Source organism: Mytilus trossulus, chromosome 3, assembly GCF_036588685.1.
Source record: "Mytilus trossulus isolate FHL-02 chromosome 3, PNRI_Mtr1.1.1.hap1, whole genome shotgun sequence".
Taxonomy (NCBI): domain Eukaryota; kingdom Metazoa; phylum Mollusca; class Bivalvia; order Mytilida; family Mytilidae; genus Mytilus; species Mytilus trossulus.
Genome location: NC_086375.1, coordinates 66351576 through 66412523, shown reverse-complemented (window position 1 = coordinate 66412523; position 60948 = coordinate 66351576). Strand labels below are relative to the sequence as shown.

At 32.3% G+C, this 60948-nt stretch overlaps 1 long non-coding RNA gene across 1 annotated transcript; it reads left to right on the top strand.

The window, feature by feature from the left end:
- The first annotated feature begins 6430 nt into the window (after positions 1-6430).
- LOC134712172 (uncharacterized) lies at positions 6431-32489 on the top strand. Its single transcript, XR_010106263.1, has 3 exons — positions 6431-6527; positions 23462-23524; positions 32137-32489. It is a non-coding gene; the product is annotated as an uncharacterized LOC134712172 (long non-coding RNA).
- Positions 32490-60948: the final 28459 nt, after the last annotated feature.

The following is a 60948-nucleotide window of genomic DNA, read 5'->3' as shown; positions in this document are numbered from 1 at the left end:
ATAATAAGGTGTACCAAGTCAATTGTCAACACTTCATTTCTTTATTATGTAGATTCATATAATTTGTTTACACTAAAAACTTATACTAGTAATTGTTTGTAATTATAAGATCCTGAAACAAGAATTTTTAGCTGGAAACAATATCCTTATCGGCAAAGGTTCTAACTTAAAGGTAAATAATAAGTGTAGCATCAGTCCAGTAGAGGTAGTGTTTCACAATTAGCATGATTTGTTACACACATTTCTATAAGTTTCCTTTAATAAATTATTAAAGACTAAGGTTCTTCTTCCCTCAGGCAAAGTTGACCATACATGGTTATGTTATTCCTTTATGGTAACTTTTATACATATAACTCGTCAAGTATTTATGTACAGTGTTTCTGGCATTCAGTTGGTTTTGTTTATCATTTCATCATCCCTGACGAATGTGCATATTTTTTTTAGTTATATTTACGGATTTTCCCGACGAGTCTAAACATATATATCTCCTTCCTTAATTGGTATATTGTGGAAGTTCAGAAGTCCGATTGGTCTTTCTTGTATTTAGCATTTTATCCGTGAAGGGTAAAAAATATGTAAATAAAGTTCATCGTAATATGATATCCTCTGAAATAGTAAATTTAATATTCATAAATTTTGATATACAACGGTTGCATTAATTATGAAATTGAATCAGGTTTGTGAACTGGAGAACTGACTGCAAAATATAAACATGTTGCTATTTTATCTTCATCATTTTAATAATGTGTAATTACATATTATGTTTTATAAGTTTTTATGAATATTAGTTTTGCTGTTTAGACTGTTTTTATTGAAATTCATTTGATGTGTCTTTGTACTTATATATCCCGTCATTGTGTTATTGTTCTATGACAATTCTCGTATCTTGTCTTTCATTTTTGTTAATGTCCTTTGTCTATTTGCCTTTTTTGTGTTTCTTGATGCATATGGCGTGGCTCTGTACATATATATCCGTTATAGTGCTATTCTTGAACATTTTGGTAATCTCGTTTTCATTGTTGCTAACGTGCTTTGTCTATATGCCTTTTTTTTTCTTTTTAAAGTTTCTTTGATACATATATGACGTGGCCCTGAACTTGTATATCCCGTCATTGTTTTATTGTACTATGGTAAATTTCTGTATTCTTGTCTCTAATTTTTGCTAATATACTTTTTTATATGCCTTTTAGTGCTTCTTTGTTGCATATAAAAAAAATTTATAGTGATTAAGATTATAACACAATGTTTACTGCTGTACCCCTTTCTTTGACATTTTCATCTATTATGTCTGTTTATTTTGATCATATGTATCGTTGTCAATATAATGGAATTTGATACGACTGGCATACAATTGAGAGGATTATAGCTAACTTTAAAACCAGCTTTAATTCATAATTTTTATCATTGGAAAATTACTGTATATCAAGTCAAAAATATATGACAGCTGTTATCCATTCGTTTGATGCGTTTGAGCATTTGATTTTGCCATTTGATTAAGGACTTTCCGTTTTGAATTTTCATCGGAGTTCAGTATTTTTGTGTAATTTAACTTTTTGCTAGTGAGGCCTGCCAATTTGAGAGAGCTGGCGTTATTCAATTGTATTTAAAAAAAAAAGAAGTTTAACAACATAATAGTATACCTTGGACACTTAAAGTAAAGTAAGTACACTATTACCCGATTAACTAAGCACTAAAGCATGAGTCTAGAGAAAATGTGAAAACTTTTAACAGAAACCACAAATACTTACCATGAACAGCAAGTTTTTCAATTAAAAAACAAAACAAAAGCCAAATCAAAATAAAAAATCTTCAGACTGAATTGTAGCCAAATACATAGATACGAGACTTGGTTAACCTATGATCGATCCTCACTGCTTTTAATACGGATCACTGAAGTAGCAAGAGGTACATAACATAAACTACAATAGAAATCAGTACAGGCGAATCACTTAACTATATAGTTGCTAACAAACTACACACGAGTACAAAAAGAATAATGCAGGAAGTTACAAAAACACTGAGCTCAAAAGACTTAACCTGCTGACATGCAATCATGCCTACCTTCCCTGGTAATTATTATAGATAAACTCATCATAGATCCCAGGATTCTAATTATGTACGCCAGACGAGCGTTTCGCCTACACAAGACTCACCAGTGACACTCGAAACAAAAAGGTAAAAAGGTAAAATGAAGTACGAAGTTGAAGAGCATTGGCGGCCCGAAGTTCCGACAGGTTTTGCCAAATACAGCTGATGTAATCTTTTGGAATTCAATGCTCTTCAACTTCGTACTTTATTTGGCTTTTTTAAAACTTTTTTGGATTCGAGCGTCACTGAAGAGTCTTTTGTAGACGAAACGCGCGTCTGGCGTATATATAAAATTTAGTCCTGGTATCTATCATGAGTTTATTTACAACCACTTTGGCGATGCCGTTCCTGGTGGAGATTTATTTCCCCGAGGGTACCACAAGCCCAGTAGTCAGCACTGTTTGTGCTGACATGAATGATCATTGATACTAGAACACACCCGTTATATCGCGGGTCCGTGACTGAATCAAAGTATATAACTATGTGCAAGCCTTATTTTAGTATTAGTAATGACATCTGATTTTTAGAATTCGTATTGTTATCTTAAAAAGTCTTACTGATTAAAATACTACAATAGGTAACAATTTGAAAATGAAAAGTAGTGTGAACCCTGTGATTATGACCAGTGTATATAGCATATTAATCATGAATACACGTTTTGTGGTGCGCCTGTCAGATGCGGAACGTACGGATAAGGTAATAGGTAACAAGTGAATATACTATTGATATCGGTATCGGACTCGACCCGGAACTTCCTAATTATTTGCAATATTAATTACGTGGAAAACAAAAGAGCCTGGAGTGGTGTAATTTTTAATCTACACCTTTGTACTATATTAGTTATATATAAAGTTGAATTCTTTGATTCGTCGTTTTTACGTGATGACGGCTGACAAATTGGACCTTGTAATTTTAGTATTATAGATTGTTATATTTATAATTTAACTGTTACAAAATTTTGATTTTTTTAACATACTAAGCTTTTCTACCTCAGGCATAGATTACCTTAGCTGTAATTGGCCACACTTTTAGGAATTTGGATCTCAATGCTCTTCAACTGGCTTCTTTAAAACTTTTTAGGATACGAGCGACGCTGGTGAGTCTACTGTTGCCTTTATTTGAAGACGAAACGCGCGTCTGGCGTATATATAAAATTTAGTCCTGGTATCTATGATGAGTTTATTTCCTGTGGTAGAAATTCTTTACTTTTGTTTTAAAACGGATGTACTTCAGTGGAGATTCCACGAAGGGACGATTTGATTAAGACAAAAAAATGTATATTTAAATTTCAAAGGATAAGAGTCGTGTTATAAAAGACTTGTTTTCGACAAGAGCAGTTTTGAATACGTAATCAATTTACATCAGTTTACAATCAGGTCACAATCGCTTACATGGCAATGAAAAAGTTTTATATAGCGAAGTTTCATACTTAAATATATATAAATACCTCCATCTGGATGTGTCAAAAGGTCAGAAAAGATTTGTTTTTGATGCAATTTCACAAAATTTATTCTGCTCAAATCAAATAGAGCAGTTACTGTTATTTCAACCATCGTCGTCAGAGAAATGTCAAAAGTTGTTTGAAATTATATACGATATCTACACGTAAACTATTTTAAAACACAGAACATGATAAAATCCATACCTCACATATGTTATTTATTATCAAACGAAACAATCAAAATTATAACATTTCACCTGAAAATATATTGACAATGTTCGGCAGTTAGATCTTATTTCAGTAAAAATATCTACAATCAGGGAAAAATCAAGATACAGTTATATTTGCCGTTAGCCATACCAATCTAACATATTAACGCCTAATTTCACGACACCCCAGTCTCTAATAACCCGTAGCGATTAATGTACAGGAAGGAATATATCGTAAAATCGACATTATGTTAAACGTTGTGATAAATGCAACTGTTAATTATATACTGTATAGAAATTAGGAAAATGGAATGCTATATACGGCGCCCACCCATCAGTTAAATTGACAAAAGTATGATATATACGGTTCACGTTTGAAGTGGATAGCTCATATTCCAAGTTGACATTTTCTTTATTGTTTAATTTAATTAGTGTACATATATAATTGGTGTATTGGAATACAAAAATTAAATTTCGGACATGTAAGGTAAGAAGAATTTTAATACCTAATTGATTTTAATGATTCTGATATAACAGGAATTAACAATTTGGAGTATTTTGTATAGAAAAGTATTCCATTTTTAAAAGCTTAAAGTTAAATAAAAACATGCATGTATACAACAAGTAATCTTTTTACATTGTGTCACGAAATGGGAATGGCTGGTAACTTTTCTCAGGCATCGCTGTTACAACTTACGTATATAAATTGCATACAAGGTCTTCTTTAAGGAGGAACACATCAACTTGTTTATATTTTATGATACTTTGATGTTTCCGATACTTTCAAAATAGTTTTAGTTTTCATTAAGTCAATAATTTAAGTTTTCTTGAAAAAAAAAAAAGAATGATTACTTCCTTCTGTGAAGCATAACGACATGTAGTTTAGGCCGCCAAGGGCATGTGTTACGATCGTACCAGAACGTGCCATTTGCATACTTCAATCATATTAAAATAAGTGTTTTACATTAAAAGTAGATTAAACTGATCAACCAGACGTATAAATGATAAATAATTAGTTCTAATCAAATGAGGAAAATTTATCGCCAAAGCTTTTAAAGTTTGGAGGACTTGTACAAATTTGTCGAATTGTTCGGTTATGCAGCCTCAGTAGAATAAGTTATCTAAGCTGGCAGGAAATTTAAAAAGTACATATGTTTTCCTATAATGAACGTTTTGCCAAAGAAAACTTAGAAATATAACAGAAAATATTTTGTTATTTGAAATTAAAGATTAACTAAACAGTGTCTGTTTCCATAAATAATTGTGCAGTATCATAACATGTTTTTATATAATCCTCTATAAATTGATACACTTTTGACATAATCAGACCTTCTGAAGTTTGAATCCTCTTGGCAGCGGAGATTACAAAAATAATTATAAAGTTTATATATATAAAATGCATTTAAAACAACCATTTCTTATTTATTATAACGTCGGATTTATTCATAATAATAAAAAGCCAAATATATTCTCACTCTGGTATAATCTTTGATCGAAAAAGCTGTTTTATTGCGCATAAACTGCAACATATTTTTTTTTTTTAATTTGGTTGGAGACGGCAGTCATGACTGCTAAGTATATCCTGCTCCACATGTGGCACCCGTCCGGCCCGTCGTGTTAGTACAAAACCGGTATATTAAGATTAATTCGGTAGATCACATTTGAGGAAAAGAAGATTGTGGTAACGACGATAAGAATATATCCATCGTCGTCTATGTAAAAGATATTCCATAACGGTCAAACAACTCGTGATGGCATCCGTAAAATTAAATTTCAACTGCACCAACTTGTATGAATTGCGTCGAGACTATGTGGATCAATGCTATATACCACTGGTGGTACTCATTTCAAAATATTTTATTTTAAAACTCTCATTTAAAGTAAAACACAAGAATTGGTGTTTATGTTGTCTTATAGATATTGTTCATATGACCTATAAAACACAAGGTAATGTTGTTTTTTTCTTATAAAAAAGGATATCTACAACAAACAATCACTGAATCATTTTTTTTTCTTTTTTCTGCTGTCTTTATTTTTTTGTACAAAACAAAATTAGACATTCCGTTGGTGTGAAAACTAATTGTTGTTACCGCCAGGCTGTCCTAGGATGTCATAAACCACGAAGTCAGACAAATTATTTCATACTTGCGCGGCTAGAATTATTGTGTCGACCTAAGAGACTTTAGATTAGGTTAAGAGTGGTCAGCCTGAGACTGAAGTTGCTTTGTGACATAAGCTTATATAAGATTGATGGAAGTTCGCTATGTAAACTTGGGAGGATACTAAGAGAATCCTAATTGACCAAATTCTATATTTTCGTCATTGATTTGCCATAAACGATCCGATCCAAGTCAATCTGGGTCTTTAATCACCTGAGAATATTACTTTCGATTCAAGCACTTGACAAACGTAAGTGTTTTGTTTGTCAACAGGTTAAGTAAGATCAGCAGATGAAGATATGAAATCTCCTTTTCTCTTTCTGAATAAATGCATTGTACATTATTATTTTGTAGGCAAATTCACAAAAGCATATTTTTTTTTTTATCTTTTTATGTTAAATGTTAAACTCATGCTTATATAAGTTTTGTTATAATACTCAAGTTCAATTTAACACGTAATAAGCAATTCGTGACGAAAAATTGAGTGTATAAGTATCACACAGGGCTGTTATTCAGATCCATACCTAAAACTACGAATTTCCGGCTTTCATAATTTATAAGTACAGTACTGAACTGAAAATATTTATAGTTAAGGATCCGTGTCAAAGATGCACTTCGCCCTTACATATGGTAAGCTATATGTATAAGATTAAGAAAATATTATCTTGTGCATTCAATTCGTGTCTACATGTATAGTTTATTCCTGAAGCATTTAATTAAGCCATATGCTTATATATCCAACAGCTTCGTAAATATTTAAAGATAAGAAAGTGAGTGTTGGGAATTGCATACACGCTCCTAAAAATTTGGAGTAAAATCTGAAAGACCCAAATTACATGATAGTAAACTTAATATTGGTAAAAAAGAAATAATTCAAAATCCAGGAAAGATCAGTGTGTGTATAGATGGATTGATCATGCCGAATAGTTCATACTATATTAGAATAACACACGAATACCTTTTTAAACAGTCTCCCTTGAGCTGGCATTGAAAGTATACACACATACACCATGTTATTGATGTTGCTATTCGGAAGGAACATACAAAGAATATTTGTTCTATCTTATAATACTCAAGGCCATAAAACTAAATCATTGTTTAAAAAAACTTGGAATATGTAAAAGGCAGCTTAAAACATGCGCAAATCTATCATTTAAAGTTTATTCCTGCCCCCCCCCCTCCCAAATTGTTCCAGAGCATTTTTTTGTATGACATTGGGACAATAAAATAAATGGTTGATTTTGAGAGGATCCATAGCGGTACGAAAATATTTGACGATTTAATATCATTGTTAAATTCTGCTTCCCCAAAACCCAGCTGCCGTTTGAATTAAACGGATTAAAAACATCCTAGGTGTGCCAGGTTTTCCACGGTCAACACCTTCCCACTATTCCATTGTGTTTTCTTCTTAGAAAATTGTGTTTTTGTTACTTTAGGATCGTAGTCTCTTCAAGTGTAATAATCTGTCTTTTCTAGCAATTCTCATCGAGCAGCAAGATTTGACTTATTACTATTTGGTTTACCCGTCTAAAGTTAATTATAAGACATAATTTATTTTTACAACAAACTGTACAAAAAAATCTGATTACTAAGATGGATTCCAGCAGAGAATATTTTAAGTTTTAAAAATAAAGATTAACATAAACAATATATAAATCACAAGACAGTGTTATTCAATCATTAAAAGTTTTATTGACAAAACATTTCTTGAGGTGAATACATGTATATGCTGAAGCCTAACATAATTCAGAGTCGTACATAAAAAATTCTAATGAACATTCTCTTTTCTCGTTTTGTTTATATAGATTAGACCGTTGGTTTTCCCGTTTGAATGGTTTTACACTAGTAATTTTGGGGCCCTTTATAGCTTGTTGTTCGGTGTGACTCAAGGCTCCGTGTTGAAGGCCGTACTTTAACCTATAATGGTTTACTTTTTAAATAGTTACTTGGATGGAGAGTTGTCTCATTGGCTCTCACACCACATCTTCCTATATCTATATCTGTTTCAACATTGAAACGTATAAATTATATATGTGTGCATGCAGAAAGTAGCAATCTTTGTTAAAACGATATAGGGTGAAGTAGAAGCGCAGGGGTTAAGTTCCCCCAAATATAAAAATCTAGAGAAAATCATACATTATACTTCTAAAAGATTTATCAAAAGTGACAATGATCGCGTTTTTAATATCACGCACGTAATTAATAAATAATAACATGTTTATTTCATTAACATTAATATCCACTCTACTTTCAAGATCGTGTATCATCAATGTAATTTTTCGACATCTCGGTGCACGAAGAAAGATAAAATGAAAGTTCAGATAATTGGAAAAATCTTTTGATAATATATAGGGAACTAAAATAGATTAGAAGTTTTTATTTTCATTTAGCCATATGTTTTATCTTTAATCCTGACTATATAAACGTGCTTATTGAAGACTGGGATATTATTTTTTAACCCGTTATGCCGTTTCTTTATCCTTCTTTCTTTCTGTCCAGTCGTGTGCGCCTTAGTATTCATTAATTCTCATTTGCTGTAGTTTACACCTAAGAGGAGAAATGAGCTTGTTTTGCCGCTATCTAATTATTCTTCTATTTGGATCCTTATTTTAACGAGGCTCTAACAATTTGCTAACCATCCTTTGAAATAACTACAAAATATTATTGATACGGTTATTACATGATTTACTTCAAAATATTCTGATAACGACGGAAATCTATAGAAAAATGTGTTTCTTACACTAATTACTCGCATTAAGGAAAATGATTACGGGCTAAATGAATTAAAGGTTACATATCTTTCAATTTTTAACATACTCTTCATCAATCTTGTATCAATATACAGTATGGTTCTCGTTCGGTGATGAAATGGAAAATAAACAATACTGGTCACTATACAATTTCAGTATATTTAGCAATGTATCATTGGTGTACGGTAGGCAACAATTTGCAGATGATAAGGTGTTTCTTCAAAGAAATTGTAACATAAATATCAATCAATGGACGAATGTACTTTATTTCATTATACAACAGTTAAAAACCTTTATACCGTTCTCTCTTTTGAACGACATGTCATTTTCATTGAAAGGTTGCTTAAGATCAGTATTCTCGCTTCTTTGAGTTTTTCCACTATGCTTTGAGATGTGTTAAAGCTTAAAACGATGACTGCTTGTTTGGAGATAACACAGTTCATTTTGACCTTGCCTACAAAGCGAAAAAGCTATTACACGTTAAACTAAAACTCTGTACATAATATTACGTGTTTTAAGTAACACTATTTCATAAATCTATGATTTTGTACATAACACTTTCCGATTGTTAATATAAGCTTGAAATTGCTGAGTATATTTACAATGTCATGAGTAACATTGATCCTACAATCAGAATTCCTTTTATTTAATGTCGAGACAAGGTTAACTTATCAAACATGTTATCCTCACCAATTCTCAATTTTATGTAAAGATGCAAGCTTGCAAATCGTATGCCCCATAAATTCTTCTTAAAAAACGCCCGGAATACAGAATATATATAGGTTATAATAATAAATGGAGAAACAATGTAGAAAGATAACATGCTATTTAGAAATAAAACATTGGCACGCTAACAACTAAAAAGAAGTATCAACTTCCTATAGAAGAATTAAACTTGAGACTCACTTTTTGTTATAGTGTTTTATCTGACAATTAGGATTAAATGCCAAAATATGTCAAAATCGGTGCAGTGGTATATCAAACAAATATAAAATTGTTTGTTATAGATTAATTGATTCCAAAGAAGATTCTTCTGTCGTTTCTTATTTTAATAACTTAAAAGATTTTTATAACTCAAAAGTACTTTAGAGTTAAGACATTTTCATCTTGTAAAATATATATTACATTTGTATATTTAAAACGGCTTCGATGCTTGTCGTATTGAGTATTCGTCTCGAATGCAAGATGACGTGGGTTCAATCGCTGTCGAGGTCAATCTACCGACTTGAACATTTTTATTCACCATTTTTCGCTATGCAATCATTGGGTATGTAGAAGTATATGAGCAAACAGTGGCTTGAATAACTTGTCTGGGTCGGGGGGTATTGGTTTCCTGTAGACTGTTCCTTCAAAAAAAAAAAGCACGATATAAAAATTGTCCTTGAGTTTTAGACAAGCAAAAACCAATATAATGTTAAACGATGTAAACAAACACAGAACTGTAAAAGTAACACCACTCAAATTCGAACTTGATATGTGTGCTATCAGGTAATAATCATTGCGTATAAGTTTCTAAACATTTGGTTGAGGCAAAGTAAAGTAAGAGGAAACTAATTTTGGACGTATTTACCAACGGACAGACAAGGGTAATACACACATTGACCCTGTGTTCTATTATTACACAAGAGCAATACTGTCATACTCGTGTGGAAATACAACCACTTGACGAAGTGGTTGAATTATTATATACAAAAGTAATAAAAGTATTTACGAAGCAATTGAAATACAATTGAAATGTACTTCGTCAGGAAGCTCATCACAATTATGAATTTGTATCTTAATATTTTGACATGAGAACTTTCAGTGCATGGAAAAACTAAAGGCACGTAAAATAATGTATACACTGTACATAGAAAGAACTATATATATACACTATATATAACGAAACGGTTTAATAGCTTATAATAAACACAGCCAAGTGCAACCAAAATAATATTAAGCAATATACTGTTTCAAAAATATATCACATAGTTCTGAAATATACGAGCTCAAAAGATTTGTATTAAAAAATGTCCTCTGTAAGTTCCTGTACTCCTTAATCAGTGGTTGTACTACAGTATAGATTTCGTCCGATCTTATGCAATAGCATGGATAATTCCATACGCACGTCCTTTTCCCAGAGATAGTTTAAAAGAAACTTGTTACTCATGCTTTAAATTGTAAATTAACGAACTGATGTTAAAACGTTATAAATACGAATTAATCACAGAATCCATTTTTAGGCAAAAACATAACAAACAAATAACTATTGTGGAAATAACGGCCACAGTTCACTTAGAATGACGAGGTCTGACATGATTACAGAATGCCGACATGCTAGTTTTAACTGACAAATCTGTGCACCATTGGTAGCAATGGATGCTCAAGTTCCTCCAGGTTAAATTCTAAAGAGAACGAGGGTTATGATCCCCAAATACGTCGGGTCTTATTCGCATCACCCCCTGGTTTCAGGGGAGTAAAGATTAACATTTTTTATATTATAAAACACTGAATACATAGGCCAACTATGTATCATTAACAGTCAAGCTCGAACTGGTACCAATTCAGAACCGGCCACTCAGGGTAGACATGAGATGGTCTCAACAGAACTTCCTGCGGTACCGCAGGAAAGTAAAAACCTAATATGATCCGACGTACAATTACGGGAAACGATCATAACCCCTTAATCTTGCCAGATCCCGACACCCTTTTTGACTGTGACGAATGATTTTATTACAAAACAATGAACAATTAGAATCGAGTTATTAAAATAAATGCTGCATGATTTTTATCCATTTGAAATAAAGTCAAAAGTTAAATGCATCTAGGCGAAGATCTAATACCAGGTATTGGTAATTCCATTTTCACACTGAATGTGTCTAAATGTTTAGATAAAGGTGGTAGCCATTCATGAAAATTAGCATTGACATAATAATTATAGTTCTCGAACGTATGATTCAGCTAGCAAATCCATCGGATTGATTGTCTCCTCTTTTTTGTCCAATAAGTTATGGATCCGGCATGTTCTGGTCATTCTGAAAAGATAAATAAAACAGCAGCAGACACAAGAATTGTTATTAGATGGCAGATTGCAAGGGGAGGTGGGTGGGTTTTTGAAACTTTTACATATCTACAAGATTGGCTAGTGCAATGTAATGCTGACGAGTCATGTGACGTTGATTGGCGGGAAACAAGAACCGGATCCGAATGAGGCAATAATCATTTCTCTTTAATTAAATTGGTTTATCTTATAAAAGCGATAAACCGTATTAATCACAGAATCCATTTTTAGGCAAAAACATAACAAACAAATAACTATTGTGGAAATAACGGCCACAGTTCACTTAGAATGACGAGGTCTGACATGATTACAGAATGCCGACATGCTAGTTTTAACTGACAAATCTGTGCACCATTGGTAGCAATGGATGCTCAAGTTCCTCCAGGTTAAATTCTAAAGAGAACGAGGGTTATGATCCCCAAATACGTCGGGTCTTATTCGCATCACCCCCTGGTTTCAGGGGAGTAAAGATTAACATTTTTTATATTATAAAACACTGAATACATAGGCCAACTATGTATCATTAACAGTCAAGCTCGAACTGGTACCAATTCAGAACCGGCCACTCAGGGTAGACATGAGATGGTCTCAACAGAACTTCCTGCGGTACCGCAGGAAAGTAAAAACCTAATATGATCCGACGTACAATTACGGGAAACGATCATAACCCCTCAATCTTGCCACTTGAGTGTGTCTATACACACTCACCAGAATCCCCCCCCCTACAACCTAAAGGTCCATTTAGTGAACTAGCTAAGAAGGCATTATTCTTTGTTAATATGTTTGAATCTTAGACAATCATATTTTTCCTTTTGTAATAGCTTTGTTATAAAGGTGCTGTTTTGAAGATTTCACTTCTTTCGTTGTATTATCCATGTTATATATAATATATATTTATCATCATAAAACGCATTATTTTAGCAGTAATTCATCCACTGATAAACCGATCATGAATTATCCATGGGTTTACTAAAAGAGTTATCTCGCCTTAACCGGCTTAGTTGAACAAAATGTATTCTAAAGCATATATATTTGGAACTTGTTAAATATTTGTAAGAGCTATAATGCGATAAATCAGAAAGTTTCTTCATAAAAATAAACAGTATAATCAATAAAACTGAACATCTGTGTACACATTCGGAGATTTGGGTAATAACTAGACTGATTGGTCAATGCAAAAGTACAATGCAAGATGGTGGTATGCCATGAATCTACTCAATTGCTTTGTTAATTTGTAATATGCACTAATATTAGTTTTCCATTTTCAATTTTATTATCCTCTACAAAGTTTACGAAAATACATTACCTGTATATATAATAAGTGCTATCCTAGGCACTCCTTCAAAGTCGTGTCCATTTGTATAGGCTAATCTATTTATTAATTTTAAACAAGTAACGTGACCAATATTTTAGAAACCAAGTGAGTAGAACGTACACAAACAAAATTCATATCAATCAATACATTGAAAGTACCACATATCCAGTACTAACATGACGATTGCATGTGATTGCATTCCTAGTAGTACTTAGAATTCGGATACGGCTAAGCAGTATGTGCCGCTTTTTTGGAAAGTTCAAACTTGAATAGTTTTACGTCGAATATATTTTGTGACCTAAAAGAACTAGGCGTTTCCTGTACTAAACTGGCTACCCCATGCATTCCTAGTAGTACTTAAAAATTCGAATACATGTTTTGGAAAGTTCTATCTTGAATAGTTTTGCGTCGAATATATTTTGTGACCTAAAAGAACGAGGTGCTAGAGAAAAATTCCATGGTATTACTTTAAGTAATGGATAGTTGATTTATTCCGACTAGAATTAAAAAGATTGTGTCCATCAGCTTTGTAAATAGATAAGAATGCTAAATGTTCCTTTTGATAGAAGGAAATAGATCAAGAGTATTTGAAATAAATTTAAAAATTCATCGAGTTTCCCATCTGCTAATAATATGCGTGTTCGTTTGTAAAAGTCCTTAACAGTAACTTATATACCGCATATTTGTTTTGTTTCTAAAAATAGATGTGGGGAAGCCCATAGTTCGTGCCGACATGCAAAATAAATGTGATAGTAAAATACAAACGTATTAAAACATCAATGTTCACATATCTGAGTTAGATAAGACAATCAAAAATAATCTAAACAATACATGTACATGTATCATGTGTATATATACAATAACATTATCGCACTTCAAAGTATAATGGATGTTGTGTACCATGCTCTGTCTGCTGCTTCGTGAGTTATAAAGTAATTTGATAATTGTGTGAATAGTGCACATAATTCTCTTATTTGCTCTAAGTTGACTTGTTGGTAAACTAATTGTCCTGTCCATGAGCATAAGTAAGCTATTTGAAACCTTTACAGACTATTGCTTGTATAACTATATTTGCTTGTATCACTATATGAACTATGTTTACGCAAGTCAGAAATTTAGGGTCGGGCTTGGTATGTAGGATTCAACAACGTAAACATGAGCTCTGCAAATCTCTCACAAGTTCAACTGACGTGATATTTCATATCAAAAACAAATATCAAATTTAATATAAGCATATTTTACAACAGGAACACATGCATAATGTAAATAGCTAGGCAAACATGCAAAAATTAAAACAAGCAAGCTAACAAAAAAAAATAAAAAAAAAAAAAATAAACGCAAATTGAAAAGTATAAATATATACATGTAACTGAGAAGCTCACTCGTGTAAATAGAATTGGTATGATTCAATTAGACAACTCTTCACAGTAGAACAAACGGCAAATAAAATAATAACAAAAAGTCATTTTACTGCCTTCAACAATGAGCAGAGCCCATGCCACATTAACTAAAATTATTAGTAGTCACTTTCTGCCTTCATTTATGAGCAGAGCCCATGCCACATTAACTATAATTAGTCACTTTTCTGCCTTCATTTATGAGCATGACCCATACTGCATTAGTATCAATAAGTCAGTGTACTGCCGTCAACAATGAGCAGAGCCCAAGTCGCATTAATAACATTTAGTCACTTTTCTGCCTACAACAATGAGCAGTGCACATACTGCATTAAACGAAGTCATTGTACTGCATTCAACAATGAGCAGAGCCCATGATACTGCATTAAAGAGTAATTAAAAACCAAAAAGAAAAATGTAAAACAAGTCAAACGAGAAAACAGTAGGCATAATTAATGTACATTTTTTTTTTTTTATATAGTAATGCCGATTTAAGTGTATCAAACAGTTTAGGAAATATTTAAGACTGTACATGTTCAAAGGATTTCCACTTGTAAATATTTTAATCTAAGCCATCGACTCAGATGGATTTAATCTAAAGCTATCGCGCCATCCGCCACAAAATTTGTCTTCTAACTCTCATATAGTGTATTTCATCTATTACACGTCAGCTGAGCCATCTAACACATAGTGTAAAATTGTGTATAATAGTGGTAGAATCTATAAAGTAAATAAAGACGAGGAATTTGCACTTATTGCCCTCGTGTGTATCTTGTGTATAATAGCGCTAGGTGCGTCTTCAAAACGACTGCATGGTTACACAATTTATGTACATTAAAGCAGACATATAAAAAAGGCCACGAATTAAATATATGACATCAAATTATAATAATAAATAATCCTTTCAGTAATCTTATCTTATCACCATCAGATTATCTTAATCCTAATGAGATAAATATCAATTAGAATAATTATACACCACAAAACATCAACTTTTTTCTTATATATATAAATTCAACATACCGAGGTTAAAGCTTGACGAAATCTGCAAACCGCTGGAACCACTGAGGTAGTGAATTCTTTGGATCAGTGGTTCTCCTTCTTTTAAATCGTGTTTTCCTTACAAGTGCATCTTGTGCTGTGTGGAATTCTAAACGGGGGCTCCTGGTGTGAAGATTTTGTTCTGCCATTAAATTGATCACCGGTCAATGAGCCACTGACAAATTGGATGCTGTCCCTGTCATTCGAGCATTGTATAACTTTTATGGAGAAGATACATTATTAAAATGTTCTAATAATCTCACAAACATAAACATGTCGAAAGAAGCTGGATGTGTTCCTCGTGTTGATGGCTTGGTTGATGGCAATTTTTTGGCATCGGATCGTGTGGTGACAGTTCGGTTTACCTTTTAATATCGTCGTTTGCTGACCCTTGCAAATGAAAATCCATTCTTGGAGAATTGTCTTGTCTCTACGATAGTTTCATTTCAAAATATAAGAATATGATAAGCGGATGTCAAAGATTTTTTTACGATTGCATTTTTTGAAACTTTTACATATCTACAAGATTGGCTAGTGCAATGTAATGCTGACGAGTCATGTGACGTTGATTGGCGGGAAACAAGAACCGGATCCGAATGAGGCAATAATCATTTCTCTTTAATTAAATTGGTTTATCTTATAAAAGCGATAAACCGTATTAATCAATTATAATTACAAGTATAAATGTCTCCATGTTAAAACATCTTATCTATTTACAATGAAAAGAGTGACAACATGGGATACTTGTCACTGTCAAGTCAGTCATTGTATGTGATTTTTTGTATTTAAGACACACAAACTTTTTACAATTGCCCTATCACCAGTTTCCGGCTTTTTCTTTCCTTTTGCATGAAATAATCGAAATTAGCTGTGACTGCAAGTAAACATGTACATTATAACGTTTGGTGTTTCAAATGTTTTCTTTTTTTCCTCATTTCACATCTATGATGCGAACGTTTGAAATGTGACTGACATATTTTTCTACACGAGATGTTCACAAAAACAGTTAAGTGTGTAACCAAGGAAGTGGATGCATGTCACTTAAGTTATCTTCTAGTTTTAGTACGGTCATACCCTCTGCCTGCTTCTTTTTTCAAACTTCCTTGTAAATATTATTAATATAAAGTATGCATATTGCTAAGACTAATTAAACTCATCTATAGTTTTTCCAAGTTGTAAAACTTCTAACGTTATAAAGCTCATTCGATTGTTTTATGAAAATGGTATACTTGTACCAAGAAAATCTACGGAAAAGGCGGGGTAAGATGGTCCCAATATTTTATTTGCACCATAACTGGGAGAATTTCCATACCCAAATGTTTTCTAAATGTTGTTTAAATTGATGTTAATGACTTTTACATATTATGCGATACATAACGTTTATTTAGCACTTTTACTGGATTAATGTTATGCTTGGTTTATACGAATAATCTCTTAATGTTTTGTATATGGTTCTTGGGGCCTTTTAGTCGTAACTACATGGTGTAAAAATATAAGGAGTTGTGGTATGGTTGCCAATGGGACAACAATCAAACGAAGTTCAAATTTTGCAGATGTAAGTAAGTATAGGCTATCGTACGGCCTTCAACAATGAGAAAAAACATAACATTTGATGTTCGCTTGGTGCTTGCGTACTCACAGTGTCATAAACATTCAACTACAAAACACCAGCATTATTTGGATACCAGTCAACAATATACATACATTGATGGGTTGTAATACTTTTATAGTCTTATTTTCTCCACATATCGTATAACTAAGTTTGGTCAATTAATAATTTAAGTACAATCAAGGTGATGGAATTAAATTAAACAACTATGAACTATATATATAAGAAAAAATAAAACCCTCTAGAAGAAAAACCATCAATGCTAGGAATGTCCTCCAAATAATTTACGTAATTCATCTGAAGCTTCGGTGTATGTTTGTTTTTATATTTATCATAACAATTGCTGGTATAAACTGTTGCAAATGACAAAATAGGACTCGGGAATTCATTCCAATTAGATAGAATGATTCTACGATTTCGTACAGACAGACTTATATTGACTTCATAAATTGTGCAAATATTGTTATATCAAAAATCAATTTCCGAATCGACACCCATTAAGTTTATAGATATAATAACTCTCACAAGACATCGCATTGACAAAGTGCACTTGAAGGTGATTAAGAGCGGGGGATAGGGGTTGTTGTGTACACGGCAATATTTACAAAATGAAACCATGATCCAATGAGAACAGCACATCTTTGATCAATAGGCGAAGTTATCACAAAATTTCATTTGCTCTTCTTACATAAATAACCAAGAAAGACTCTTCAATAAAGAGAAAGTTATTGAATGTAAGCGTAGCTGAAATTAGTTACTATGACAGATGTGAAAGTTGCATTAGTTACAAGGTCTATGGCAAATGTTAAATAAATAATAACACCACTTTACTATGATTATTAATAGGAATAATGCATGGTATAGTTATATTTCAATGTAGTAAAAGTAAAGTGGTTTCAAGTAGTTATATGAAAATTACTCCTGAAGAACGACAGGAAAATAAGCAATATACAACAGATCATATGTACATGTATAGGTTTTGAAAATGCATGGATCGAGTGCTATATATATATATAATTGATAGATATCATTCGCTACCAATGCAATATTTACACATTAAACCGTATTGGTTTTGCTCACTGTTCACGACCGTACCGTGACCTGTGTATGGGTTTGTTCGTTCATGTACTTGTTCTTTGGTTGGTATTTTTGCGATTGATAATCATACTACATCGTCTTACTTTAAAATGTATTTTGAAAAAAAAAAGTAAGTTTATTTCGCCTTCAATCGACTACCTATTGTCACATATGTGTATAATTGTTATATCTAATAGTATAGCCATTATATTGACTGTTCTCACGAGGAAGTGTGTATTTCACGTGTAGAGGTCTTCGTTTAAAAGTTCTTCATAAACTTCATGCTGTGGTTACCAGTTTTCACAATTAGTTTTACACTAAACACCTAAAAAAATGAAAACAAGGCTATGTAAATTGTTTGCGCTTTTCTTCATGGATCTTTCTTCACGAGGAACGCTCAAGGCCGAATATTTGATTGCCAAGGATGTATAAGAACAACCGAAAAGAGCTGCATATGAGAACAAAAAGGACATAAAAAACAATAGCCAAATCCATGATACCATCATTTTTCCGGGTTTCATTACATCGAGTTCAGAGTCTTTCAAGTCTAGCAATTTGCTTTCAGTTTTCTGTTAATAAATGTGCTGGGTCCCTGTCCAAATGCTTTTTTTTTCCTGATAAATCGAAAATACCGTGCACTAAATATCAAAGTACAAAGCGACATTGTAAAGCAAATGGAAGGGCGTATTGTTGATCTAAATTCAAAGTCATATAGGTCTTTAAGTATACGACACTTCGAGTAAACCACAACATGAAATGATGTTAAGATCATTTAATTATTTCAAATATTGCATATTTTTCCCTTACACGTTGTTTTTGTTATCATCCACTTAATAAATATTACATCAAAAACAAATCGTTCTCACGTTGCATTAATTAATTCAATACATCATTATAATATACTTTGCACATACAGTGATGTACTGTAATTAGAAAGTTTAAGTCTTTATTATGTATAGTTAATGTTAAACAGACCAAAGTTTGAATACTATGTTTATAGCTCGGAAGTAAAATGTATGATACTTCATTCACTTCGTTCTTGGTATATAGCATTTTATGTATCTCTATACCGTCCAGATGGCTATTTTGTTCTAACTGCATGGTTGATTTTAGCTGTTTGGAAAATGAATTGTATGCAAAGTATGGGCATGTTTCAACTCATCACTTGGACAATGGTTTTGCCAAGCCAATGTGTACGAAGTCCAGAAGTCATATGACACTTAACCACTTTTGGTTTCATGTAGTGGTTGTTTAAAGAATGGTTCGTCCGACATTGGACATAATTGCCCAAAATAGGTAGATTTTTAATCTTTAAGAAAAAATGCTTCTAAGTTTTGTACAGATGTTGTTCTCTTTATCTCTCTACCAGTGACCAGTAGAAATCTTGATACGTACGGGTCAAACTTATCAAGCTCGGGTCAATCATTATCATGTAGGCGATTAGTTCGTTAATTTTACACAGGTCGGGGGAAACTTTGACGTCAAAAAGCTGCGATTTTTAGTTTCACGAAGAGTTTAGGAAAGAAATATATCTACAGGCAAAAAGAAAACCCATGTATACCTTTATTAAAAACATTATCATGTTTCGAAGATTTTATTATAACAACAGTGCGAACTAAATTATTTCAGCAGGAAATTCTCTAAACATATAAAATAAGTTTCTGCAATATTTTTTTGTGGTGGTAAACTCAAAAGAACCAACATTATATGTGAATAGAAAAATCTTTTTAGATGAAATCCTAGTGTTTGTTAAGCAATGAAATATTTTTTTTAAAAATAAACCAAATAAGGATGTGTTTTGTTCTCGTTTTGTTTGATAATGTAATAATAAAAATAAAATATCAATTATGGTAACATATATATAAGGTGTCTTAAAATTATATAAGCCAGTTTGTAAAAACTTTTAATACGCAGCATCATCCGACCAGAATGTTTAGCTAGTCAAGGTCGTTATAAATACCCATAAGGATGGGACGTTGAAAAAAGCTTTGTTAACGTGGTGTTTATGAAGTCATCTCCTGGCACAACTTTTAAAGACATTCTAGAGACTCCGACTAGAGTTTTGCCTATGTTTTTGCTGTTTCTATCCTGTTATTCTCATTCCTCATCCAGGTCGAACTTTCTGTAAACGAAGTAATCAAATATTCATTAATTGTTAATGACCGTTCAAACTAAAAAGGGCTCATGCAGCAAGCATAATAAATATCGAACGACTAATGTTTAATTATACGTGTAATCGACTTCAATTAAGAGATAAAAAAAAAAGGTCATGATATATAAGTGAGAAACATTACGAATTATAACTACTTTTAAAAAAAATCCGAAAAAATTATTTTCATGATCTCAGTACTATTTCATCTAATGTTCAAACTTAAAGTATTTCCATAAAGTTTAAAGTGATATTGCATGTGAACAATTATAGTTTTCGTGGGTGAAAAATCGTTAAAGGTTTAAATGAGTTTATGCAATATCATTTTTTTTTCAATAAACTATCACGACTTCGTCGAACGGTGGCGAGGGAACTTTCTGACAAAGTATTGTACCACAAAATGTATATATGCCATGTTCCCATGGGGTATAAGGTTTCCATTGCATAGGCGTGAGGTCTCATTAAGATACTGCAGTTGATAAACACAAATTATATATCAATTGGAAGAAAAAGGTCAATTATTCAATCAGACATCAATTTGATATACCATGTGATGAGAGCCACAGAAAACATTAAAATCCTATGATAATGCCATGAGCCATAGGGAATATTTTATCTGATCACTACCGTGTTACAAATGATTGGAAAAGAGATATGAAATTACAAGGTGAGTGGGCTGATTAAAGATAATGCAATTAGTCGGGAGTTTATCACCGGTATAGATCAAAAACAAAGAAGAGCAGCAAGCATGATAGGACGACTATCCTACTTATATCTGTGGTTTATCTGTAAGGAAGAGCCGTTATTGTTTGTTGACCCCCTTCAGGGTATGTGTAAACATTCAGTGTTATTATGCAGCTGTGAAAAAAAGTACATCGAATGACATAAGTTATATAGATCTTTCTTCTTTTAAACGAGTTGGTTGTATATACATATTTTTTTCTCAAAAAATTGCATGACTAAAGATTCTTTTAAAAAAGTTGAAAATGAGAAATAAAAGTCATTTAACTGCTACAATGTGGCGGGAGATTAAGAAAGACACATTTAACATTAATATAGAAATGTTCTTATATAATTCAAGAGATTTTTTTTGTATTTCAAGAAAAGCTATGAAGCTGCTACAATGTGGCAGGGGTGTAAAAAGACACCATTAACATCAAGATAGATATTTTCTTATATTTCAAAACGTGTTTTTCGTGTGGAATGTAGTTTCATGAAACTACTGAATGCGAGGAAAATAATACAACCATACCTGAGACTTTAAAATATTCTATAAGGTGGATCGTTCGTTGTAAAAAAACTGAGGAAATGTTAGCTAGGTCACACCCTATTGTCATCAGTATATTTTATTTATCGCTCTAAGTCTATATCAATGACCTAGCAACAATTTTATGTCCATTTTCATCCAGTATCTACCGTTATTTACTTGTCACAGTTAAAACACCGTGATTAAATGACAGTAATTTTCTCTTTATAAGTACCTCATTATTACAAATGGTGAACATTTGATATTTATTATGTGGGAAACAGCGACAGCTGGCTTTGTGGTTTTATTTATCTAAGAGTATTGATGTTCCTACCATATCAGAGGGGGGATAGGACCTTTATCGGGACTTCGGGATCGGGTGTTTTTAAGCTCGGGATTTCGGGATTGATCCTTTCGGGATCCGGGAATTCTTGTTTTCGAATTTCGGGATGTCGGGATTTTCTTTATTTAAATTCGGGACCTCGGGAATTCGTGTTTTTAAGCCCGGGATTTCGGGATCAGGACCCCTCCTATCCCCCCTCATATCAGCCAAACAACTAAATTGGTGTCCTTTGGGTCTGTATAAGATACGTAAACGCAATAGTATGGGACACTATAAACTGACCAGTAGAAGTGAAGACCATTTATATACGTGTTTTTGACTTCTTCTGACTTCATTCCTGTGAGTACAGTAGACGTTTTCTAGGAGTGAAAAAGTGTATATCTAATTCAACCAAAACTATGTATTTAAAAAATAAGATAAAACTTAGATAATTTGCAAGCAATTGAAAGAGGAAGACGTTACTAAATTATTCGTGTTCATATTTAAGGTTACCCAGAAAACAGGGCGGACGTAATGAGAAATGTCACTGACTGTATCTCTTAATATATCCTTAAATATCTTTCTCCGTGATTGAGGATGAGTGTAGTATTTAAGTTCATGTCAATTACTAAAACTAATGGTATAATATCTCAAGTAGATATGTACATATTTGTCAAACCCCTTCTTCCCGGTACATTTAGTAAGACATAAATGTTAATGTACCAATTTCCCCTCCTATTAGATATGGTAGGCCTATACTTCTATATTATGTATAATTTAGATGCAAATTTGCTTTAACTTTTTATATCTATGAAAAAAGTTAATTCTCTCACGCTTCTGGTAAGCTCTGATTTTAAACTATTTATGAATACAATTGTTTTCTAATACATGAAAGTCATATGTAAATTAAAAAAACCTGTCAACTGTATAAAGTGTTCAAAAAATTATTACGATTCATATGACTATATGTTACGTGTATAGTAGAGATGTAACTCAGACACAGTTGGATTGGTTATTTTCTATTTAGATTATATCCCCTTAAATTTATACGTATTTATATATTTCTTGCTTTCAAAGGTGAGAGCGTTCCCAATGAAAGAAAACACAAAAAGCGCTTTGAACGCACAAACCAGTTGACATACTCTAAATACTTCATACGTTAATATCTCTGTAACTGTAGCCTTAGAAAAGATATCTATTATATTGTACTGCTATGCAGTGATTGTGGTTTTATTGCAGACTTTATATCTATTGCAATAATATCATGCTTATTAAATCCAACCGAATGATATTAAATCCGATTTGCAAGCCTTATTACTGCGAATGCGGGGCTTCTATGTCTGAATAAAATCCTTCCTAAGATACATTTACTGTTAAATTTTCGAAATTGGGGCCATTACTACATTTAGTCGTGTAGACATGTATCATTATCCTTCAAGAGCTTTTACATATCGCATGTCGCTAAAACATTCAGGTTTCTTTGTTGAAAATAAAAACTTAAGTCACTTTTCACAAGGTAGCTCAAATAGCACATGCATTTATGAGTATTACCGCTGTGTTTTAACCTAACATTTTAACAAGTAGTTGTTGATTTATCTGGAAATAATTACTTTTTCAGAAAAGTGGTTACTAAACAAAATTTGCCACACAAGTATTATTCCATTTTACATATGCTGTAAAGGTAAGTTTTAATTATAGACTTATATACATTTTACACAAATAACGTTTAACATGTAATCGAGACGAGATCGCGTGTTTCAATCAAAATATACACGATGAAATGAAATTATAAGATATGTTGATAATATTATAATGTTGTGATGACAAACTAAATTAAGCTATTTTGAAAATACTTTGTGTTAGTGTTTGTGTTGTATGAAAGTGTTAAAAATTAGATATGATATAAGTAAACATAAAAATCTTTCAGGCAAAGTTGACCTTAGATGAATTTGGCTATTTTTGTTTACGAGTTTTATTTTGTTATTTAGCCCTTTAACAATTCGGTTCTGATACATTTTCAGCATTCAATTCATATTTCGGCTTTGAGCGTTCCTGATGAAGGTAAATCCTGACAAGCACTTCGGACGCATATATAAAATTATTGAACGTGTTGTTTTCATATATCATGAATGTTGATTTATAATATAAAATACATGCATCACGTCCTACACCAAGGACTCAGTGACATGGTCCCATATAATGAAGACATAAAAATGTCAAGAACATAGAAGACTTAAAAAAGGTTACACAAAACGGATGGGGGCAGAAAAATATATACAGATACTTTATATATAGGTCACAACTTCCACGACAAATAATTCCAACCTCCGTTTTCTGACAAGATTTTTTTTAATCATAAAGGCACCTTTTTTTAATTGTTAATGATTTCCAATACGAAATTAATGTGATGACTATATGTGATACGGAATAGTTACATACTGAGCTTAAAAAGACTGCAAAAAAACTTAAGTCAAATAACGGCATGTACATATGAAGGTTAAGGACATTGTTGATTGATTACACAAATTCATAGTAGTACAACATTTTCAAAATATTATGCACCCAAATTAGTTGACTGGAGGTAAACAAATATGTTAATTCTTCTCTCATACAGAATAAGAATGTTTGTTAAATTAGTTTGGTTGTGTAGGATATAGTCTATAAGTACACGGAAACGTCCAGTCAAAATGGAGTCATAAGAACCTCGTATGGGGTATGTGCTACACTTTCTTCTACGTTTAAAACCCTCGCAGCAACAACCTTTAAAGGTCCATATGTGGTCTGTTGTAAAGCAAATTTTCTACCACTATCCATCATATACAGTCATTTTCAAATGACAATCAAAATTCCCGTTATTCATTCCGTCGACCCACTTTTAAAACTTTATTATCGAATTTAGTGTTGTTCTACATTGGAATGTAATTTCCCCACTGTATTTAAAACAAGCAACGAATGATTAATCAATCAAAAGATTGCACAGAACTGTTTAATACATTTCTAAGTAATGCTAACCTGTATTAATAAAACTGTTACAAGCTATATTTTTTTTCTGTGGTGGCAAAGCTTTAGCTTAGACAAAATAATATTTTGAGTTATTCCCCTTTTATCACTATTCCTCCAACAAAATAACATGCCTGTAAAAATTAGATCAAATCAAATTATAAATGCACGCCGATATATATCAAAATTAACAGTATCAGTATGAAATTATATCGAGTGGAAAATGGGGGCATTTTTATCAGTTAATGGTATGGTGAGCAAAATAAGACTCCTGTTTGCAAATTGAAGATATCTAACTTATATACAATTTTACCAAATTGATAATATAAATCAGTAACAAGAATTTTAAAAAATAAACCAAAAAAAATAACGCTATTCAACAAATATTTTGACTTGATTTGAGTCAATTTAAAAATAAGAAGATGTGATATGATTGACAGTGAGACAGTTCTCCATAAGAGACCAAATGACATGGAAGTTAACAACTATATGTCACCGTACGGCAATCAACTATGAGAAAAAACGCATACCGCATAGTCTGCTTTAAAATGATCTTTATGGTGTGGTTATTAAATCTATTTATCTTACCTCCTATACATTTCTAGGAATGTGATTGGTTTAAAGCGCCCTCGTGGAGACCGTGTTTATTTCATATTAGGTTAGTAGGGAGGCTGGACCTATCTCATACACGGTTAGTAGTGGTGGTACGTCCCTTTATAAAAAACGGTACTGAGAAAAAATCCAATGGTTTCAACCGACGAAGAAATTGATGATAAAGATTGTAATAAATTCATAAATCACATTTAAACCTATCAAGTTGTTATTGTTGGTATCTGTTATTGTAGGATCAATGGAATTATATAGTTTCTTAGTGCTAACAGTTTTCAAGACTTGCTGATTTTGATAGGTCGCTAGTCATTTCACACGTTAAGATAGTCGGTAAGATAAATTCGTTACATAGTGTGCTAGCGACCTAATACGGTATATATGGAGTCAGTAAATTCCATATGGGGATTCGAGCTCCGCTAGTGTACCAGTGACCTAATACGGTATATATGGGGTCAGTAAATTCCATATGGGGATTCGAGAAGCTCATTAAATTCCATATGGGGATTCGAGCTTCTCGAATCCCCATATGGAATTTACTGACCCCATACATGTATATACCGTATTAGGTCACTAGAACACTATGTAACTAATATTATTTTTGACCCTTAGCTATTCGGGTTGGACAAAATGGGCGTATGACATTTGCGCCGATTTTGAAAATTTTCATTCTTTCATTTGCGCCGATTTTTTATTTGCTCCTAATTAGATTTACAGGTAAATTAATACTTGTACATGTACTATACCATTGGTAAAATTTTGTTGTAAATGTTTTTCATTCAAGTTTAAGATAATTTTGATTCATATTTTTCTGCAACTTCATTGCAACATGATGGGCATATTACCCACTGAAACGAGCCGAGGAGACAATTCCTTAATCATCAAGGGCCATACATATCGGAAGGTTAGTGTCCTGAAATATAACAACATATCTTACTAATGTACCAGAAAACTGTGTAAAGCCAGGGTCACCACGGATTTTATTGTCAAAACACAGATCGAGCATAAATATGTGGCAGATGTCCGAAAGACAGAGGCTAAAGAACTACGGTTACGGTCAGGGAAAAGGTCTTGTGATGTATCTTGTATGCCTTTTTCCACCTCCCCACTGTGAGCAGGGGGAAACAGTTATATACATGTTATGATTGACAATTCATAAATTTGTACAAGTGGCTAATGGAAGAGGTCTATAATGTTAAATGAAAAATAACATGACTTGGATGGAGAGTTCTCTCACTGGCACTCATATCACATCTTTCTTGCATCTATTCACCTGTAATTTACCTGTAAAAAATCGGCGCAAATGAAAGAAAATATCGGCGCAAATGAAAGAAAAAATCGGCGCAAATGAAGTGCAGATCGGCGCAAATGCAAAACGCCGGACAAAATAAATTCACCGACTCGTTTAAGGACATGTCATCTTTCAAGTTTCAAACGTTTTACAATATAAAAAAAGAAGATGAGGTATGATTGCCAATGAGACAACTGTCCACAAGGGACCAAAATGACACAGACATTAACAGCTATAGGTTACCATACGGCCTTCATCAATGAGCAAAGCCCATACCGCGTAGTCAGCTATAAAAGGCCCCGATAAGACAATGTAAAACAATTCAAATTAGAAAAATAACGACCTTATTTATATATAAAAAAATGACATAAACAAACGACAACCACTGAATTACAGGCTCCTGACTTGGGACATCTTATCTTCTGACATCAGACTCGGACTTCTCTTGAACTGAATTTTAATGTGCGTATTGTTATGCTTTTACTTTTCTACACTGGTTAGAGGTATAGGGGGAGGGTTGAGATCTCACAAACATGTTTAACCCCGCCGCATTTTTGCGCCTGTCCCAAGTCAGGAGCCTCTGGCCTTTGTTAGTCTTGTATTATTTAAATTTTAGTTTCTTGTGTACAATTTGGAAATTAGTATGGCGTTCATTATCACTGAACTAGTATATATTTGTTTAGGGGCCAGCTGAAGGACGCCTCCGGGTGCGGGAATTTCTCGCTACATTGAAGACCTGTTGGTGACCTTCTGCTGTTGTGTTTTTTTTATTTTGGTCGGGTTGTTGTCTCTTTGACACATTCCCCATTTCCATTCTCAATTTTACATACATAAATAATGTGGCGGGGTTAAACATGTTAGCGGGATCCCAACCCTCCCCTAACCTGGGGCAGTGGTATAACAATACAACATAAGAACGAACTATAAAAATTAGTTGAAAAAGGCTGAACTCATCAAATGGACAAAAAAAAACAACAAGTGGGCGTGGCCGGGTACTTATACATCCCGACACAAAAAGACACAATGAACAGATCTGAGAGTACTCGCAGTTATCTGACAGCTAGTTCAAATTCACTATTAACAAAGCTGCCCAAAATTTTTACCAAATTGTCATATTTAAGTTTAGAAGTTTAACCGGGTTCAAAGAAACACTTTTATTTGTTTGACATGCACAGTCCAGTCAAAACGCGTTCTGCTTTTGTATGGTAATATGAATTACTGTATTATCTTTATCTGGTCTTTTTCTTGTTTAATTGCCAACATGTAAATTTTTGGCTGAAAAATTATAACATTTCTATGTAAACTATCATAAATTATGTATCAAATGCATACTTGTACTGTTTCCTTACAGTGCATTGTCTTGGCGTACGATGTTAATGTCACATAGATATGCAAAGAAATATCAATAATTTTGCGCTAAAAGTACAAAATATGATATCAAAAAGAGAAAGCCTAAACTCCCATGAGTAGTAGAAGCCCGTTGATCATCAAAATTTTCACACCTTAATAAATAATCTTTTCTTCACTGCACGCAATTCTCCAACACTATACCATTTCCTCATGGACGCCAACAATTTTCGTTCCTGTCAAAAGTATCTAATGTATGGTCATTATTTAACACCTTTCTCCGTTAATTTGCGAGTTATAGGCAAACGTAAATGTCTACGTAACGCTTATAAAAGATGCAAATACATTTTAAGTACTTTAAAAACTTATGATATTTGTTATATCATATTGAGACTTTAATCAAACGTGCCATGTGCACTGAAATCATTAAGAGCATTTCACTTAAGTTCGATAACAGTAAGTATATATGATCTGCTATGTCTTTTTTTTGTGGAATTACCGACTAAGAACAGTAGTTAGTAGCCAAAGGTCCGGAATAGCTTCAATATGTACCCCTTTAATCCAGTTCAGCTATCCCAAGTCTTGTCAAACACCTCATATAGTACTGGGCATGTTATATTCCAGGTCTAGCTGATGCTTCTTTTGAAAGGTTAATTATGAGTCAAGACAACGTGGTGACCTTATTTGATCAGTAAAATATTTGTACATTAAAAAATGACAATCAGAAGAAAAAAAATGTGTCATGTTGAATCAGTTCTTCAACCTCGTTGCCTCAATTTTAACTTGGCAACTTAGTTTTTATTTGCATTATATGTAATCTTGCAGACATAGATATTGAAATACTGATATGACATTTACTCTTATCCGATTTTTTGCATAAAAATAATTAAGAATTTGATATTTGATATCTCACATGTAACAAATGTTGCAGACATATACAACTACATCTTATTTTTAGTTCATTAGGTAAGGATAAGTCGATTTCATCTTATATTTCTGATCCTTATTAATTTTATATTATGTCGCACAATATGTAATCATGGCCAAGTATACAGATGTACACTTCAGAACAATGTTGTTTTATTGTTAGACTATGGATTATACTCTTCAAATAAAAATAGTTCACATAACTCAATCGATTGCTAGTCGATAATTCTGGTATTCGTGTTACATGCATATTGGATAACACTAAAATATATTCACCAAACACATTTATAATGATAAAAAGGGAGACTAGATTATGCGTCTCCTCTGGCTGCATGGGCTTGAAATATATTCTAACATTTAACTGGGTTTCATATATTGATTAGTTGAAGATATTTATAACTCCGTGATGAATTTTTAGATATAACTTAAGAACTTTAACCAAATGTTTCCTAAAGTATCGAATTTGTATGTGTCCATGATCGATAGTTGGTTGTGTTTTTTCCAGCGGCAAATATTTCATGCATATCAAGGACGAATTAAGACGCATAATAAGGTCATTGAAACGTTACAAATACAACCTTCTCCAAAAATATTGCTGTATATATATTTGTTTATGCCCGCGTCACACTGTCCCGATTTTTATATTCGATGGACACCCGAATGCGAAAATTATAAGTTCGTACGAAGTTGGTCTCGATCTCGTTAAAATACCAAAAAGTGACCGAAGCAAGTACGATGAATAACGAAGTCTAAACAATGGTGCCGAAATTATATTCGATAGCAAAAGATGGATATACGAAGGTTAACCGAAGACGGGTATTTAAGCTTCATATCTCAGCCGAAGCCTACACGATGGATCACGAAGGCTACACAATGGATCACGATGTTAGCGCGATGCCATACGATGTCTTAAAGACGCCGTGTAAGCTTACGATTCATTTAATCATATATCGAAGGCATCACGCTTTTTAAAGACAATATTAAAGGTATTTCCAGTTACTGAATGTTTTGGTTGATTTCTAAAAAAATTGTTTATGTACCAGATATGCATATTCAATTTACCATTTTCTGCATGTGTCATATACAAATATAGTGTTCATATTTGTCCCCAATATGTTACATACGAGGGGATGCCACGCTCGGCATTGCTTTGTTTGAACTGTAAAATGGGTGCACTAGTCTGAATAATCACCCATAATTATGCCCATGTTTACTGATCTATCTTATAGGTAAGGTAATGGGTTCATTGATCCCTTTTATTCAAAAAGAGCTCTTTCCAGGAGAATATCATAATAACATAGACAAAGGAAGGATATGGGGAAAGCAACAAATGCAGCAAGATATGACATATAAAAAACAAAATGGTTATAAATGGAGTAAACATTCGTGTGACAACAACTCAGACGATAAATTAAAAAATCAGAATAATGAAGAAAAAGTTGATATCCCTATATACGTGTACCTGCAGTGTTGGTGTACGAGGCGAGTTTGTGATTTTCATTATGTTACTTGATATGAAAAATTGACAAAAAATAAATATTTTACTTGTAAAAGTAAATCCTGAGCCTATAATAGCTGCTCTTCTTGTTCAATTCGAATTAATAGAAACAACGTTGTCGCCGTTCTTGTTCTCATAGAATCATATGATATGAGCTCAATGTTTTGTGAACGTCTTTCTTAACTGTCGTATTAGACTGACCAGTGCATATCGTGCATGGCACTTTAAATGTATTTTAGCGCGAAAATTAACTTACATTTAGCTGGATTTATTGCCGTCGTAGTTCCATCTTGTCGCCTTCGTACTTTTATTCGATGGAAACACGACGGGATTACGAGGTCTTCACGAATTCGTGTTGCCATCGTAGGACCTTCGGGTAGCTTTGTGATTCATTCGTGTAGACATCGTAATGTCAAAACTGACCGATGGAAACGATGGAAACACGAATGCAATACGATGTTCAAAGATGCATTCCCGGTGACATTACGATGGCGAGGATGGTGAAACGAACTCAATACGAACCCTCAACATCGGACGCACCTTCGGGGATTTTTTAACATGTTAAAAAAATTAGAACCCTTCCTGAAGTTTTCCCCGAAGGCCAGAAAAAGTTGCCGATAGTTCTACGATGGTTAAAGATGGCACTACGAATAGCCCGATCTGGATAGATCAGTCTCGATTTTGAAAATTTCCATAATCGTGTTGCTATCGGCGTAAAAATCGGGACAGTGTGACGCGGGCATTATGCAAATTACCCGGAAGAAAAATATCACTATAACTAAGAAGTGCATGGTTTCATCCGTTAAAATCATTCACGTTTGTATGTATAAAACATAGTTCAATGCGCATTATCTATGGTCTTTCTTAAAATATTAATTAACTGTAGGGCTCGTACCATCATGTCCACGGCGACAAAAACAAATAAGCGATGGATATTGTCTAGTCTATCTGAACATAACTTGATACAAATATAGTCAGACTGCTTAATCCTTCAAATACAAATAATACAATAACAACATAACTAGCTCTGGGTTAAAATAAACGAATTTAATTAAAGATGGCTTATTAGAAATGTATCTTTTCTTCCTACTATATGTGAGACAGATTTCATTTTGTTAGAAAATAATGAAACAAAAGAACTTGCTAAAGGCTTTAGACAAATTTGTACATTAGTGATTAATTTAATTCTAAATTTGATGAAAAGGTTGTTTATATAAATCTCCGCTCTTAAATATATTAATACTTTTACATTTTATACAGAAACGCGTTGATGTATACTTATAAATACAGAAGGTACAATTCTAAGAAGGTATTAAAAAAATGATAGAACATTTTGAAATATACATGTATTAAACATTTTACTTAACATTTGGATATACGATAAAATTTAGAATGGAAATTGGGAATATGTCAAAGAGATAACAACCCGACCAAAGAGCAGGACACAGTCGAAGACAACCTATGGATCGTCAAGACAGCGACAAAATCCTGCACTCGGATGTCTATTCTGCTTCACTTTACATTATGTACTATTAAATTTGAACTATAGTCCCTCTGAAAATAAATTCATAAAGTAAAATCAATAAAAGCATTTTAAATTTGACTAATTTTTGTTTTGTTTCAGATGACATCACCATGTGAAAGATGACTTCAGAATTTTGTGATGTTTGCGAGTTACCAGAACTTCCTATAGATCCATTAACAATCTGGGAACATATACCATGTCCACCAGACGAATTTAAGGACGATTTATTCTCTAACGATTTACTGACCAAATTGGGACCAGAACAAGGGATGTCAATAATTCTAAATATAGCTAAAAGATGTGATATTAAAGTGCCAAAACTATTTCCGACATCGGGTCACGTGAGTGGTGCTTGGATATTTGACACGTGTGGTGAGGACTGTATCTCTACTACTGTTGGGATTTGTCTTTCTGTTCTTCTAGTCATGGTTGTAATAACACTCGCCGGCTTTGCCAGGTAAGCAATATCATTTGACTATAATGAAAATAATCTTATTTCATATTTTATTAACGTCATTCACATGTTTTTGTCATATACAATGTTGGAATGCCGAACTGAGGAATCAAATACAGGATGTTTATCAATAGATATGTGTATAGCAAAGCAAGACTTAATAATAAACAATTCTCCGTAAACCATTACTTCAGAAACTCAACACTCAGCAACACGAGTCCTTTATAACATTAACAGCTACATTGCTTGCTCTGATTGTTTCGTTTTGGATAATGAGACAAAATGCGTTTTGAGACCAGTAACTTTACTAAACAATTGGCATGATGAGTCTTATGTAGACGAAACGCGCGTCTGGCATCTTGGTATCTATGATGAATTTATTTGCAACCACTTGGACGATGCCACTGCTGGTGGAGATTTGTCTTATGTAGACGAAACGCGCGTCTGGCGTTAATATAAAATTTTAATCCTGGTATCAATGATGAGTTTATTTGTTGAAATCTGCTGTAGGAATTCAAATTCAAATAGGACTGCTTGTCAAAATATACATAGGTTGGTCATTTGGATTCTTGAAACAAACAATCTCCATGCTAACAGCTCAACATAAACTATTTGAATCTAAAAAGATAAAACAGGATGCTATCTCATATTGAATACATTTCACTTTAAAGATTAGTGTTGCTTTGCTTTAGATTTTAGTCTTTTTTAATTTTCAATGTATGTAACATTCTTGTCTATCCTTTGTCCTGAAAAGTGTGTTTTAACTTAGCTCTGTCGTATGTTCTGTTTTAATTTCAAGACGTGTCGTCGTTTCTGTTTTGTTGTTAGCCATGGCGCTGTTATTTTTTTCTTTCTCTCCTTAACATTTCAATCATACGTAACAAGGTAAAGCTGGTTCTCTTACTCTTGAATTTCAGAAGTGCCTGTATCAAGTACAACCTATCATCTACAGTCTAAAAAAACCTTTCAAGTGATAAAAAAACTTGTTTGAAAAGATCAAAAGTAGAGGACACCTATTATGTTATTAATAAGGTTATTCAAACTCGGGAACTTGTCTAATTTATTTTTCATATATCTATATACTTTTTAAAATATAATGATATACCGAAATGTGATCATGAGCCAAGGTAAGCGGTACATTGTTCAAAAGCATCTAAATTAATATGCTTATGTAATGGAGGAATACGTACATCATTTTTGGATTTCTAATATACTCTTTCATATTTTTTTCTTATAAATTATTAATAACGTTGATTTTTTTACAGGCGCGAGTGTGGTTGGTTCCAGTTATCACGTGATAAATATGTCATAGAACATATAAGTACAATAATATCCGAAGATGGTAATGGAAGTGAATACAAATTTACCACTAAAAGTCAAGATGATGAGTTATCGTCACTATATGTTGCTAGATGGTTCAAGGTAGTATAGTTATTCACAAATCTAAAACTTTTACTAGTATAGCACATGCATTTTATGGTTAATTTAAAAAGCCGCTCAAGTATGAAAACATTTCAGTACATTTAAAACGTTATACAAAACGAACAGAAGCACATCATTTGTATACCAAAGGGTTAGTGATTGCGGGGTGGATTGTTTCTAAATAGGGCAACCAATGAGAGTCCCTCAAGGTGGTCGGCAACATACATCTACTACGGCGATGATTAACAACCATTACTACACAATGGTAGGCAATACGGCATGTTTAACGACATTGACTGCCTAGTCATGATGGTCTCCCACAGTCGACAATACGTTGCTTTTACATGTACATTAGCTATTTTTAATAAACTTGATTGCCTTCTCATATAAACGTAACAGTACCAAATCAGGGTCTTCTCATATCTTCGCTCTTGGGATTTCATCAACGGTTCGGTGATGTTTGTAGCAATATAAAATAATTGTATTTTTTCCAGTCACAATGTACCTTCATTTAGTGAGCTCGTGATAAAACATGTTCCATGACAATTGAAAAGGCGTAGGTCCGGTAAGGGCCGAGTTTGACCTCAAATTTCTAGTTCATCTGACGAAAGATTTAGACACTTTTTAAACACTTGATTTTGCCATGTGATTATGGACTTTCCAAATTGATTTTCCTCTGAGTTCAGTATTTTTGTGATTTTACTTTTTAAGTGTCTATTTCAGTTGATTCAATAAAATTTATAAGAAAATTTTTAACTAATTTTTTCATTAAAACGCTCCGATTCTAGCTTAAATATGAAAAATCTTTCAAATATGCCAAACAATGTCACTTTTCAGATAGTTTTTGTCAAAAATGAAAAAGGCCGCATCCGTGTTCATCCACAACCTTTATATATGTTATGTATTATCATAAAATACAACTTACATTTCAATATTAAGAATGAACACAAATGCGGCCACTTTCATTTAAGACGGAAACCGTTTAAAATTTAACAAAAATGATAAAATTGTGAAGATTTCAGTAATTTAGCCTGACCTAATGATGCTAGTACCCAATACGTGTACATTGTATTGTCAAAAACAGCATATTTATGTAGAAGAAGCATTTTACTTTCAAATGAATAACTAAAAGTATACATTTTAACAATTTTGTAAAACTGCTATGTATGAAAAATTACAAAATACGGAATAAAGTTGCTCTATAAATTGTCTCGTCTTCCTTTATTTACCCCCTTTTACCATATTTTAAAGAAAACAAGCTTAAGCAAATTTTATTGAAGCATTTAATATTGCCTTTTTTCTCATATTTTGTTAATTTATTTACTTAATTGAGACATTAATTGCGCAGGTTCTTACATATAGTCGCCGTCAACTAAAAGTCTTAGCGGTAATCGGTAAAAATAATCTGAACTATCAACCACGTTCACTCGTGATATAGTGTCAGCATTCCATTCATAAATCGCACGAAGAAAAATCACTACTGACCTACCTTTTAAGTGATTGCACTGACCTTCACATTTTCCAAGACGATTTTGAATGGTGGAATCCGCCATTGTTTTTACCGAAAGTGTTTCCGTGGAGTTCAATTTCATAAATTTTGCACAAAGCGCGGGAAACTTTATCACATCAATGAAAAGAACATTACAGGAAACTCCGAAAGTGATGTGTGTCATATGTAAACAAAGGATCCTCATAAAAACGAAGATGGCGGAATTACAATGGAAAACATTCTGGAAAATGTAAAGGTCACTTAAATGTCCTTAATGTTATTGCATTTATTTGTACTTAATTCCTGTCATGTTGTGTGGCATTTTAGTGGTTCATTTAACATTGCCATAAAAGCGTGAGGTTTGGCTAGCCACTAACCCAGGTTCAACCGATATTTTTTTCTTAAAATGTCCTGTACCAAGTCAGTAAAATGGCAAATGTTATCTTATAGTTCGTTTCTATGTATGTTGTGTTGTCGTTTGTTTTTGTTTCCCTCGGTTTTAGTTTGTAACCTGATTTTTTTTCCTCTCAATCGACTCTTCATGAATTTTGAACAGTTGTATACTACTGTTGCTTTTATTTATATTTTAAGGTATTGGTATATCGTTTTTTTTGTATAAAGAAAATCATCGACATCAGCTGTAATAGATATAAAAAAAACTTTATTTATCATAAATATTTCGATGGTTAATGTTTTTTGTTTGATATGAAACGTTATTCTATAGTCTTACAAAAGGTTAAATAGAAAATATAAACAAGATGATATAATTGAACAGCGAGTATAAGTATAGCATGTCGCACAGCTTTGTAGTATCTTAAAAGTCATTATTTATTTTATACCATGTGTTTTCTAATAAATGACAAAAGAGCCCGTTTCAATACAATGGATATTACATCATACAATTCTTTGAAGTTGATATCGTTAAGTATTATTTATGTTCCAGGTCTATAGGTTCGTAGGAGAAATATCTTTTTTATATTTATTTTTTATACAAGTTGACTAGCAAAAATGTCTTTCATATGCCAATGATTTATGATTTTTTATGACACATTTTTCACCTGGTACTGATTATTTTTATTGCAGATTTTTGTTGCAGAGAACTGCTCAGACAACGAACATTCCATTCACAAACATTCATCCGATTCTCGGTGTATCTGCAAACGTTTAGCAGAACATATATATGAAGACATTGACAGTTGCAAAAGCGAAAATGAGAATACAGGAATTCTTTCAAAGTCGTATCGAAAATACTGCAACACAGATGAAGATTTAGTGCTAATGAAACCAGAAGGAAATGAATGTGATTCAACAGCGGAAATATGCAGCGATAACATTTCCAAGTTTCCCTCAAATGACTATGAAACTCTTAGAAAACCCGGAAATAACAAAGATGCAAATTGTGTCGATAATGACACTCCAGTATGTTTTAACCAATCACCGAATGAAATGTATTTAACACAAATAGATGAGAATGAAAGCATTGTTTTGATTTCTAATGACACTTACAATATAAATAGCTTCGAACGTCTCAATTCAAATATATCCGCACATTCTGAGACGCCACTTCTTCGAAACGATTCATCAGATTCAGATTTATTGGATGCTGTTTCCTAATCTTTTATGTTTTACAATAATATTATATGTATATTTTTTTTTATTAAATGAAGTATTTTATTACAGCAAACGACTTCGTATTTTTAACATAAGTTGTCGAAAATCGCGACAACAGAAAATACACGTGACAACTCTGGTTCAAACGGTAGATATCGGAAAATGTAAAAACTTATGTGAAAACCGAAATAAGAAATAAATATTATCTACATGAATGTAACCTGGACTTCTGAAAATGAAAAATTTTAATTTCTATTTTTGAGAAAACCAGATAAAAATTGCAATATCTTAAAGATTATGAGATGCACTATTTGTTTTACCCTCATTCCTCGAAAATCTTTACGGTAACATCAAGTCGTTGCTCTCCCTCACTACTAAGATCAACACATGTGCCTATGTGATTTTAGAGGAAAAGATTTATGAAAAGTTTACAAAGAAGAAGAGAAAATCGACACGCTACTTATCCAGCTCACGTGACCCATGAGCAAGGTCAATCAGATCAGACCAAAACTTAGCAATATTTCTATCAGCGAAAACCAGAGAAAACTGATACACATCTACAATGTTTCTTTTTAAAATGTGTTAATTATCGTATTAAACTTTAGTCGACCTTGAAATGTAACAGTGACCTCTAGATGTCTTGTTAGTTATTTTTATCAGAACCATGACGTACCGTAAACATGTTTCGTGAGGACGATATCTGCACCAATTTTTTTTTTAAACAATTATTTCTTTTTCATTAGCAAAGTTAACGTTTCATTTTTTCATTTTACTTAGTTGATGAAATGTTAATAAAAAATATTTTGACTTCACAGATCTCTCTAATGCATCTATTCTTTTGTCCCCAAATATTTTGTAAACTAGATAAATGAACTGTTCTATACCGAGTAACTTATGTCATCTCTCTGCCAGCACGTGGCAACATTTTGACTTGTAATATTCCATCAGAACGTAATCGGATTTAACAAGATTAAAGCAGATGAATAATCGAAATGAAATATAAAAGCGATGTCGGTGACACTAATACTACAATTATCAGACTGCTTAAACGTTATCTATTAGTTCGATACTGAATCGCATATCTGCCGACGAAATACAAGGCATTATCAAAAGAAATGCGCAATTTTTCTGTCCGCCAATTAAATATTTCATGGGAAATTACGCTTAAAAGAAATAAAAACAAGAGAAATTGTCAACGAGACTAGTTGTGACTATTATTTACACTCAGTGTGTCACAAAAGTTAATTAATCGTCGTTTTCAAAGGGACCATAAAACGTTTGATATGAGCAGACGTTAGATGGCAATATTCTTTTCATGATAGGATGATTTGCAATATAACACATTGTCTGACTGAGGGCTTCGATGGGAATTTCAGTTCTGGTTATTCAAACTGTCAGTTTCTGATTAAAAACAAAAGACCTGCTTCATTTGTTTGACTAGAGACTCATTCGATTCCTACCTTTAAAACGTTTTATTATGAATGATAAATAAGTGCTAACGTATAAAATTGTCGGACAACGTCAGTGGTGTTCAAGACTAAAGATTTAAGATGTGGTATGATTGCAAATGGGACAACCTTTCAACAAAGTCCAAAGTGACTCGGACCTTAAAGAAAATGTAATTGTTTACCGTATGGCCTTCAACTTACAAGAGGATTTGATAATAAAAAAACACAACCTAAAAAACCCATAAAAAAGACACTATTATTAAGACACAAAATTTATATTAAAGCACGACATTTCTGTAAGCTCATCATATCCTAAAACATTGGTTCTATTTATAACAAATTTTCGAAATATTGAACGAGGTTTTGACAAGATGAAACCTTCATTTTTTTTTTAGAGAAAATCAGCTAAGAAAAACGACTTTTCGGGGGACAAGAATTAATATAAAAATACTAACGAGCTTTCCTCCAATAACAACTGGGTTGTTATTCCTTATTTCGGATTTTTCTGTTTTCAACTCATCTGTTGTATAACTTGATATTGATGATCGAAAACCTTTGTTCAAAATTGAAGAGTACCATAGAAAAACACGAAAGCACCAGTATTGCACACTAAAGTGATGACGGACATAATGAACTTTTTCGTACGAATATTTAAAGAAAGGCGAAAGATACCAAAGGAACATTCAATTTCATAAGTCGAAAATAAAACTAACAACCCGAAAAAAGACCAACAGACAAATAACAGTATACAAAACATAATATTAAAAACATAAAAACTGAGCAACTAACTCAAACCTCACCTAAAACCTGGGGTTACATATATATGACGAAAAATTAAGTGAGTCAAATAAAATTGAAAATGGAAAACCTTGTTACAATTTGTTGCATTCAACTTGTATATAAAAGATATTCATGCGACCTTTTCATTTGTAAACATGGCACCAACCGTGAAAGTTAATGTAGTTTTGTTTAAATGTAAAGAAAGCTTCTTCTTGAAAATGCAATTTCAATGTAGACCCGTTCATTTCTAAATGTGAGACGCAAGCTTTATAAATTTTAAAGGGTGGCGGTGCGTAGTTAAACTTGGTGCAACTTTACAAATCACTTCATTTTGTATATACATATTGCTGTACCTTTCTTTGGAATATGTCAATCTATCGCCTACTAAAAGCAATGATGATGATTTTATATTTTGTTTTTTTTGCTAAACACATTAGATTTAAGTCCCTGTTTAGACCAAAAATGACTGCTTTTGTTTATTCACAGAAGCAAACGCACGTCCCTCTTTAACATGTGATTTACTGCCTGTGTGGAGAATTCAAAGGATGACCGTATATAATATCTATACCCTAGTCAAATATCAGGATTATCTGTTGTTTTAAAATTATTTGTATCTGTTAAAAGCGTAGAAGGATTTGTAACCAAATGAAAAAAGTGAAAAGCTGATGATTGTAGGCACTGATGTTAAACTATTTTTGTATATGCTAAATAAAAGTAATGCAATGATAGAGAACCCATTAAATTATCTTTTAATTGATTTTAAATCATTTAAAAACACAAACGAAAGATTGAATTCCATCAGGCAATTTTCATCTTAAATGGCTTTGGTTTTTCATTTCGGCCCGTTTTGAAATTGCTTGTGTTTATAAAGTATAACGTTAGGTATGTTGATGTGTATATAGAGCTCTAGTTGAAAGAGCGTGGATGAAATTATATTTGGTAATAGTTTTACCTCACTTTGTATTTGATTTCTCCTCCTAATGTTTGAATTGAGTGGCACTCTTGAGTCTTGTTTAGAAGAAACGCGTTTTGATTTTCTGCACTTAAAAGCACGGGCTTTCTTCTGCTTGTGCATTATAAAATATGAGCCCTCTGGTCTCGTTATTGTGTCATGGTAAATGTTTGTTTACATATTTCTTTGTTTATAATGATTATAAAATGATAACACAAAGTTGACCGCTGTTCCCCTATTTTTGACATTTTTACCTTTTTTGTCTGTTTGTTTTGTTCATACATGGTTGTCAATATAATGGAATTTGATGCAATTTTCATACATGAGAGAAGTCTAGCTTGCTGTAAAACCAGATTTGATCCATCATTTGCTACTTTAGAAAATGCCTGCACCAAGTCAGGAATATGACAGTAATTGTCAATAAGACGTGTCACGGTACTTGTCTATCCCAAATTCATGTATTTGGTTTTGATGTTATATTTGTTATTCTCGTGGGATTTTGTCTGATGCTTTGTCCGTTTCTGTGTGTGTTACATTTCAGAGTTGTGTCGTTGTTCTCCTCTTATATTTAATGCGTTTCCCTCGGTTTTGGTTCGTTACCCCGATTTTGTTTTTTGTCCATTGATTTATGAGTTTTGAACAGCGGTATACTACTGTTGCCTTTATCTTTTAATGTGTTCGAGATTTTTATTTTAACATTTTTTTAGGGACTTCACGTTTAAACAAAGTTCTGTATATTTTTGTGATTTTTCTTTCTTGTTAAGAGAGTATTTTTCTTTCTGAACCATATATTTAGGCAAAAAAAACAAGCAACTAATTTTAACATTTTTCTTGAAAAAAAATAAAAACTCTGCTGAATACCAAAATAAATGTAATGTTACACACACTTAAACATGTCACTGAATACTTTAACAATTTCTTTTTAAAAGTATACGTGCCATCATATCGCCTACACCAATATTAGTGGGTTTCATTTACGATTTCCTATCAATAATTGTCCACGTCAATATACAGTGGTATTAACCCTCATTTTTTTCCCATTTTAGAACTATCGAGATTAACTACGTATTATGAACGTTATTTTATTGTCGAAAATTAATGCCGTAATACATATTAGATTGTAGGAGCTATCTCCATTCCAAATGTTCGTTTGATAATCGAGTTAATAATTTAATACGTGTTCAGATGAAAAGAATTATGTGAAATGGATTTTTTTCCAGATTATCATATGAAACATTATACAGAAAAGGTGATATTTATTGGCGTCTTTAGAATGATATCTTACAAACCAGGAACAATAGAACTTTTATAAGGAGATTAACAAATAGTCTTTGAAATTATTGGTTCGATGATTCTGTTCATTATTAGAAACTAATGATATCATATTTTCAGGGAAAAATAATATACAGATTAAATTTGATGATATTCATTCGTTTGTCTATTGATGAATGTCGTATCAAATCTGATTTTCCTCTCCTTTTTGAAATATGATTTCAAAGATAGTTTCGACAAAACATTTTGAAACCTTGAAACAAATGTAATTTTTATTATTACCAAATATAACAGATGTCATGGTGAAGTTTGACCCATTGAGGTTTAGCTGTGTGCATGTTTCTTTGATTTCTTTAATAGAGATTAATAAACTTTCATTCGTATTTGCAACACACAATATATCAGTAAACATAAATGTATGAATATAGACTTAAAACATACATTTTGATCATTTATGTCCAATGAAAATACATTTTTTTGTAAAAAACCATCACTATAAGCTATTTGTCGTTGACCACATTAGCCTGAATGCGGTCTTGGAATGCTACTTGTACTGAAAACAGACAATAGCGCATACCTTACAGTCTGGGCACTGACAATAAGAAAAAATAAATTTATATAAATTGTACTACAGTGATAATTATATAACTTGCACTGCAAACTTATACTATCACAATTTACAGCCTTAGTCATCTTGACAAGTTTGTCTTGAAGTCTTACCAATTGTTTCCTTTGTCTAATCCTAAATGACATTCATTTCCCACATAGCTGAAATTGTATTATTCCCATGGAATTTCTATGGAATTAACAAACAGAAACACAATACTTTGATATCAGAGAAAATTAACAACCGTGTCAATCTTGGAACAATTTGCTGTCCAATAGATTACCATACAAATACTGTGGTGTGAAATGCTTACATATGCTAAATACCTTATAATTTCATTATTCCTAAGAGTCATATAAAATGTATATAAAACAATCAGTATCAATGGGGATGTATGGCTTGATATTGAACAGACAGGAAAACTTACGATATTTTAAATACAAATTAGTATATCAATGGGAAAAGATTGTCAGATTCGCTTATTTCAGAATATGCTGTTAAATATTTGTAACCATTTCAGGAAAGACATTTATTTGTTTAAATACTCTACTGAAAAAGGAATAGAATTTAAAAAAAAAATCTCCGGTTAAATGCATTGACACTAGAGTCATAAACGATGCATTAAAACAAAAATAGCTAGACATTATCTGAATAAAGAATATGTGGGGTAAACTGACGTCAATGTGATAGCAACATAGCATCACAGGTTTAGGGGAGGTATACATATTTTGGAAGGTACTTCGAATTCTATAAATCGTTAACGTGTATTTGCATATCGAAAATAGTGATACACGAAGGTATTAATTTTCAAGAAAAACTTAATTGATTTATATTGTTTAAATCAAAAGCATTCAAAGTTTCATATCTGTAATACCTTACGTATATTACATAATAAAAATGTAAGAATACATATTTTATATATTCAAGATGATGACTGAAGTCGCATCTGTTTTCGTATATGCTTTCTGTGTAAAATGAATGATAGTGTTCTTTTTTTTATTAATTTTTATCAACGTTTACCTGATATTGCCTTTCATTCAACGAAAACATATAACAGAAATAACAGTTTAAAACACAATTCAAACTTGTCAAGAATTATTTTGTTATCCTGCATGTTTCAAAAAGTCACTCTATAAGTTCGATAATACCATGTGATTAACGCAATTGATGCGACTATCTAATTTGACAGTTTAAGTAATTAAAACGATTCATTATTTATGGTTAATACCCAAATCGGTGGTCAAAACAAATTAATTGAAAAGAGTCATTGAAAAGGTTCTTCAACTTGCAGAAAATTGAGCATTTTCCATACGCGTAAGAGGTTTTAGTCTCCTTTCCGATCTAAACGGCTGCGTAGTTATGCAACCGCATATCTATTTTGAAAGAATTATTACAAGATGATTTCAGAAAACATAAGAGATTAATGTATTTGTTTTCGATTCTGATCATTGAAGTTCAACGGCAAAAGTTGTATGCAAAAATTAACAAAAAATTGTGACAGGTCTTATTTACTCGGACCTTTAACAATATTGGTACCTTTTTCTTTTGTCAAATTTAATCTCATTACTAATTGAGAAGCTACCTTATCTCCTCCTTTAAAAGTGCCTTATCTAATGGCAAAATCAAAACCCCAAACACATCAAACGAATGGATAACAGCTGTCATATTCATGACTTGGTGCATTCATTTACAGCTGCATTTGGCAACACTTTTAGGAATTTTTATTCCTAAATGCTTTTTCAACTTCGTACTTTATTAAGCCTTTTTTTTTTTTTTTATTCAAGCGTCTTTTAAAGACGAAACGCGCGTGTAGCGTTAATGCCAAATTTTAATCCTGGTATCTCTGATGAGTTTATTTTTATGTAGAAAATGTTGGATTAAACCTGGTTTAACCTTCGCATACAATTTCATAATATTGACAACGAAAACAGACTAATTATGTAAAAATGTCAAAAATTGGGGTTGTGTTATAATATTACATTAGAGGTATGTTTCATTATAATACTTTATTCTGATTTGCTAACTGCACATCACGTGTTATTCCTTAAGCAATTGCATTACTCAATAAAACTTTTCTCTCACAATAACACGTGGTCCCACAATAAAGTGCACATGTTAATTAAGGATGTATTTAGGTGAGGTTTTGGAATTTGTGTCAAATGTTCGGACTCCTTGGTATTTTTCCATACATTACAATGTAAAATATTTTGCCCCATAACACTTCTTTATTTTTCAAATATGACTTAATAGCTCATGAAAGGTCATTTACCAAAATTTTAGAAAATTCTTAATTTTCTTTCTTATGTTTTGAGACCCAATAATACCAATGTAAATATAAGGTAAAAGTCCGAGTAAGCCTTTTCCCGTCATATTTTAATTCTCAAATATCTCGAAAAGGAGGTCCATGACCTATCAATATTGTCAGTTTTTATCCTTAATTGATGCTCTACCAGCTTATAGTATCAATTTTAACTTCTTCATTTATTTATTTTCACCTAACCTCACCTTAGTACATCCTTAAATAAAACAATTATAAAATTCGTGTTTTCATGATCATAGCTTAAAAAGGTAATTATAAATATTGAATGCTTCTTTTTGTAACTTCATAGGGTTGTAAAAGTGTTGACCGTGCGCAAATGTTTAGAACTTCGGTCAACGCTTTTACACCCAATGAAATTACAAAAAGAAGCATTCAATTCTTAAATAGTTTTAATCATTATAAAAACAAAATAGTCAAAAATTCAAAGAACATTAGTAAAAAATGAAAGACAGGAATAAAAGAATTTACCGTTGATAGTACAATAACACAATGACGGGATGTACAGAGCCACGTTATATGTAACAAAGATACACACAAAGCGTATACACAAAGCACATTAGAAAAAAGAAGAAAAAAAAACAAGAAAAAAGAAAAACACTAAAGCACAATATACACAATGACGTTATGTATCAGTACAGTGCCACGTAAAATGGATGTCACAAAAATCAGTCTACACAGTCAGAGTAATACATGTATTACTAAAGACAAACAAAAGAATACTATAACACGTTATTAAGATGATAGACAACGTCAGTACCCAGATTGTATACATCAAGACCATCTTGTGTTATTTGTGAAGTTGGTACGGAATGTTTATAAACAAGGTCTTTGTATCTTCCGATGATCCTTAAAAAAAGGGACGAAACGTACTTTGATATAAGCCTGGCTCGTCAACTTTCTACTACTCATACAGTGGTGACGTTTTACAAAGTATAGGTAGCAGAGGCAAGATCTTGAATACCGAATAAGTTGGGAAATAAATATCTCTTTTGCAGGTGAAGTTGGTACATTGCTGACAAAGTTGGGGAATTAAAATCGTCTCATTTGTCATAGATTCTGGTACTGAGATGACCGCGTATGTCAAATATGAGACTTTCGTTTTGAAAGGTGTTACCTTCTCTTTGACATCTAAAATACTTGCAATTGCACCACTCCAGGCCTTTTTGTTTACCATTTAACTATAATGTAACCAACATTTCAAGTTCCGGGTCGAATCCCAATAGTATATGTCACATTTAGCTTCCGATTGTATGATGTTCCTGTGTCTCCTTTCTTTAATATGATCGAGCACATCCATAGGGTATAGTTTAGAGTAGGGTCATGTAAAACACTGTATAACATAAACGGGAAGAAATTGAACTGGACATTTGTTTCAGAATTGGCCGAAACAATCAGATAAAACGTCGTATTCATAAGTTGAAATACTGTGTGAATGATCGACCATTGTCTGTACTAAAGAGGCTGTAAAATTGGTATGGCTTTTTTAGTTGTGTATTATTTTAATTTTAGTTTCTTTTGTACAATTTGGAAATTAGTATGACGTTCATTATTACTGAGCTAGTATATATTTGTTTAGGGGCCAGCTGAAGGACGCCTCCGGGTGCGGGAATTTCTCGCTACATTGAAGACTTGTTAGTGACCTTCTACTGTTGTTTTTTTCTGTGATCGGGTTGTTGTCTCTTTGACACATTCCCCATTTCCATTCTCAATTTTATGATCTCTTCACGATAGGTACTGCGGTAAAAGCCTTAAATAATATTGTCTTTGTTTGTAAATAATAATACTACGAGTGTCTTTATGAATAAACTAGCACTCAGGTAATCCCACATATGAACATGTCTGTTTTGTTCACGCATCGTTGTAAATATAACGGAATTTGATGAGACTGTCGTAAAAGGGAGAGGTTAAACGCTATAAAACCAGGTTCAATCCACCATTTTCTACATTTGAAAAGGCCTGTACCAAGTCAGAAATATGACAGTTGTCCATTCGTTTTATGTGTTTTGTTATTTGATTTGTCATGTGATTAGGAACTTTCCGATTAAATTTTCTTGCAGTTCAGTATTTTTGTGATTTTAATTTCCTCATACAATAACATATCATTTGACAAGGATGATATTTTGGCGAATCATAAGTCCTTCATGACTTCAATGAAGATTATATTGAACAGCAAATCGTGAAAATTACCTTGTATGTATTGGATACCTATGGTTCACAGAATTGTCCATTAGTGATTGACAAACAATCTGTCCGCAGTGAAAGAGGATCTTCAGCAATACTTTTTAAAACCAATGTAGTGGTTTAAACCATATGTGGATTCTTACCAACTCTAAAGAACTTCCGGAAAAATTTCAATCTCGATCTATCTCTGAAATAAGTTCTATCAAAACAACGGATTTTTCAACCCTGTTTAGCACCATGGCCCATGTGAAATTTAAAACTCTTTTAAAAGAAATAATCCACAATGCTTTTCAATAGAAAAGTTTGAATGCTCTATACTTTTTTTTTACTTTGGAATTCCATACGGTATATTATGTAAATACTAGTATTGAACAAAACAACAAACATTCTACACAGAAGAACATGTGATATATGCTTGTGTTTCTAATGGACAGCATATTTGCTGAATTTGGAGTTAGACCTTTTTAACAAATTGTCGGCATTCCTATGAGAATAAATTGTAGCCTTATTCGTATTTTCATATGAGTCGGGAGTGTCTTCAGACAATTGTCAAAAGCAAGATGATCGAAGAAGCCAGATTATTTTATTTCACTTTCATATATATTTATGATGTTCTTTCCATCAACAATCCAAACATTTCTGATTTTGTTCCATTAATGTATCTTCTACAACTAGGAATTAGAGAAACAACAGACACGACTTCCTTTCACAATTTTCATACTTACATCTAGAATTCTTCCTTTTTTGAAAACCAATTTTAAATTATTTCTCATACTATTTTGGTAATAACCATTTGACGTGGCACGTAACCTATACTTACCGTCATTGCATTATTGTGTTATGGTAGATTTTTGTATTCTTATTTTTCGTTTTTCTTATGTGCTTTGTCTATATGCCCCTTTTTGTTGTTGTTGACTTTTTTGTTAGTTTTATAGTAATGAAGATTATAACATGTTGACTGTTGTGTCCCTTTTTTTGGTATTTTAACCTATCATATATCTTTGTTTTCTACACACATCGCTGTCAATAGAATATTATACGAATTTCGTAAAGTAGAGAGGTCTATCCTCCACATTTTATGAAAAAAATGCCTGTAACCATGTCAGAAGTATGACAGTTCTTATCCATTCGTTTAATGTGTTTGATCTTTTTGGTTTTGTCATTTGATTAGGGATTCTCCGTTATGAATTTTCCTCGGAGTTCGGTATTTCATTTATTTTACTTTTTTCGGTACAGATTTAATGTGAGCATCTGCCTTCTCAGTTTCCATTCCGGCCGTAACAAGTCTCACTACCAGAAAGTTAAACTTTCACCTAAAAATATGTGTAATGCAATAAAATATGCGAAAATACACTCACCTGATTCGATCATTCTTAAAATATATATTTTTTTATATAAAATGTACAATCAGTTATATACAAATATTGGTAAGGTTGTAGTCGGGTTCAAAAAGAAAGATTCTGAAAGCAGACAAAACTGCACATTTGAATCAGCATGACTTTCCGACCATCGATGTCGCGGGTATTATTAGTATTATGTTGAGTACATTAAAAGTTAGATTACTGAATATAAATAAGCAAAAAACCCTGAGGTTGTCTGTCTTTTTCACTATTTTATATAAGTTGAGTATGATACATAATCATGCAATACAATAAATATAGAACCATCCACGCTATTATGGCATTAAACCTGATGGGATTATTTCCATTCCAATCAATCCACGTGTACTTCTCGGTTGTATACAGTCTCTGTAAATAGTTATATACATAAAAAGGTCAAACATGTTAAATGATGCAATAAACATAGGACATGTATACTTCTCTGCGCGACTCGGGTTTATAACTTAATTGATTGATGATTGCTTATTAACGTCTAATGACAAATATTTCTAATATGTTTGCATACCATACGGCATAGTTTCTAAATAGGGCACAAAAAAGTAATACATGCTTCACAGAAAAACAAGTGATTAGTATGCTGGTGTTTCTTATTGACAACATATTTGTTGAATTTGGAGGTAGACTTTTTTCAACATATATCTATAATGCTTAAATAACGAGGTTCACATTGTTAGCAGGCATTTATAATATATCACTGTTAACTTTTGAATTAAGTGATAAACAGCAGATTGATTTTGTCTTTTCATATACGAATAAATCTAAATCTTCAGTTGTACCGAAGCTCAAAAATATAGGATTCTTTAAAAAAAAAATATGAAGTTTTTATTTTTTTCTTCAATTCTACCAGATTCTTAAGTTGTAACCATACCCTGTAGATTTACATACGTAAAGTTTTTTTTTTTTTTTTTTTTTTTTTAAAGTATTTCATAATGAAAATGACATTGCACACATTTAATGCCATTGAGAAGGCTCAAACATACACATTTGAAAGCAGAGGTCGCAAAAATTTTAGGAAACGTTAAGACCTATGTTACCAAAATGAACGTAAAACAAGCATTATCATTACATTAGAAAGTCAAAAAGACTTTTACAAAATTATGAAAAAAGACTGAAATCAACAACCCCTATTGTAAGGTGGTCTATTTTCAACTCATCGATCCTTACTGTTATTGTGGTTCAAATTATTAGAAAAAGGATTTTTTATTATGTAAGTAATGTGTATTTATATGTTTATGGCATTTTAGATATTCTGATTAGGACGCTTCAAACAAGACACGTGATGAATATGGTATCATATGAAGGTGATGCATAACGACGTATTGAATTCATAAGTAGAATACTGAACTTTCAAAAAGGAACGTCCATAATCAAACGGCAAAATCAAAAGCCTCAACACATCAAACGAATAGAGAACAACTATAATTTTTCTTACTTGGTATATGCATTTTCTTCTGTAGAAAACGGTGGATTAAACCTGATTTTTAAGCTAGCTTAACCTCTAACTTGTATGACAGTCGCATCAAATTCAATTACATTGACAACGATTTGTGAACAAAACAAACAGATACAATAGGTCTCATCGCCTTTTGTTTTCAGTCCAATATGTATCTGTCTTCACCTTTACATAAGGATAAAGGTGACTTATGAACTGCTCATATTTGTCAACTATCTCAAGCATATATATACCTAGATCTTGATTGTTTAAGTTCTTGAAAGCTTGCGTGGTTTCTATACAAAATCTCACCACAGGTATTCAACAGCCCAGGTTAAACACGTACACGACAATGCTTGTTCTTCTGTGTTTCTAAAATGCACATGATTTGAAAAACCCAAAGCATCTCATATATATGTTGCTTTTGTATTTGTTTTGTTTACTTTTCGAAAATTTCCTTTTATGTATATCCACCATATGGTTTAGTTTGTTCAAATATCGCCCCTGTTGATCTAAAATTGTTCTTAGACAGAGCCGATTAAGCATCTTCAAGCTTATTTCTTTGTGGAAAAAGATTGCAATACACAACCACTGTAAATTATAGTATAGCTTTAACGTCGGTTGTTCAAATGTCCAGAAATTGGAACGGAAACGGAAAACTCATTATTACAAAATATACTTTTAAAATTGCAAGCATGAATGTTGTATTATTTTAATCCACGTGTTTCAAAGTCTTATGTTAACTTTAACAGGTTTAAAATAAGAAATTCCAACTAATCGTGATTATTTATTAGAATAATGATCTATTGAATTCTCAGTAGGTTTAATCTTTTTGTCTGCTCTTTGTGAAGTTATGCCCACGTTACAGTGTTATATCCTGTAAAATATATATTTTTACAATCACAAGCAGGATTACATGAAAATATCAAAATAAAAAAACACAAGCAGTGTACTAGTTCAACTTGTTTTTAAGGAATCTTAATATTCCAAATCCTTTAATTTAATATTGCATGCACATAAAGATTATTACAAAAGTTGTGAAAATAATCTATCACTTCCTTGTCAACCTAAAACAGATATTTATTGTAAGCAAAATAAAGATCTTTTATTTCTTTATGACAAATATGGAAATTTGGTTACCTGATCATTTTCTGTTTCTTTCAGGTTAATGATGAATTGATTTGAACAAAAGAGATGTTGACAAAGGATGCATTAACTTGGTGGAATTTATTAGCTTGCCTTTTGAAAGCAAATAATACATGTGGGATTTGAATAGCATAACTTAAACAACGTTAAATGGTACCCGAAGGTAATGTCATAATGCATGGTTGTAAGATACAAAATGGTTGGTGTGAGTTATTCTGTAATGCCGTGGAAACGTCTTATATGATATCAAATACGGAATTACAAAAGAGATATGTATGGTCAGCTGACGGCATCATAAATCTATACACAATTATGAATAAGTATTGAGTGCTATCATTGTAAAGGATGAGGTCAAGATATCATTAGTTATTACAATATATATTTATATTAAACTGAAGATGAAATGAGATAACATTAGCTAGTAGATAATTTACTAAGGATAAGGCATCACCAGTAAGTAGATATTGAACCGACGGTAATATCACTAGGACACAAAATTTAAACTAATAATGTAATATCATTAATATACTATTCTTTATACGATATCTTATAAACTTTTATAAGCTATCTCATATAGTTAATAAGATATCATATAAAGAAAATCATTGAACCGATTTTAAGATATCTCTTGTCAATAGATTGGAAACCGAGCTGGAGATATCACTTTTAAATAGAATCATTTTCATAACACCGTGGACAACCGAAATCGTATCGTATTTCGTCAAATTTCGTCCAGTTGGTCCGATGAAGAAATGTTATAATGCATATACTTTTAATTTAGTTTTAATTGAAGTCGAGGCTAATTCGTTATTTTATACAAATCTTCCCGATACGTATACGTCAATTCATACACGTATCCAAATACGTGAATAACGCCAATGCTTTATTTGTTTATTATCGGCTGATTTCAACGGTGATTTTACGCTCACTAAGTCTGTCAGATGTCTTCCAATTGTGATTTAAAAGAAATATTAAAGTATATGCAGGCGCGCGAGTAGAGAAAATAACAAAGTTTTAGTATTTATCATTAAGATAAACACACAAGGTTATGGCTCTGCTATTGTTATTTGTCTAATTTGATTTAAACGTTTAGAACCTTTGGGGATCCCACAGTTTAAATGTATATAACACGTATGATATGACAAGTGGGCATAAAGACGAACTTTTTATTAATCTGACCCAGTAAATTAAAAAAAACCTGAGCGCGCCACTTGTAAATATATATTGAACCCCGAGGTTTTGATATCACTTGTAAATAGCATTGGTATATCAGTTGTTTATAGATATTGAATAGCGGTTGATATTATCACTAGTAAATAAATATTAAACTGACTTAAGTCGATTTTAAAACTTGTTAATACAGGTATATTGTACTAAATTGAAAAAGATGTCGGTAACGGTGATTTTTATTTGAACATTCAAATTAGACTCTTTGTGCCGATTTAGGAGTTTATCAAGTAAATGTGGTACCTTTTAGACAATACTTTGAATCTTTTAATTGTTTACCATGATCTCTGTTATCAATAAACTGCGGTTAATTTGGTACTTACTAAACTATACATTAATTGTAATAGTGGCGGTCTACAAATAGAAATGGAAGTTTCTGTAATGCTGTGGACACGTCTTATATGATATCAAATACGGATTACAAAAGAGATATGTATGGTCAGCTGACGGCATCATAAATCTATAAACAATTATGAATAAGTATTGAGTGCTATCATTGTAAAGGATGAGGTCAAGATATCATTAGTTATTACAATGTATATTTATATTAAACTGAAGATGAAATGAGATAACATTAGCTAGTAGATAATTTACTAAGGATAAGGCATCACCAGTAAGTAGATATTGAACCGACGGTAATATCACTAGGACACAAAATTTAAACTAATAATGTAATATCATTCATATACTTTTCTTTATACGATATCTTATAAACTTTTTATAAGCTATCTCATATAGTTAATAAGATATCATATAAAGAAAATCATTGAACCGATTTTAAGATATCACTTGTCAATAGATTGGAAACCGAGCTGGAGATATCACTTTTAAATAGAATCATTTTCATAACACCGTGGACAACCGAAATCGTATCGTATTTCGTCAAATTTCGTCCAGTTGGTTCGATGAAGAAATGTTATAATGCATATACTTTTAATTTAGTTTTAATTGAAGTCGAGGCTAATTCGTTATTTTATACAAATCTTCCCGATACGTATACGTCAATTCATACACGTATCCAAATACGTGAATAACGCCAATGCTTTATTTGTTTATTATCGGCTGATTTCAACGGTGATTTTACGCTCACTAAGTCTGTCAGAGGTCTTCCAATTGTGATTTAAAAGAAATATTAAAGTATATGCAGGTGCGCGAGTAGAGAAAATAACAAAGTTTTAGTATTTATCATTAAGATAAACACACAAGGTTATGGCTCTGCTATTGTTATTTGTCTAATTTGATTTAAACGTTTAGAACCTTTGGGGATCCCACAGTTTAAATGTATATAACACGTATGATATGACAAGTGGGCATAAAGACGAACTTTTTATTAATCTGACCCAGTAAATTAAAAAAAACCTGAGCGCGCCACTTGTAAATATATATTGAACCCCGAGGTTTTGATATCACTTGTAAATAGATTTTGAACCAAGATGAGATATCACTTGCAAATACATATTGAACAGATATTGCATTGGTATATCAGTTGTTTATAGATATTGAATAGCGGTTGATATTATCACTAGTAAATAAATATTAAACTGACTTAAGTCGATTTTAAAACTTGTTAATACAGGTATATTGTACTAAATTGAAAAAGATGTCGGTAACGGTGATTTTTATTTGAACATTCAAATTAGACTCTTTGTGCCGATTTAGGAGTTTATCAAGTAAATTTGGTACCTTTTAGACAATACTTTGAATCTTTTAATTGTTTACCATGATCTCTGTTATCAATAAACTGCGGTTAATTTGGTACTTACTAACCTATACATTAATTGTAATAGTGGCGGTCTACAAATAGAAATGGAAGTTTTTAACGAACTTGACTGGCTATACAGTCCTTACACGGTCGGTTATAAAGATCTCTATGATCTGTACACTGCATTGTCTGAACGTGTACAGAACGAAACGTCTGTATCTACTAAGCATTTCCATGAGTCAAAACTTAGGCTTGATCATGCATATATAATATACTCACTTTGAATAAACTAGCTATCGCACATATGTCTAATGTTTCTTGTCATAGATACTAGCATGCATGAAATATAAATGACACCGAAAGTTAAAAACATTTTATGAACTAAACTTTGTCTCACTGTTTGCAACAATTTTCTTTGAGAGCTTCTAAAATAAATGTTCAACACTTATTAGTAAAACCTTAACACACTGTGCTAGCTAGATTTTGAAATAGACAGGTCATTATAAGTTAATTACTGTTACATGTAAACTATCGGAGGATGCTCATGAAACTGATGTTAGAGTCATCAAGAAAGACTTAAGTTATAAATCCAAGAACTTAAACAAAATGGAAAATTTAAATACAACATAGATTCCTAAATAGATTGATTTATATTGATGCAAATACAACCTGCGTTTTATTTAGACTTGAGTATCCCACGTAATGCTTTTTGCACAGTGCCACGTCTCACTTTTGCTTTACCATGCCACTGTTTGAGTTTAACGTCACCTGTTAAGAGAGTCGTGTCAAAAAATTACATGCTTTTGGTAGGGTCTTTCTCTGTGTTTATGAATAAAGTGATTTTTCCGTAATGACAGTTGAGGGCGAAATTTTTCTTATTTTATTTCAAGAAACACTATCTTGAGGGTATCGCATTCTTGGAGTTAATCCTTGAAACGAATCTTCAGAGAAAATTGCTGGCCTGTTGTGAAATGAAGTTAAAGATGATTGAACATTTTTGAATATTAAAAAATGCTTGTACTCTATTCTTAATTAGTTACAAAAACAATGAAATTGAGTATAGTAATTGGGAATGCACCCATAGTCGGGCTTGAGCTAGCCCATCAACAAAATGTGTCTAGTTTTATGAAAATGAACGTCACACCAAACTCCAAAACATATAAATGTACTATTATAACAAAAATAAAAAAATCAACCCTTACAAGACTAACAAAAACCAGATGCTCCAGACAAGGCTGTGTTTGGGCATTTAGCAATTCTATATAAAACGAAATTCCCATAACTACAGTATAGAGCCAAATTTAATGATTCGTTTTATTATTGTCTTCTTAAATATCAATACATATTTAAAAGTAAGTTGACAAAAATACTGTGAATGGTATTTTGTCTACATGCAAGGCAAATAAAGGCAACAGTATATAACGCTGTTCGAAGACAAGACAACTACAAAAGTTAAACATAAAAATAAACGTGAAAAAAATAATACAAGGGAGAATTAAAAAAAGAATACTGCCCAATATATTATCTACTTGATGAGTTTATTGAAAATAATTACATGCGTTTGCCTCTTCACTTTTAAAGCTTTATAAAATATATTGCTACTGTTAACCAGATATTGCAACTATGGACAGTAATTCAGATTTGATTAGACAGATAACGGTTGACAATGGATTAATTTGAAACCCAAATATAGCTTTTATTGCATAACAGCACTGAGAGAGTCACAGTAATAGACAATTTGTTCAATATATTAGATGCACAATTCGTGCGGTTGAAATGAACTTTTCTCCCACGCATGCGCATATATATTAACGTTGATCTTGTAAACGGAAGTTGTAACTGGCTATATTGTCCATTAAACGTTTGGATGATTGCCTCGACGATCTATCAAACGCTTTAGATTTGAAATAATTGCTTGATTAATCAATTTTTATCCATGTTATAAAACGAAATCGAACGGCGTAAACTATAAAATGGTATTACATATAAAACCTTTATGACAAGTTTATGGCATAAGTCTCGAGGCTTTATTAGGAGTTCCGTAGTCATGTCAATTTCATTGTCATTTCAACACAAAGCTAGAACGTTTTTATCTAGGATATTGCATGGATCAGATGTTTTATGAATTTAAGCTTTTGCTTTTGAATCTGATATTGGCAGAAAAATATCAGTTTGAACAAAGGTTAAAATCGAAATTCGAAAAAAAAATGTGGTTTTCCAGCTCTTAATGGTGATTTTGTCATACACAATGTAGGGTTGTCATGTTGCCATAGCATTTTTGAGGAAGCTGTAAAAGGGAGTTTTATTTTTCGAATTACTTGATGAAATGTTTATTGGTAGCTTTTTATTTAGTCATGTTGATTAAATAAACTTTATACAACCAGGCATATTCGAAAAATAATTAACGATGATTGTGTTTAAAATTAAAGTGTATCAAGATGTAATTTATTACATCCTATCGTTAAAATGCCTATATATTTATCATTTTTCTATTTCTAGGCAATATAGAAAATGCAAACTCGTAATTACATTAGTCAGGCTTCAAAGACATTAAAAGAATGGGATCAATATTGAACATCATCACTGTGATATCAAGAGAATCTCTCTCAGAAATGTCCATGTAAAAGATAAAATGTTATCCGGATATCAGGTTTCATTTACCAGCACAGGAAATCATATTGTGTTTCCGTTTGAAACTAAGGAGTAAGCACACTAGGGTTAAAAGAATTATAATAATGTTTCCATTTCAAAGGAGGATTAACTGTAAGATGCTATAATTTTGTACAAGCAAAGAAGTTTGTTTCTTTCTAAAAATCCGATATTATATCAATTAGCCGTTGACTATTTCCTAAGATAGCAATGTTTCTGTTGCACTTTAAAGCTGCATTCCATCACTCGTGAACTGAACTTCTTTGCAAAAACAATTTTACAAAATATTCGCCTTTATTTCATTTCTCAGTACCAAACTCACAAATCATTATATTTTAACTTAAAAAAATGTGTTAAAGAGAGGGGCAACAAATACCAGAGGGACATTCAAACTCATAAATCGAAAATAAAATGGAAACGCCATGGCAAAAAAAAGAAAAAGACAAACAAAAAAAAGAATAGTTCACACAACACAAAGTCTGGTGACTCTGTGTTCTTATCTTTTACATTGAACATGAAATAAAAGAAACTGCAGATACAGATTTTGGTATATGGCTTATAAGCATGCTATCGAAATCACTGCATCTTAATTTCATTAGGCAGTCCTTCGAAGATTTAAGTTATCTATCATACCTTGCTTGACCATTGTATAATTAAATCTGTTGACCACTGACTTGTTTAAATTGCGACTTAATACCAGCCATATGTATATGTCATGATGAACACGATGTGTGCAATTAGTGGAGCAGGAACTTTTCATGCTTCTGGAGCATTTAAATTCGCCCGGACCTTGTTTGGGCTAGTGTTGCTAAATCTTTAGTTTTGCTTTAAGCGTTTTGTGAATTGTTTTTTCCTTCTTATCATCTTTTGGCCAAGACGTTGTCTGTCTTTCTTTTGACTATCAATTTGTTTGTTTGTTATCTTGATATTTTCTATTTTTACATGGATATAGGAAGATGTGGTGTGAGTGCCAATGAGACAACTCTCCATCCAAGTAACAATTTAAAAAGTAAACCATTATAGGTTAAAGTACGGCCTTCAACACGGAGCCTTGGCTCACACCGAACAACAAGCTATAAAAGGCCCAAAAATTACTAGTGTAAAACCATTCAAACGGGAAAACCAACGGTCTAATCTATATAAACAAAACGAGAAACACGTATATATTACATAAACAAACGACAACTACTGTACATCAGATTCCTGACTTAGGACAGGTGCAAACATTTGCAGCGGGATTTTAATGGATCCAAACCTTGGTATACTTTTATTTGTTCATTCAAAACTATTAACTCATCGATAACTATAGATTAATTATCAAACCAAATACAGTAATGTCTAGTTTATGGGCAATGTTTTATGTAAGCTCACATGTATGTGACATAGTAACAAATGTACTTATTCTCATAAAAAGTTGAATGAAGAATGATCTTCACGGTCGTTTAAGCTAAAGAAAGATTTTTCAGCCGTTTACTAATTACCAGTATTCATTTAGGTGTTTCAATTCAGATGTAGCCCTCAACACGAGAAAAGGTATAATATCTGACTAGTAAGAGTAGTCTACTTGAAACCGTCAAAACAGACACGTACAACATAAAGCCTATTTCTTGAATCGTTTCTGACTATATTCTGAACGTGACTAAATCAAAACCGTCGCTCAAGTAAGGTGCAAATTCCTTGGTTTGTAAATAGTCTATAATATGCTACATACTAAGTGTGTGTACTGTCACAGTTAAGTTTCTGTTTAGAAATAGGTTACCTATAGGTATACAAGTTCGTTTTTGTCAGGTTATTATACCAACATGTGACTGCATTTTTCATGATAAAAACTAAGTGTGTAGCAATTATAAAGTTATCAAAGGTATCAAATTTATCATTTATTACGTCAGACGCGCTTTTCGTCTACATAAGACTAATCAGTGACGTGCAGATTATAAAGTTAGAAAGCAAAAAAAAGTATAAAGTTGAAGAGCATTTAGGACCTCCAAAAATTTGTGCCGGCCAAGGTAATCTCTGCCTGGGATTAGAAAATCCTTCGTGTTTCGAATAATTCATACTTTTGCAACAGTAAATTTTTATAAAGATGAATATAAGATTGATATTTATGTCAACACCAAAGTACTGACTACTTGGTTGGCTATACCCCCAGGGACGGAACGTCCACCACCAGTAGCATTGATGCAGTGGTGTAAATAGTTATCAAAGGTATCAGGCTTAAAATAATTTGATATGCAAGACCAACGTTATTGTCTATATATGTCTTTCGTGTATATAATATAAGTAATGTAAAAAGGCAAACAGGTTGATGTTGATGACTTGAAAATACAGCATTTGGGTAATTTATAGACTCAGAGTACAAGCAATACAATTGTTGTTTAGGTCTAATCACACTTAAAATGTTGCTGCCCTTTGAAAGTAATGTATTAGGCATGGACCTTAATTCATATTTTGATAACAAAAAATTTAACGCAGCTATTTGATCTTCAAAATTGGATTCTTGTCTCAATGGACCAAATTTAATTTATTTCTATCTGAAAGACAACATGCGATAGCATTATCTTTAATATGATCTTGTCTGTGGAAGGAATTTCTTCTCTTTTTTTTTATCGATGATTACTCGAAATTCTTAAACAAAAGTTTGAGTTTGGAGCCATTTATAAACATTACTTTCATGTTCCTGAATATAATGACAGCCCCTTGATGTATACAAGTGATGCTCTGGTACGATAAATTTAAAGTAAAATTTCAAGGAATATGCGTGTGAAATAAAAACTAGAGAATTTGATCTCAATATTCGTTTTTCAGGTTCCTTTCTTAACCGAAAAACGCATTTTTTTTTATCTGTTTGATTTTTGCCAAGTTTAGAACATTAGGACTTATTCTAAATAAATGCAACAGTAGTATACCGCTGTTCAATAATCATAAATAGATAAGGTGAAAATAAATTCAGGTAACAAACCAAAACTGAGGGACACACATCAACTATTAGAAAGGTAAAACACGGAACAATACATAACTGCAACAAAAACAAACGTCACAAAACGGTTTATTTGATAACTGCTATGTTCCTCACTTGGTACAAGACAGTTTAAGAAAACATAATGGGTTGAACCTATAGATAGTCAAACCTATTGCTTATATGGCAATATTTAAAATATCGCTGAAACACAACGTTATGTGACAGGAATACAGTACAAATAAAAGCAATAACACTCAGGACAGAGAAATACATTATAAATAATAAAATAGTACATTACAACATCTAAACAAAAACAAAACATCAGAAATTTCCGAAACGTGTGTCAATAGACATTCACAATATAAGTAATTTACAAAACATGACCAAACTAATAACGCATTCACTTTATCGTTTTCTTCTTCCTGTGAGCGGCCACCGTCAACTGGTTGACTATTCTGCCACACTATGGAGTAAATGCATGAAATATTTTGAATTTTAATGATAAAAATTGGGTGCAATTTAACTATATCTACAGGTGAAATTAAAAACATGCCATTTAAATTAAATGACGGGGTCAAGCCTTGAAAAATTCTTGACTCAAGGCGTAGACAGTATAGGTGGGCAAGGTGTTCCACTCTCTAATTGTTCTATGATAGAACTAACTACTCCTTCCGTACAGTTGTATTACATGATGGAATTCTAAATGCCTTTTCGTTGTTAGTTCTTGATGGGCGCTCATTTGGTATTAGCCTATATACATCATTATTAATCGGTTGAGTTTCCTTCGTACTTCATGGGTGGACCATTCAAGATGTTCAAACATGTTACTAACTTCTGAGATGTTGTGGTATCTTAATTTGAACGGGTTGAAAACGGTTAGTGTGAACATATCACTTTTATTTAAAGAATTATATACGATTAAAACATACTTTATCGGCTGAGGTCTTTACTAGTTTAAATGTGTTTAATTTTTGACCCTAGTGCGTACTAAATTACAATCCTAGTACTTTTGATAACTATTTATATATATTAGAATAAGTCACCACTTCTGTGTTATTTATGTGGTCATAATTTTAAATCGACAGATAACCAATATTTTAAGAAACAAATTAGATTTTTAATTCGGGAATAATCTTTAATGCTCTTCAACTTTGTTTTATTTGAGCGTGAATGATGAGTCTTTTGTAGGCAAAACAAGCGTCTGGCGTTCACACCTATGCCTGGTACATATGAAGAGGTTTTTTTTCAGAGATTATAAACTGGCCAGGCAATTAGCATGACTACATTATTGATTTAAAATAACACTAAATGTGAAATGTATTTTAGATATTTGTTACACAAAGACCGAGGGTAAATGATCTACAAAACTGCAGCTTCTCACTACCATCACACTGAAATGGCTTAAATGCTGGTAAGCAGTGGACAGGTACAACTATAATTTTTTACAGCAGTATAGGAAACATTGTCAAGTTCGTGATTAACATCTGTTCATACATTTGTGTTAAATGGTTTTGTATCAAAATGTGTATTGCTCACTCCAGCACCTGCTCTTTAAGATAAGTATTTTTAAACTCCGTCAGGGAACTACTGCCACGTATAGCAAGACTCTTAAGTGCAAACTGAAAAAAACAAATTTAACCGAAGTATTGACGACAGACATTGCTGGACAAGATAGAATTAATGGGGAAAGTCGTTCCATTGGAAAGTGACATATGTTCTCAATCCGTGCCAATTAGTCTGATAATTGATTTCTGTCTCTATAAAAACGCCACTACTCCTATCTTTGTAATTGTTTACGATGTATAAAAGCATTTTTCATTCACCACCATATGACCACAACAATGCCAGTTGTCTTTCGGT